The sequence below is a fragment of the Momordica charantia genome (assembly GCF_013281855.1).
Source record: "Momordica charantia cultivar OHB3-1 chromosome 4 unlocalized genomic scaffold, Mcharantia_2.0 BLBB01000004.1, whole genome shotgun sequence".
NCBI lineage: Eukaryota > Viridiplantae > Streptophyta > Magnoliopsida > Cucurbitales > Cucurbitaceae > Momordica > Momordica charantia.
This window is the reverse complement of record NW_028275162.1, coordinates 8012996-8081984: the sequence shown is the minus strand read 5'-3', so window position 1 is coordinate 8081984 and position 68989 is coordinate 8012996. Positions and strand designations below refer to the sequence as shown.

Genomic DNA, 68989 nt, shown 5'->3' with positions numbered 1-68989 from the left:
TATTGCAAGTCATGGTTTAGTCTTCTAAGACAACGATGTTAAGGAGGGTCAAATATTTTATTCAAAGAAGGTAGTTAATTATGAAAATATATTAATTTACAATGAGGATGAATTTTCAGTTTCGAGTAAAAAAGTCGACGTCGGAGCTACATATATTGCGGTGTATTGATACTATTTGTATGGGTAGACTTGGAGCTACGAAGATGAGGGAATGCGATATGTTCAAGATTAAAAAATATTCTGCTGTCTATATTTGCAATCTGTTCAATATTAAAAAGTTCCTTCAGCGTAGTCAATAATTTGGTTTTCATTTCTAATGGACATGCGACCATTTATTAGGCAATCAAGGTAATCAAGGGATAGATAAACCCAACAAAGAGCTATTGAACTAGCATTCAAACGTTCGAGGAGATGAATGCGGAGAAAAACGAGTTCGTAAACTTATGGTTAGGTCTCGCAACAGAGGCGTTACCCATGCCGTAGCTTGATAAAACCTCCGGACGAGCATGCCGGAGCAAAGCACCAACTCCAAATGAGAGTAGCCGACGCGACAACAAGAGAAATTGGATATATTACCTATGTAAATACATTTGGATTTTTTTTTTCTCTCTTAGATATATGTGAATTAACTTTGTCAAATACATTCAGATCTTTTACCTCTTTTTAAAAACTTATTTGTGACCCACCCTAACTTATTTTTTATCCCTTCAATTTTTTAACATTGTGAAAATATGAATTTGCTATAATTAATATTTTAGCTCGTGCTTCACACGTTATATATTTAATTTTTTCAATTCAAGCAAGTTATACAAATGTGGTCGTGGCGATATTTAAGCGTGGAAAGAAGAAGATAGGACTTACTTTGTCGTAATTCAAAAAATATATATAAATTACACAATATTTTTTGTAGTTTTAATATAAACTTTCTCCTGGAATTCTCAAAATTACAAGATTGTATATATAAAGTTTAGAATTCAAAATTTTGGAGGTGAAAGGTAAAAAGAGGTAAGCAATGAGTTTTCATATTTATTTTATTTTTAAATTAAAGTATTTAATATTGTTTATGTAGAAGTGTGAACTGGTCCAAAAAATGTTTCTTCTACATCCGTACTTTTATATATACTAGTAAATCTTACCACGTTCCTAGCACGTTGTACCAAAAAAATTTTAATCTAAGGGAGTAGTTGTTATTATAATTACTTTAAATAAACATGTTTTTAATAACAAATTTTTAATATTTAAATATGATCAATCATATTGTAATGAATTATGTGTGTATATATATATTTACTTTTTACCAAAGTTCATGACCACTAAACAATGACCAACATGAGCTCAGTGGTAATTGATACCTATCTTCGACTAAGAGGTTGTGAGTTTGAATCCCCACTTCTACTTATTGAATTTTTTTTTCATATAATCAATAAAGATACATGTATATTGGAAGTGAAATAGGTGTGAGAATATCAAGTAAATGCTAAAGAGGTTTAAAAATATTATTAATCTTTGATTAAAAACAAAAACATTATTACTCTTTTACTCAAAATAAAGATATTTATAATAAACAAATTTTTGAATATTTAAATATGATCAATTATGATATTCTAAGGAATTGTGTGTATGTATATTTACCTTTGACTAATGTTCAAGACTACAAAACAACGTTCCTATGAGAAATTTGAATGTTATTCACTCATTTCAAAATTAAGAAACCTTACGAATTAAAAATCATGAGAGAAAAACGTAAAAATAAAAATAATAAAATAAAAGTAAAGAAGAAAGATAGAAACCAACCTTAAATTATTGTGTTAGAAATAAATGGAAGAGAGTCAGGGATGAAGAAGTTTTAAAACTTTTAAGATCCCACTACTTTTAACATTTATTATTAAATACTATTAAATAATAATGTGAAAATATTTCTTTTTCCATGCTAATAGAATTTCAAAATACAAACATCATTGTTTAATAATGGGAGAACAAAACAAAATGAATGTAATAAGAATTTTCAGAGACAAACCAATTAAACGTCTTCAATTATATAGAAGTGTTAACATAAAATAAAAATATTAAAAAATTGTAAATAGAATATCAAGAGACAAACTAATTAAACGTGTTTAATTATATAGAAGTGTTAACATAAAATAAAAAAGGTAAAAAATTTAATGAAATCAAAATTTGCCGACAAAGTATAAAGTTTGAGAAGTTTATTTTAAAGCTTGAGAAGTTTATTTTTAATGTCAAAATATTTTTGTGTTTCGAGGGAAAATGAAAAACTTATATAAATTTTTATAAAATAAATGAGGTATGAAGAGTCTTTTATAGTTCAAAGGAAGGAAGAGGTTTTAAAAATGTCGATATTCTAAACTTTTTTAATATTCTTTAATCAAACACTATTAATCGAAAAACTTTCATATAAAATCAATAAACATACATGTATAGTATAAGTGAAATGTGTGAGAATATCAAATAAAATAATGCTAAAGATGTTTACTCTTTGGTTAAAAAAAACATTTTTACTCTTTTGCTCAAAATAAACATATTTAGAATAAACAAATTTTTGAATATTTAAACATGATCAATTATGATATTTTAATGATTTGTGTGTATGTATATTTACCTTTCACCAATGTTAAAGACTACAAAACAACGTTGCTATAAGATACTGAATGTGATCTACTGTAATTTCAAAATTAAGAAATCTTACAAATTAAAAAACATGAGAGAGAAAAGTAAAAACAATAATAACAAAATAAAAGTAGAAAAAGAAAGAAACCAACCTCAAATTATTGTGTTAGAAATGAATGAAAGATAGTCCTTTTTACAATTGAATGGAGGATGAAGTTTTAAAACTTTTGAGATCCCACCACTTTTAATATTTATAATTAAACATTATTAAATAATGATGTGAAAATCTTTCATATGGAAAAATCAATGCTAATAGAATTTCAAGAGACAAACACTACTAAATAATGATGAGAGATTTTCACATCCTAACTTTTCAAATACAAAACAAAATGAATGTAAATAGAATTTCAAGAGACAAATCAATTAAACGTGTTTAATGATATAGAAGTGTTAAAATTAAAAGAAAAAAGGTAAAAAATTTAATGAAATCAAAATTTGCCAACAAAGATATGAAGTTTGAGAAATTTCTTTTTAATGTAAAAATATTTTTGTGTTTTGGGGGAAAACGAAAAACTTTTGTATGAATTTTCGTAAATAAATAAGGTAGGTGGATTGAATAGTAGGTATGGACGGTGATTAAGAATGAGGTTTTTGTTTTTGTTTTATTATTTTTTTACTTTTATAGGTTTGCTTTATACTTTTGATATTCTACGACTTTTATAATATTCTATAATTAAACATTATTAAAAAATGATTATATAATTTTTTATATTCTAACTTTTTAAATGCAAAACAAAAGGAATGCGAATAGAATTTAGAAAACAAACTAATTTAAAAATGTTTAATGTCTATAGAAGTGTTAAAAAAATGAAAAGATTAATGAAATTGAAACTTGCGGCCAGAAATGGTAGGCATATTGAGTCGGCAACTCGGGCCACTCTCACCCATACAAATCAAAAGATGAGCTCTAACAGGCAGGAGTCCATAACTCACACAGGATTGAGATTTAGTTACCTGGTCATCCTATTGAAATATTAATCTTTTAACCAACAGTGTTACAGCTAAAGATTGTATATTTCGCGGTTCGGTTTTATACAAACTCATGGTATATGATACCCCCACTTGCATGTCTCCACACGAATGATCTAGATTAAGTCATTTGTAACTATTACAAAATGGATCGTATCCATAGTGTTACCAAAATAAGGCACCCAACCTTATCCATATACTATAGACCTTTTAGGTTACTACTGGAACATTATCAACCTGTATATCGAATATATACTATATATATATACATTGTATATCAAATATATACGCTGTATATTAAATATATACTGTTTCAGTTAGATCACATAACCTAGGATGTTAGTTTATTGGATTTAGGTTAATGCAATTCTATCAATAACAACTTTATTGAATGAATATCTGTTTTATGTTTACAAACCATGAGTTTAGTGCATAAAACCCAACAAACTCCCACTTGAACTAAACTCTAGTGGGGTGTACAAAAGCTAAAGGCAACAGTGGGTTGTACAATAAAGTACAAATACAATAAACTAGGACATACACTATACCCTTTACAAGTCTCCCACTTGCCCTAGACTATATTGTACATATCTCGTAAGTCTACACTTTCTAGATGGCCCTTTCACACTTTAGCCGTATGAGCTTTTGTAAACGGATCAACAATTTGCTACAACATCACTATTATCACAATAAAGTTGATAGGCAAAATCATGTTTGGAACAACTTCCAAATCAGTTAAGAACTTTCTAAGCCACATCGCCGCTTTTGCTTCTTTACAAGCGGCAACATATTCGGCCTCCATTGTGGAGTTTACGATGCATCCTTGTTTGATGCTCTACCATACTAGAGCTCCTCCATTAAGAGTGAACACTGATCCTGAAGTGGATTTTCTCAAATCCTTATTACTTTGGAAATCAAAGTTAGTGTATTCTGTAAGGATCAAATCCTTAATGTCATACACAAGCATATAGTTCCTCATTCTTCTAAGATACTTAAGGATACCCTTAATGGCAGTCCAGTGATCATATCCTAGATTGGATTGATACCTACTGACAATCCCTACTGCATAACAAATGTCAGGCCTAGTACACAACATGACATACATCAGGCTGCCTACTACTGAAGCATAGAGAATACATCTCATATCCTCAAATTCTTGAGGTGTCTTAGGACATTGTTCCTTAGACAGAGAGATTCTATGTCTGAAGGGTAGTGAACCTTTCTTGGAATTCTGTATCGAATATTTAACAAGCATTTTGTCAATATAAGTTGCCTGAGATAGGGCTAGCATTTAGAATTCAGTTCTAGCCACTTTTTAATGCCAGTTAGAAAACCTACATCATTTCCAATGAGTAGGATATCATCCACATACAACACCAAGAAAGCTACAGTGTTGTTGATGATTTTCTTATATACACAAGGCTCATAAACATTCTGGTCAAAACCATAAGACTTGATTGCGGTATCAATTCTTATATTCCAAGATCGAGATGCTTGTTTTAATCCATAAATGGATCGTTTAAGCTTGCAAATCTTTTGCTATTGACCTTGCTTAATGAACCCTTCTAGTTGAGACATAAATACTCTCTTCAAGATTGTCATTTAGAAAAGCAGTATTGACATCCATTTGCCAAATTTCATAGTCATAAAATGTGGCAATGGACAAGAGTATTCTTATAGACTTTAGCATGGCAACCGGGGAGAAGGTTTCCTCATAGTCTACCCCTTCCTTTTGGGTGTAACCCTTTGCCATGAGTCTAGCCTTAAAGGTCTGTACCTTTCCTTAGGCGTCTCGTTTTCTCTTGTAGATCCATTTACAACCTATAGGTTTGAGGTTGATCTACAAGGTCCTAGACAGAATTGAAGTTCATAGACTCCATTTCAAGGTCCATAGCTTTGATCCATTTGTCCTTATCAACATCTTCCATTGCCTTTTTGTATGTCAATGGATCCTCAACGCCATCATCAAGTATGACGATCTCGGTTTCTTTTAAACCCACGTAACGGTCAGGTTGTGACACAATCCTCCCACTACGTCGAGGCACTCTCAACTCTTGAGATGAATATGACTGACGTGATGTACTAGCACCATCAATAACTCTTGTTGAACTGCTAGCTTTATCAGCAACTCTTGTTGATGCATTTGTAGCTTCATCAGAAATCTCATTTAACACAACCTTGCTTTGTGGTTTATGATCTCTAATGTGGTATTCTTCCAAGAATGTAGCGTTTATCGATACAAACACTTTGTTTTCTTGTGGATCGAAGAGGAGTCCACCTCTCGTTTCCTTGGGGTAACCTACGAATAGGCACACTTTTGAACGAGATTCTAGTTTCTTCGCGTTTATCACTAACACATGTGCTGGACATCCCCAAATTATGAAGTGACGTAAACTAGATTTACGTCCCCTCCATAGTTCAAAAGGTGTTTCAGAAACACTTTTTGATGGAACTGTGTTCAAAATGTATACTGTCTCTACTGCATAATCCCAAAATGAGTCAGGCAATTGAGCATAGCTCATCATAGATCGAACCATGTCTAATAGGGTTCTATTTCTCCTTTCTGATACACCATTCTGTTGAGGTGTACCAAATGCTGAGAGTTGGGATGTAACTCCATGTTCTATGATATAGTCATGGAATCTTAAGTCCATATACTTCTACCCCGATCAGATCGAAGTGTCTTTATCGTCTTACCTAATTGGTTCTCAACTTCAGTCTTGTACTTCTTAAACTTTTCAAGGGCTTCAGGCTTATGTTGCATTAGGTATAGATATTCATACCTTGAATAATCATCTTTGAAAGATATGAAATACTCATACCCTCATTTGGCTTTAACATTTATCAGACCACAAAGGTCTGAATGTACCAGCTCAAAGGGTTCTTTGGCTCTGTAACCTTTTCTAGTAAAATGTCTTTTAGTCATCTTACCTTCAAGACAAGATTCACATGGAGGTAAGGAGTCATCTTCTAACTCGCTTAGAAGTCCACTCTCAACCAATCTCCCAATCCTATTGAGATTTATGTGACCTAATTTTAAGTGCCAAAGATAGGTATTTTCTTTTGAAGAAGCTTTTTGCCTTTATTATTGACTTTTATCATTTATAAACAACTCTGTATTTAAAATTGCTATAGTTATGGTTGGTCTTAACATATATAAGTTGTTTTCAAGTTTTGCAGAACAAATGTTAACACTATTGAATGAACACTTCATTTAAATAAATAACGTAACATTGTTCCAGTAGACAAGAAATTGAAATTAAGTTCCTATTTATTTTTGGAACTACATACACATTATCTAATAATATATATGTATTCTTGTCTAAAAACAACTTTAGGTCTCCCACTGCGACTGCTGAAATGACATCTCCTGTTCCAACTTTGAGAGTCATCAAGCTGCCTCCAAGAACTAATTCCTTGAAAAGAAAAACAAACATGATTAGTGGCCCCTGAATCTAGTATCCAAACAAAATCATCATTCTCCACTAAACATGTTTCAAGAACAAGTAAATCATATTTACTTTCTTTGGCTTTCTTCTTTTCGGCCAAGTATTTCGGGCAGTTTCTTTTCTAGTGCCCATCCATGTTGCAGCGGAAACATTTTCCTTTGTCTGCAACTTTGGCCTTGCCCTTCTTGGTAGCAGCAGTAGCAGTAGCGATTGCTTTCACCCCCTTACTGATAAGAAAACAATAGCCAATTGGATCTAAAAACCCTTATGGTTATGCAAACCCCTAGATCACAAATGCTAAAACCTCCAAATCAAGATGATTTCAACCCAAGGAAGAAGTTAGAACGAATTTACCTTGATGATCAAGATCAACAGTAGAGAAAACTTGTTTCTAAACTCAAGATTCGAACCACTCCACAAGATAGCTTGATCAAGGCTACTTGAATGACTCTAGCATGCAAATCTAACACTCAAGAATTACAAAGAAAAACAAGCTCTAGGCTTTTGAAGCAAAATAGCAACTTTCATTCATTCATAAAATCCGTATTTCAAAAGAAACAATCTAGGCTATTTATAGCCTCCAAAACAACTCTAAAAGTAACCTAAAGACATTTGAAAGGTTGTAACTCCCAATTACATGATGGCCATAACATCCACTGGCTAAAATGTAACTTAAAACACACAAATGAAATGTTTAAAACTAAAAATATAATAAAAATAGGTTTAAATCCGAGAATTGAAGTCTTGGTCACCCTTCAAAGTCTTTGTAACCTCCTAATTGTAAATGAAGCTTCACTTGAAGTAGTTTGAAGTGTAGTTTCATTAATTAACGGATGACTTGCAATAAATGAAGCTTAAGATGCACTTAAGTTCATTTAATGCAACTTGAGTTCCTTGAATTGAACTTGGCTTTATTGAATGCAACTTGAGTTAAACTCCACTTCAACTTCAGCTTATTTAAATGAACTTAGAGTTCATTTAATGCAACACCTCCCTTAAGCTCTACTTGGAAGATATTGACTTGAAAAATTCCATCTCTCTCTTGATCATCCCTAGCTAGCCGAGCTCACCAAGTATAAAACATGAGAAAGTAAAGCTTATTGTAGCTTTTTGGCTCTTGATCTCGTTATGGGTCCTTAAGGCATGACAATGGTGCTTCCTTGGTTCACATCACTTACTGTTTTACTTCTTCTTCTTGAAAGTTTTACTTATAGAAGAAGAAAGTGCATATTTGGTTCCTGAGGTCGAACCTCGATGAAACCATTTTGGGGTGACAACGTTTGCCTCCTCTTCTTGTCCCTTATTTTTAATAAGAGACTGAAAAATCTGTAGTTCGTTTAAAAGCGTGGTAAGGTTGTACTCTATCTTGTTCATCACAGCATTACTGCGAAACTGTAGGAAACTCTTCGGAAGAGATTCCAAGATAAAGCTGACCTGACTCCCTTCGTCTATGATAGTGCCGTTCACTTCAGCCACATTAAAGTGGACTATCAGATTGAGAACATGTTCTCGCACTGATGTTCCCTCTTTCATGTAAACTCGAGGACATCATGTCGGGCTTGAATGGATGGTTGTCCAAACATGTCCCGCAACGAGTCCATGATTGTTGGGTGTGTTGTCCTAAACTCGTAGTTTGTATTTATGTAGAAACAAATGTATATTCAATAAAGTTTTATTCAATAAATTTGTTGTTGAATTCATAACATTGCATTGTCCAAAATCCAATAAACTAAACATCCAAGGTTATTTTCATGTAATCGGGACAATATATATACTTGGTATATATTTGATATTCTAGGTATATATTTGATATACCCCTGATATACGAGTGGATAATGTCCCGTGAATAACCTAAAGGGTCTATAGTATATGGACAAGGCTAGGTATCTTATCCTGGCAACACTATGGATACGACCCACTTTGTAAATGTTACAGACGACTCGATCCAGGTCGTTCGTGTGGAGACACGTGAGTGGGGGTATCGTATACAATGAGTTTGTATAAGACCAGACTGCGAAATAAACAATCTTTAGATGTAACGTCGTTGACTAACAGATTGCTATTTTATAGGATGACTAGACAACTCATTCTCAATCCTAAATGAGTTATGGACTCTTGCCCGTGAAGGCTCATCCTTTGATCTGTATGGGTGAGAGTGGCTCGAGTTACCGACTCAATATTCCTACCATTTTGGGGATGAGACCGAGTGGGGAGCTGGGAACATAACTTCACAAGATGAATTCACTCATTTCCGACTTTAGGGGGGTAGATGAGTGTTCTCTTAATTATTGACTCCGGGACTTGAACAAGGGGCCCCACCCTCTCACTGGCTCGAGAGGGACTTCCGGTTATTGGTCGGACCATAATCGGGTTGTTCATTAGAGGAGCAGTGATATTTAGGGAGTAAGATCTAACTCAGGGGTAAAACGGTAATTTGACCCAGCTTGAGTTACGAACACTCGTGAAGGATTGACTTGTCATTAATGGTTGTATATCCGTGGACACGAAAATATTCTGCCGTGAGAAGAGTGTAGTTGTAAGTCTTTAGTGGAGTGACCCGTAGTTAACGAATGTTGATTAACTCGGTCAATGAGTTTGACCAGTTAATCTCGTATCATTGGAGCTTCTGATCTGTAGGTCCATTAGGTCCCCTTGCTAGCTCATAACGGGTAGAACGAGGATCAAAGTTTTGGAAGAATTTGAACTGTTCAAATTGCTCAAGGGAATATATGTATATTCATATATTATAATATATAGCTAATTCTAAATTAAAACTATATATTATGAGAGAAATTATTTGAATGAGATTCAAATAAAATTAATATGAATAAGATTCATATTAAAACTATAGGTTAACAATAATGTGCATAAGATGTACATTACGACTATAGGTTATACGAGAGAGATGCATTTGAACAAGATTCAAATATATGAGTTTAATTAAAAATGTGATATTTAATTAAATTTTAAATAATTAATTGTTAATTATTTATTTAATTAATATTAGATTTAATTAATTAATTATTAATTAGATTAATAATTAAATTTATTTTATTAATAATTAATTAATTAATTATTAATTATTAATCAAAAACTCCCCTGCAAAATTGTAGGGGAGTGGGAAGTTGTGGCGTAGGGAGTTACCCCACGTCACATTTGGTTAAACTGTACAGAATAGTTTTGTATGGTTCTTCTACCCCTGCAAGATCAAACTCTCTCTCGATCAAGCTCCCTCTCTCAATTATCTCTCACATTCCAAATCGGTGCTCCCACAAGCACGATCTCGAGACCCAAGAGGATATCACGGAAGACTCGTAGGTGGTGTTCGGGAAATCAAATTGAGGAAGAGTTCTTCAAAGGTAAAAGAAAAGTTCTTTCCTGTAATTTCATCTTTGAATGTTTGATTTTGTTTCTCAAAAACTGATGAACGATGATCCGCTTCCGCTCTGAGATTCATATCCCATCAATTGGTATCAAAGCTGCGTTAATGTTCTGATTTTTTGGGAGCAAAATCGGTGTTCTTGGTGGGTGTTTTCATATTTTCGAAATATGGGTTTGCGGGTTGGAAAATTTCCGATTTTTGGCATGTAGATTGCAATTTAAGTCTTTATTATGTAAAGGCCCGATGTTTTGGACATTGAGTTTCTGTATCGAGTCTGTAAGTTTGGGTCGCTCGAAAATTGTTCGTGGTGTCGGATTGGCAAAAAGTTGCAGAAAACAGTGAAGAAGATGAAGTAGACCGCGTAGCAGCGCCATGGCGTTGCAAGGACAGCACACAGTGTCACAGCATTGTATTGTAGTGTCGCAGAGCTGTGCAGTGCCATGACGCCATGCTATAGCGCCGCATTGTATTGTAGTGTCGCAGAGCTATGCAGTGCCATGACGCCATGCTATAGCGCCGTGGCGCTACCCTTAGGCACTGTCTTGGGTGTTTTTCGACATGTTTCTGTGGCTTCGGTTCGCGGTTCGAGGGTGGTTGCGGTCATTTTGTTAATTTTTTGTATAATTTTGTTTTCTCAGGGTTCCAAAAACCAGTCCAACTTTGTTATTTAATTATTTTATGCATTATGCATGTATATTTTAATTAAAATCATATTGCATATTGTATGCCATATAGTTTTAAAATCCCACCATAGGTTACATGCATAATATGTATGTTTGATATATAGTATATATGTACGATCGTGCATCATATAGTTATAAATGTTATAATTTATGAATGCATGTTTTATTTTCATGATTAATATAGGTGTTGTATTAATTAGATGAAAATAAAGTTGCATTGAACATGACATTATTTTTGTTAATATAATTGTTATATTAATGTATGCTTACAATGCAAGATTATAGTTTTAATTTCTTAAATTTTATAAGAGTTATAAAATGTGGTAGATAGAAAGTAGAATCTATAATAAAGAATTGCATGCAAACATAGGGTCTAAGTTAATTAATTTTAAAGGAGTTTAAAATTAATTAGATCTTAGGTTATATCTTCTCATATGATTAGAGGGTAGTTCTCGTTGGAATTTCGGAAACTCAACAACCGAGAACCTTGTGTTCTTCTTGTTGTTGTAGGAAATGAATGGGAGAACCTCCCTTTTTATAAGAGAGGAAGAATGGTGGGGAAGTCACAACTACCCGACCACCTACGACATTAATGGTGGAATGTGGTAGGTTTTCCTCCCACTTTTCCTTTCGTTTTTTTTTTTATTTTAACTAAAACAATTTTAATTAAAATAATAATTCATTAAATCTAATTAAATTAAATTAAATTTTTTAATTTAATTAATTATAAAAAAATGAATTATTAATTCAATTAAATTAAATATAATTCATTTAACTAAATTAATATATCGCATTAATTTAATTAAATCATATTTAATTAAATTAAACTCAAATTAATTAACTATATTAAAATCAAATTCTAATTTCAATCACTCTCATATTTTTGAATCAAATTCAAAATTAACTTTATATTATAATGTATCAACATACATTATATTAATTGCATCTCATACAATTAACCTTAATTCCCTTTAACTAATTTGAACAATTCAAATTCTTTTCAAGACTAACTGTTCTAAATTATCCTTTACGAGCTAGCAAGGGGACTTAATGGACCTACAGATCGGAAGCTCCAACGATACGAGATTAATTGATTAAACTCATTAACCAATTAATCAACATTCGTTAACTGTCGGTCACTCCACTAAAGACCCACAGTTGCACTCTTCTCACTGTAGAGTATTTTGTGTCCATAGATTTTGACCATTAACGGTAAGTCAATCCTTCACGAGTATTAGTAACCACAGTTGGGTTAAATTACCATTTTATCCCTGTATTACATCTTATGCCTTAAGTACCACTGATCCTCTAATGAAGAACCCGGTTATGGTCCAACCAATAACCAGAAGTCCCTCTTGGGCCAGTGAGAGGGTGGAGCCCTTGTTCAAGTCCCGGAGTTAGCACTTAAGAGAACATTCATTTACTTTCCCTAAAGTCGGGAAGGAGTGAATTCCATTTTGTGTACTTATGTTCCTAGCTACCTACTCGGTCTCGTCCCCAAAATGGTAGGCATATTGAGTCGGCAACTCGAGCCACTCTCACCCGTACAAATCAAAGGACAAGACCTAACAAGTAGGAGTGAATAACTCACTTAGGATTGAGATTTAGTTACCTGGTCATCCTATTGAAATATTAATCTTTTAGCTAATGGTGTTACAGCTAAAGATTGTATATTTCGCGGTCCGGTCTTATACAATATCATCGTATAGGATACCCCACTTGCATGTCTCTACACGAACGACCTGGATCAAGTCATTTGTAACTATTACAAAATGGGCCATATCGATAGTGTTACCAGGATAAGGTACCTAACCTTATCCATATACTATAGATTCTTTAGGTTACTACTGGAACATTATCCACCTGTATATCGAATATATACGCTGTATATTAAGTATATACTGTATATCTGTTATATAATATTCCAGTTACATCACATAACCTAGGATGTTAGTTTATTGGATTTGGGTTAATGCAATTCTATCAATAACAACTTTATTTTATGGATATTTGTTTTATGTTTACAAACCACGAGTTTAGGGCATGAAACCCAACAAAAAGATGAAGAAGATGAAACATTTTTGTGAAACCTGAATGTAATGAAATAGAGCATTAAGTTATTTATTGATTACAATCTAGATTTAAAGTACTTGTGTGAGAGTATTAAAGTAAGAAGAGGAAACATCAATCGTTGTATTGGGCATTATGACAGTAGAAGTGGGTACAAATTGGCAATTACTAAATTAGTAATTAATATATTAATTGTAATTTATTATAATTCTCTAATGCAAGAAAAAGACAAATTTGCCCTCAAACTTTCGTAAACATTAGTTGTAGAAGAATGACAAAATTGGTTAAAAAAGTTTGTCCTCATCCCACCTTTTATATATAGTATATAGTATATATATATATAGATCATAGATATAGATAGAGTCTCACCTGACTTTTCACCAAACTTTAAATTTCAAACTCTCAATTACCTCATATTTTACATCTCTTTTGCAACTCCAAAACACAACTCAAGTTTTATAATTCCTCTCAAACAAATATTCAAGTTTTCTCTACATGTTGATCATTGTCTCCACATTATCCAATATCATTATCCCCACATTTTCATAAGATAGGTATGTCCTATAATGCTTTTTACTTTTTAATTGTTGAATTTATTTGAAGCATTGCCCATTTTTGACCTATCTAAACTTCTTCCTCTCTTTTGTCTATAATGGTCGCATTTAAAAAAAAACACCCTGGAATGCATACTTGGTCCAGGATTTTGATGAAATTTGCTTCAGGATTATGAAATACTCAATCTCGGTGTGTATAGGTCTGAGACAATATGTCCCCTCTGGGTCCAAGAAAGATATGTTGTCCTGGACCAAGATTGCCCAGCACCCTCTCATAATTTTTTTTTCTTGGTCTATTATCTTACCTAGTTTTATTCTATTTGTAGGATGTCTAGTGTTTTTATAAAATTTGGTAGATAATGGAAGTATAGTGAAAAGGATTATGTAGGTAGTCGTATAAAGATGATTGACAGTGGATACTGCAACCACGTACGAAGAATTTATAGGTCACATATATACACTAATTAGTATAAACCCCTTACAGTTTTATATTATAATTAGACGTGTATATCATTTTGAAATCAAAGTTTGTTTAATAGAGATAACTAATGACAATGACCAGAGGTTTTTTTTACTAGTAAAGATGTATTTGACTTGCCTATATCTACTGTGTCAAAGCAGGTATATGGGAATAAAACCTACATGCATTGTTTTCCATATGATATAGGCCAACACATGTCCTTTATTCCTATGCCTTCATCTCGTATCCACCCATTTTGAAACCCTCATTTCTTATGCCCTCATTTCCTACCTCATTATCGAACCCCACTTCTTCACAACCCCCACACCCCTCCTACAGTCATATAGGTCATGATATAACATCCCTAACACCATTATGTTCTGATGTTATTCCAAGTAATCTAGGAGATGATAGATTATGTGATTGGGATGTGCCAAAGGTGTGGAATGAGAACGAAGATGTGGATGATGAAAGTAATAAATCATACGATCCATTGATGGAGGTAGAAGAAGGAGATGATAAAGCAGAATATGGGAACTATCATGACGACAATGCACTTGATGAGCAACCTGATGAGCAACAGGTAAACAGTGATGTTAGGAGGGATGAAGAGTATGGAAAAGCGGTCCAGCAAATGGTATGTAATGGACTCACTAGATAGTCTGAGGTTGAGATATTACAAGTCATGGTCCAGTCTTCTAAGACAACAATGTTAAGGAAAGTCAAATATTTTATTCGAAGAAGAGGTAGTTGATTATGAAAATGAATTAATTTGCAATGAGGATGAATTTTCAGTTTTGAGTAAAAAAGTCAACGTAGGAGCTACATATATTGCGGTGCATTGATACTAATTGTATGCAGAGACTTGGAGCTACGAAGATGAGGGAATGCAACATGTTCAAGATTAAAAAATGCTTTGCTGTCTATACGTGCAATCTGTTGAATATTAAAAAGAAGCATCAGCGTAGTCAATAGTTTGGTTTTCGTTTCTGATGGACATGCGACCATTTATTAGGCAATTGAGGAGGTATTCCGAATGCATTTCATTGCTTCTGTATACATCATATGAATGTGATGACATAATTTAAAAATGAAGCCCTCTAGGAACTATTTAGGTCGCAAAGACATGTCGCGAGTCTTATTTTAACTTGATTGGGGCATAGGTGTATACCCAGGTGTAAGCGAATATCTGAAGGACATTGGCAAAGAACATTAGGCTCGTTGTTTCCGGATTGAATTGAGATACACACAGATGACCAATAATATCCCAGAGTCCATAAATTTCCTATTTAGGCATGCCCATAAATTGTCAGTCACCACTTTACTTGACCATATTAAAGGTGTGTTATAGAGGTGGTTCTATGAACGACGGATTCTTACCTCTTCACGATCAATTACATTGTTTGATATACAGAGAACATGATTGTTGAATATTAAGATAATGCAAGGAGACATGTTGTACATAACATCGATCAGTTTAATTTTTAGGTACGCAACGACAATCTTGATGGGATTGTCGATTTGCACTCGAGGACATGTAGTTGTCAGGAGTTTGATTATTTTAAAATTTCATGATCTCATGCTATTGTCGGGACCGCAGCATAAATCAAGACATGCTGTACGATTAGGCATACACGATCAACTATTGGATGTTGACATATATAAAATCAATCTTTCTTGTTGGACACGTCCCAACATGAAAGAGTTCGTTGGGGTTTGTCAACATACAGGTGGAACCATTAAAGTGTACTAGAGTTGATAGGAGACAGATGGTGAGGATTGCTTCCACAAGCAAAGTGTGCCAAACACGTAACTGCAGTCGATGGGGTACGTCGGGACACAATCGCAAAATGTGACGTGAAACCCTAAATACAGTGTTAATGTATGGTTTTGTTGATTCTTTACGTTTTAATATATATGAAGTGAACACAATGAACAACATAATTGTTTTATATGGACATGAAAGGTAGCTTGTAGCTCAAGCAAGCATGCACACATGCATTTGCAACTCTATGTGTGTTTTTTTTGTCCTTATGTATATGCATTTTATATATCTTATGCTAATTTGTTGATCGTGGAAAGTATAGAATAATATAACTAAACTGAAATATATATATTATAGTGAAAAAAGGTTGACACGCCCACATTTGTACATCGTATTGACGCCTAAAAAGTACAATATTATCTTGAGTCAAAGTTTCAATCTTTGACCCTGTTACACTGTACTCGAAGAATCTCACACAAAATATGCCACAGTCTGTCAAACTAGATTGTTGAAGTGCGCTAACCCGATACACCCTCCATGGGACAACTGGCAGGCTAAGTCGTATTGTGTACATCCCGTGTGGTGAAGTATAGTAGGGAGGATCGTACACATAGGTTTTAGCTCCTTCTCGAGTGCTTCCAGTGGGGTGAACGACTGTAGTAAATCCCATACAGTTAGGTCTACCTCCACAAGATCGATGTCGATCATCACCCAATGGTTCCCGATTATGTTAATTGGGGCATACACCATATATGATTTGGTCTAAAGCTTGTTGTGGTCTAGCTGTCTACCGAGCATGTACCGAAATATGCCCTACTTCATGACAACATATGGACAGTTTGTTCGCCTGAGCAAATTCTATACACAAATATGCTCACATAAGATTTAATTGCGTTATATTAGTTTGACACTAAATGGTAAGAAGGATGTTAAGAAGTACATCGCCTCTCTCAAACTTTATGCGACATAGATGACTATACTTCTCCAACTTCTTCGCCGTGAACAACATCAATGCGTGAACTATCTCTTCTATTTAATATATTCACAATGAGCTCATTATAATGGGTACTTAATAAGTAAGCCACCAAAGGGTAAGAAGTACTTCCTTCATCCTTCAATTTGACCCTTAGCCACTCGTGGGGAGAAACTATCCTAATACTTGTATTTGATCCAAATGTTTTCCATTCAAAATTTTGAAGTGGTCAAACAAAATTTTTGTTTAAAAGAAAGAAATGATTTCAAAATTTTAATTTATTTTGAAACCAAATTAATTTTAAATCATCGAAATTATAATTTCTAATTTGGAAGTTCACAAAAAAAATAAAATAAAAAGGAAGTATAAGATTTTACTATTATATTCTTAATATTATATAGGATATTATATTATTTATAGTATAATATTTTAATATCAATAGTAATTTCAATCATAGAAAAAATAAATAATTTAATCAAATCAATCCAACAAAATTAAAACTTGCAAATGTCATTTTTATTTTAAAAAATAAACTAAAAAAACTTGCAAATAAACGTCTTGATTCAAATATAAAAAAAAAAAAACTTAAAATCAAACTATTTCCAACCTAAAACCAAATAAATCAATTATTGCCGCCTATTTTACCATATAATCATTCTTTGTGCATGACTTCTAGACATCTAGAAAATGTTATGTTATTCTCGGATTGTATAAAAGTAAGCTAGAACCTCAAATGTCATTTCAGGTGAAAGTCTCGTATTCAATAACTTCTTGAAAATATCTCCAGCACTACTATAAATGTGTTATACTCTCTAGCCACAACATTTGCCTCTCTTGCAACATCGTTCTAACCTGTGAATTAAATAATATTAGATTATGTTAAAATACTTCCACATATTTAAATATAAATCAAAGTGTAAATAAAATATAAGGATGGTCGTCATACCTTTATCAAGTACTATGACTACTTTGTCCATTGAATTTGTAAGCATCGATCTCTAATTTTTCTTCAATCGAAAGAACTATAGGTGACTTCTTATTTTTTTGCTCAGAAACTGATGAAGATGCTTGATGCATTGATTATTTTTTCGTTACTGACTACCCATAAAATCATTCTCATAAAAAATTTCTAGATGAATTTTCTCTCATGTCTTAATGTCATCTGTTTATGCAAGGATTTGCACAACGTCAAACTTCGGTCAAACTCGAATTCGATCCTCGCTCCGACCTGAAACTCAAAGGGAAGACCTGCACAAGAGGGCAAAATCTCCTACGCTAAAGTCAGTAAGTAGCTCGGACTCAATATTAAATTAGAGGAGAAATTTGATACTTGATGGTGAAATGAGGCCTTCTATTTATAGGTTTAGGCTCCAACAGGGGTTACGACAGGCGGTTACCTTGGTCGGAGTTGAGGTCGGTACTGTCGGGTTTGAGCAGATCAAACCCAGACAACTTTACTCACATTAATGGCTTATTGGTGGAAATAATGGCTAAGTCATCCACCTCGAAACTTCCGAGGTAGAGCTGCGCAAAACAATAAATGAGAGCATCCCCTTGCAACGAACCACTGTCCTCCATGTGGCATTCTGGTTTTCACCCCCAAACATTGGCCCCTCTCTGCCAAGTTCAAGCTCGATCTGGTAGAGAAGTTGTTTTCTTGGGAAACCAGTCTGCGTGGTGACTTCCGAGCTTGAGTTAATAAACGTTATCGTTGGAGAACCTCGAAAATGGAATCGTCATTCAGCGTGTACTCGAGTGCTTTTGTCGTTCGGACTTCCTCCGATTTGGATCATTCCTTTTGGGATACCTGTTTGGTCAAGATTGAATTTCGGGACATTATAAATACCCAAGACTTCAAATCCGTTTTTCACGCTTCCTGAAATCTTGGAGTCCGACCTCAGCAGTTCGGAACTTACTCTAGGTCAGTCTCGTACTTTTGCTTTTGCTTCATACTTTTACTTTTTGAGTCATGTCTTCATCTTTGAGCTCGTCAAGTTCTTCTAGTAGTAGTTCATTTGTTAGTGTAGTTCAGAGTCGGAGCCCTTCACTTAAGAAGGTTGACTCTGTAGAAGAATTTGCAAGTAGATTAGACTCCGAGTTGGAGGAAGAGATTGATAACATTAGGTTTCCTGAAGATGATGGGGATGAGAGTGACACATCCACCTCGGGCAAGGGTTTGGAGTTCCCATCTAAGATGTTAGAGAACTACCTCGACCCTCTCCGTAAGAGGTTTAGTATTCTGGACGACATTGTTCTTAAGATTCCTCAAGAAGGGGAGCGTGCTGACTACCCCCAGAAAGGTGCGGAACTCTATACTTGAAGATGTTCGAGTATGGCTTCCGCTTTCCTGTCATCCTCTTGTGCAAGAGTTCCTAGCTCAAACTGGGTTAGCTCCTGCTCAGGTGGCCCCCAATGGATAAGGTGTTGTATTTAGCTTAGCCGTATTATTTTGGCTAAGGTGTCGTGAGGTAGACGGGTTAGATCTCCTTAGGACCGACCAGCTTCTAGCATGCTTTAAGGTTAAGCGATTTTCTAAGAAGCCACGGCAGTACTATTTGTGCTCTAGGAAGGGCGTGAGAGGCATCCTCAAGGGTTCGACCTCCATAAAGAAGTGGATTGGGAAGTGGTTTTACGCCTTTGGAGCATGGTTGGCCAAGGACAAGTCTGACTAGCCTTTCCACAACGTCCCCTGTAGGTTTAGGAACTTAGGTAAGAATTAGAGTCTTTATTCGCTTGTTATTGTTCTTGTTCGTATTCTAACCCCCTGTTTCTTTCCTGTGCAGTCGCTATCAGACCTGTCCCTCAACTCTCTCAGTCAACTTTTGACATTTTGAAGTTCTACAAGGACAAGTTCAAGAGCGGTAGAAAACTCAGCAACTTTTTGACAGACAAGCTCTTTTAGCGTAAGGTCTGCTCGACTACAATTTGCTCCTCGTTCCTCCTGAGGCTCACAGACCTAACTCGAAACTCAGTAAGTCGTGCTTGAACCTTGGTTTAAACACTTTAAAATTTTTAATCGCTTGACTTGTTTGGACTTCAACTTGTGCAGCGATGGTTTGCGCATTTTCTCAAGGCATAAAGCACAAGCGCCTCACTCAGGGAGTGGCTTCTGCTTCCAAAGGGGCGCCCGACCTTGTAGTGGTCGACTTTCCTGCCGAGGTCGAGGTCTACAAAGATGCGACCACGCCGAAGAGAACAAGAAGGGCCGGTGCCATTCAAGATCAAGAGATCCATGATGTTTCTCCCATCAGAGAGGTTCGGAGACGGGCTTCCCCCAAGAAGTCAAAGAAAAAGAAGCTCAAGGCAAACTATTCCGAGGACGTGGTGGAGGAGGTTCGAGCTGACCCACATGACAGCCCCTTTAGAAGACTAGTCGATGACCCGATGGTGAAGATGAGTGGCACCTCGGACATCGTGATGAAGTTCAAGATCGAACCTTCAAGTGCTGGGGTGAAGGAGAGAGCCATGGAGATGTCGGGCTCTTGCTTTGACCGCTGCTAGAGGAGAGCTTCTAAGTTCGTCATCACTCCTAGGTCGGCCTTCCAACGATTGTTGGATTACACTGCCAAGGTAGGACCTACTCTGTTCATCTTGTTTTTATGCAATTCAATTTGAATTGACCCCTTGTTTGTTTGTTTTGCCCTTAGGCTCATGCGGCTGCCTGCCAAACGACCATCATGATGAAGGTCGAATTGGATGGGCGCAACCTCTTCACTATAAAGGAGCGAGAGGCCTCTTCGACGACCTTGTAGACTACCACTGTTTTAGAAGGGGAGCTCAAAGAGGCCCGAGCTGATGCACAAGCATGGAAGTCTACTTCCGAGGCTGACAAGGCTGAGCTCAAAAGTGTCAAAGTAGGGCTTAGAGAAGTAGAAATTTGCCCTCAAGAAGCGCAATGACGAGCTCGAACGCAGCGAGATGGACCTCCAGGCCGAGGCGGAGAAGTTGAAGGCCAAGTTGGAACTTAAGAAGTCCAAGCTCAACAATGGGGTGCTCATGGAGGAGACTTTTCGCCAGCACCCTGACTTTGATGAGTTTGCCAAGGACTTCAGTGATGCATGCTTCAAATTCCTGAGGAAGGGAGTTAAGGAAGTAGCCCCCGAGGTCGACCTCAAGCCCATCAAACTCAGCTACACGAAGAAGTGGGCGTCTGGTCCCAACAAGACTCCTGGCCCCCAAGCCTTGGTGGACCAGTACCTGAAGGACCTCGACTCCGATGTCGAGCTTGAAGAAGGAGAAGGTAAAGGCTTTTCGTCTCAGGAGGTCGACGGGGAAAGCCTTCCTACGACTGGCATAATTTCTTCCCAAGAGTCTGGCATCCTAGCCTCTTAAGGTGAGCTCGGGTCGCACCTCGGAAGCAGTTGATTGGCTCCATCTCTTCCTGCTATCTCAAATGACTATGTTTCCTTTGTATTTTCCTCACTTTTGATGCTTATGTACTGGGTCCAAGGTTTATGCGTCTCGACCCAAACTTTTGAGGATTTTGATGAAGTTTAACTTTTGACCTCCAATACTTTCGCTTCAATTTTCCTTTATTTTCAATGCCTCACACCTCGAACTTGTAAGTTCTAAAGATTTGAATTTTTCTTAAAGTTTAGCACATCACACCTCGAACTTGTAAGTTCTAAAGGTTTGGATTTTTCTTTAAGTTTAGCACATTGCACCTCGAACTTGTAAGTTCTAAAGGTTTGAATTTTTCTTTAAGCTTAACCACGCCTGGCCACCATTTAGTTTCACATCAAACTCGTAGTCTTTAGGAGAGGTGAAATTAAATAACATAGAGACCTTTATCGGGACTAGTCCTTAAAGATTAAATAACATGCAAATCCTTGAAAATTGCATTCCACGGATGCAAGAGTAACTTTCCTTCGAGATCAGCCAGCATATATGTCTCAGGTCGGACTATGTCTTTGACTTTGAACGACCCTTCCCAAATCAGCTCCAACGTGTCGATATGGTTCTGCACTTTTCGAAGTACTAGGTGTCCGACCTGGAAGCTCCGAGGCCGGTCTCTGGAATTATAATGTCTAACCATTCAATTTTGATATTCTGTTAAATGCAATTGAGCCGCTTCTCTTTTCTCGTCAAGTAGGTCGAGGTTGAGAAGCAGCTCTTCCTCGTTCCTTGCCTGCTCGTAGTAGTAAACTCTTTCGGTGGGTATACCTATCTCCACCGGCACTACGGCCTCGGAGCCGAAAGTCATAGAGAAGGGTGTTTCACCCGTGGACTCTCGTGGAGTAGTTCGATAGGACTAGAAGACTTCAGGTAGCTCATTAGCCCACCTGCCTTTCCTTGCGTCTAACCTTAACTTGAGACCGCACTTGATGATCTTATTAATTGGCTCCATTTGTCCGTTTGCTTTTGGGTGTGCCAGGGACGAGCAAAGATGACTGATTCTGAGCTTATTGCAAAAGTCCTTAAATTTTGTGTTGTCGAACTGTCTGCCGTTGTCTGTTACGATGACATTGGGTATACCAAAGCGGCAGACAATATCTATCCAAGTGGAAGACGTGACCTTGGCCTCCGTGATGGTGGAGAGCGCCTCGGCCTCGACCTATTTGGTGAAATAATCTACGGCAATGACTGCGTACCTAGTCTGTCCTCTGCCTCATGGAAAAGGCTCGATAAGATCAACCCCCATTATGCAAAGGGCTAAGGGGTTGAGATCGGAGTCAGCAACTCTGGGGCTGGTGGATGATATTCACGAAGCGCTGGCAATTATCACAAGTCTTCACAAATTTCTTCGCGTCCTGGTCTATCGTAGGCCAATAGTAACCCTGACAAATGACTTTGGTCGATAACGACCTGGCCCCTGAATGGTTGTTGCAAACTCCCTCATGAACTTCTCATAAGACGTAATTTATGTCTTCCTTGGTGATGTACTTGAGAAGAGGTAGAGAGAAACCGCATCGGTACATAGATCCGTCTCGGAGTATATATCGAGCTACTCTCTGTGACATCTTCTTTGTTTCTTTTTGATCTGTTGGCACGTTGCCTGCAAAAAACTCTCTGATCGGATACATCCAGGGCGAAGGTTGGGAATCGACTTCCATCATGTGAAGTTCCAAGATGGAAGGAGCATCCGGTATTTCTACCGAGACTGACCCCATAAGATCGATCTCGTAGACAAATGCCAACTTGGCTAGTACTACATCAGCATTCGAATTCTTGTATCTCGGAATCTAACTCATCTCGTAAGTCTGGAAATGGGCGAGGTGCGACCTGACCTTTCTCAAATATTTCTCCATCCGATGGTCTTTTGTTTGGTACTCTTCTTTAATTTGATTCACAATTAGCTGAGAATCGGCGAACATTTAGATATGGTTGGCTCCTAATCCATTTACCATGCGCAGTCCGGCCAAAAAAGCTCCATACTCGACCTTATTGTTTGAGGTACGAAAGTTGAAACGAAGGGCATACTCAAAGCGCATGCCATCTAGGGCGAGCAGAAGCACTTCTACACCACATCCTTTTTCGTTGGAGGACCCATCCACGTACATGGTCCATGGTAGATCGGACTCGGAAGCTTGGGTGGGTGGAGGCGTGAATTCTACTATGAAGTCAGCAACAACTTGTCCCTTCACATCTGTTCAAGGTTCGATTTGGATGTCATACTCACTATGTTCCACTGCCCTTTTCATTAAAGGGCCAGATGTCTCTAGCTTGTGAAAGACTTGTATTAATGGCAAGTTTGTGAGCACGGTCATGGTATGCGCCTCGAAGCACGGTCTAAGTTTTCATGCAGAGGTGACTAAGGCGAGAGCCAACCTCTCCATTTGAAGATACCTGGCCTCAACCTCGATCATGGACTTGCTTGTGTAGTAAACTAGACTCTGACGCACTCTATCTTGCTTGATCAGGGCTGAGCTGATCGTATTGCCGGAAACGGCCAAGTATAAATATAGTTTGTCTCCGGGCATCTTAAATTGGTTGTACCTAAATGATCAGTTCCACACACTATGGATGGAGGAAGATATGAAAATCTCACATCATATAAGTGTTCTCAATGGCATCATTTTTAAGTTGAAGGTGATCGAAGTGAGGATAGATGGTAAAGATATGACACTCATACTCATCTTGTCACTTCTACCTTCTTATGAAAACATGAACCTGATCTTGATGTACGTAAATGATACTTTGAATTTTGCTGAGACTACTAGTAAACTTTTGTTAGAGGAAGAAGGCTGAAAAGTTAAGGGCGCACTTCACAGAAAGATTGATACTAGTAGCTAGCAATTGGAAGAAGAAGAAAGACTTCGTGCAAATGGTGTTGGGTTTTATGCTCTAAACTTGTGGTTTGTAAATGTAAAACAAATATTCGATAAAGCTGTTATTGAAGTTCATTTAAGAATTGCATTAACTCAAATCTAATAAACTAACATTCGAAGTCATGTCATGTAACTAGAACAATATATAATTAGTATATATTTAATATACAATATATATTCGATATACAAGTGGATAATGTTCTGGTAATAACCTAAAAGGTCTATAGTATATTGGTAAGGTTGAGAACCTTATCTTGGTAACACTATGGAATACGACCCACTTTGTAAGAGTTATAAATAACTTAATCCAAATCGTTCATGTGGAAACATTGCGAGTGAGGGTATCATATGCAATGAGTTTGTATAAGACCGAACTGCGAAAAATAATTAATCTTTAGTTGTAACACCATTAACTAATAGATTATTATTTTATGGGAAGACCAGGTAACTCAATCTCAATCTTAAGTGAGTTATGGACTCCTGCCTATAAGGGATCATCCTTTGATTTGTATGGGTGAGAGTGACCTGGGTTGTCGATTTAATATTCCTACCATTTTGGGGACGAGACCGAGTGGGTAGTTGGGAACATAACTACACAAGATGAAATTCACTCCTTCCCGACTTAAGGGTAAGTAGATGAGTATTTTCTTAAGTGCTGAGTCTGGGACTTGAACAAGGGACCCCACCCTCTCACTGGCCTGAGAGGGACTTATGTTTAATGGTCGGACCATAAACAGGTTGTTCATTAGAAGATCAGTACGTAGTACGTAAGGTGAAATAAGTAACTCAGGGATAAAATGGTAATTTGACCCAACTGTAGTTGCATACACTCGTAAAGGATTGACTTATTATTAATGGTCAAAATCCATGGACACAAAATACTCCAAAGTGAGAAGAGTGCAACTGTGGGTCTTTAGTGGAGCGACCAACAGTTAACGAATATTGATTAATATGGTTAAGTTCAATCACTTAATCTCGTGAGCTTCTGATCTATAGGTCCATTAGGTTCCCCTACTAACTCATAAATAATAGTTAAGAACATTTAGTTTGGAAAAGAATTTGAATTGTTCAAATTTGTTTAGGGAATTAAAGTTAATTGTATAAGATGCAATTAATATAATGTATGTTGATACATCATGATATAAAGTTAATTTTGAATTGGATTCAAAATTAAACTATATGAGAGATATTTGATTCTAATATGGTTGATTAATTTAATTTAATTTAATTTAAATTAATTAAATTAATTAAATTAATGTGTTATATTAATTTGGTTGAATTAATTAAATTAAATTATATTAATATTGTTTTTGTAATTAATAAATTTGATTTAATTAATTGTTACTTTAATTAAATATTATTTAATTCAATTGTTAAATTAAGTAAAAGAAAACAAAAAGTAGAAAACATTTCCCACTTCCCTCCATTTATGCTGGGAAGTGGGGAGGTGGCAGGTGACAACTTACCCTTCACCATTCCTTCATTTAAAAGGGAGGTTATCTCCTTTTTTTTTTGTTGAATGAGTTTTTAAAACTATAACACAGAACCTCTTACTCAATCACTCAATCGGTCAATTTGTCTATAAATTTTAAGAAAGTTCCTACAAACTGGGTTCTTCCTAAGGATAGCAAGGAAGACTTCACGGTGAAGAACTGGTAGGTTCTTCTTCTTTGCATTGCTATTTTCTTTTCTTAGTAAAATTTCTTAAAACAAAATCGAAGCACAAGCGTTCACGTGCTTCTGCTGCGGGAGTCGGTCCCTTCAAATGGAAGGTTGCTGGGGATGCAAATAGTCTGGGCTATGAAGAAAGATTGTCATAATAGAATCGATTCGTTAAAGGGCTCTGGGTTGGACATTAATAATATTTCTCTTATTATAGGAGATGATAATCAGTTCCTCTAAAGAGAGATAGAATCCATCCTCATGGTATGTCTGATTTACTATGATAGAGGATCAATGTTATCAGTTCCACAGATTTATATATGAGCATTGCCTTGACAGTTATGCAAGCTGTATGTGGTGCAGATTATGGTGATGGCTGAAGAACTTAACTTCTAGGTGAGCCTAGTAGGTTGAAGTTGCACCATAAATTTCAACAGGAATTATTTATGTGTGACAAAGAAGGAAAACCTTGGAAGGCTACTTTTATGGTATTTAGTTTCCTCTATTGGCGGATGGATAAGGCCCCTCACTCTGACATGAGAACAAAGAAAGCCGCACGAGATGTAATAATTATGAAATTATTGAAAATCGTCAGGTTTTAATATTTGGTTTCATATATCGGTTTCAAGTTTGTGGCGACTCACATTGGTTCATATGTCGAATTGCTTAATTCAATTCATATTTGATATGTATGCTTTGATTGTTGGGTGGTGATAATTTTTTCTTTCGTTTCAATTGATTTCAGTTTGAGTTTTATTTGATTTTCTTCTATTTGTGGAGTCAACTATCTTTATGTCAATTCGCAGGGATTATACTCTTTAGTTGATTAATCTATCATTGGTTATTGTTGAAATTGGCACTAGTATTGAAATTTGAATCTGACATTGGTTATTGGAATTCGGTTTTCGTACATCGACAACTTTATCATATAGAAAAACTCACAATTGTATTGTCTAATGGATCCATCAATGGTGGAGCAGTTTTAAAAGTTCCTAATTTTACAACTTCATACTATGTCGGCCTCCTATTCTAAATGTCCGTCACCGTCTTCAGGTATATCCTTTATCTTATGAGAGATTCAAGTGCTTCTCATCATATGTTGTCCTCTTTTGTTTCCTTATTTTCGCATTCTTTTGAATAGAATAGTGACTATTGATAGCACTCATATGTGATTAGTAGGTGTTCGGCTTGATGCTTACACTCTTTATGTCTCTCTCTAATGTTTACTATATTCCTAATATTACTTTGAATCTTGTCTATATTAGTAAATTATGTCAAGTCTTGACACTTGGTTTCTTTATCTTCTTCCATTTGTTCAATAAATGACCTAAGATCTCATAAACGGATTAGGACAGGTCGTAGGCGAGGGGACTCTATGTTCTGGATCAACTCAAGTATCATATGTTGTAATTTCTAGCGTGAATTTATCTTCATTTCACTTGTGTCATTCATCTTTAGCATTTTATCATGTTTTGGGATCATGCTTCTGCGTCTTGTTTACGTTTTTTAGTGTCTACAGGAGCTTTAAGAAATTTAGAGAGTTATGATATTTCCAATTGTAGTAGTTGTAAACTAACAAAGTTCTCAACCTTACCATTTCATTAAAGTACTTCAATTTCGCTTGCTCTGTTGAACTTGCGCATTCTAATGTGTAGGGACCTTTTTCTGTACCCACTAAAGGGGTTCTAAATATTATGTTTCTTTTATTGATTACACTTGTTATACTTGAGTTTATCTCATGAAACGTAGGTCTGACTATCTTAATGTTACTCTTGTGAAAACCAATATTTCACTATCATAAAGTGTTTTCGTTGTGATTTGGGGGTGAATACACTTCTAACAACTTTTCTTATATACTTGCTTCAAATGAGACTTTACATTAGATCTCTTGTACTGAGAATCATCTTGTTCTAATTCTTTTGCTTCTTTTGTTACTTCTATTTGTTGTCTTTTTTAACCTTTGTCTTTAAAGAGGTTGTTTATGATCCACTTTGGAGGGATGCTATGGCTGAAGACCTTGCTGCTCTACATCAAAGTCACACATGAGATTTGGTACTGTTACCATCTGGAAAATGTATCATTGACTCTTGTTGGGTCTATAAGATTAAACTAAATTTGGTGGATCGATTGAACAATACAAGATTCGACTTGTTGCTAAAGGTCACTCTCAGTGTTGGGATCAAACCAACAATATCAATGGTCTTCGCGCCCATGGCGGGGGCTGCGCGGAGGGTGCGACCCTCTTTGGAGAGTGGCGCAGCCACCATGAAGCGGGTCATGCAAATGGGTGCAATCCTCGTTGGAGGGAGGCGCATCCATGATAGCCACGCCCATTGAGTGCTTTTGGGGAGACATGGTCGCACCTAAAGCGGGGGCCGCACAGAGGCGCAGCCCTTCAGAGCTGCCCCAACGGTGGGTTAATCTCTATCTTAATTAAATTTTAAAGGAAAATATCTACCTTAAGCAAAATCATATATATAAATTAAATCACATCACATAAATATTTTAAGTAAAGGGTTATATTGACTTTTATACATAATTAAGCACCTCCCCTGGTTGAAGGATGCATACATTAAAAAATAATAATAATAAAACATAACTAAATGAGAGAGCATAAGCGAGATATTATTGTTTGTTAACCCTACGCCCTATGTTTGAAGATAATCGAGGTAAATTAAATTAATGCTCCTCGATTTCTCCCATTTTCTCTCTATTCTCCCTTCCTCTCGTAATTCATTTTACCTTTTCTTTTGAATTGGTTTGTCATTTTCCCTCTCCCTTATTCCCTCCTCTCCCTGTAATTTTTTTTTACTGAAATTGTGACTCTTCTCCCTCCTTCCTCCTCTCGCTCCTTCTCTCCTCCCCTCCCCTCCCTCACTGTAATTTTTTTATTAATAAACTTCGTGACTTTCTTTTCCATCTTTTTATTCTCTCCGGGTTGTAAAGAAATGAGAGAGGTCATTTGAACCAATTCCAATAGAGAACCTTGCATCCTTTAGTTGTCAAAAGAAAGGAGCTGGAAACGCAGAGGTACATAAGATGTGTTGGGAAGAAACTATTGTCATTATGCGCAAAGACTTCCATGATGATTGGTGAAGAATTTTAGAGATTCAACACATACTGTACTCTTTTATTATCAATCATTTCCATGTGGATAATGCTCTTCCTCGAAAATAGCGAAACTTCTAACTTTAGAGCTAGAATCTTGGAATCCTTGATATCACGGTCGGATTGGTTAACTCCCTCATACGGTGGCTAGGTGAAGGTGAGAAACATCTCACTGCATCTATGGAGTGTTGCAACTTTTAAGGCTATTGGAAACACTTTGGGATGTTTTTTGGACTATTCAACTGGTAACTTCATGCCTCCTTGACTATTGGGAAATGTTGATAAAATCTAAGAAAATTATTGTGGCTTTAGTGGAAACCATACTTGAAAATGGTTTTCAGCCCTTCTAAGCTCAAGTGGTTTCTTTGGAAAATAGCAACTTTCTGATCAAAAAATCCATTGGAGCTCAGGGAGGTTTTTCGCCAGAGGTAGCTAGGGATTTTTACAAAGGTTCGAGAAAATGGCATAGATAACCTGAAAAGGTTTATAGTTTGCTTAAATGACTTCAATTACAAAAATAGACTAAACTGACCCAATTTATTATCTGGATTATAATATTGAAGGAGTAAATTACTATTTTAGTCTCAATCTGGAACGCAAATAAGAAGTCGCAATTTCCCTTTTTTTTTTTTTTAATATTTTCATTCGTATATTAGTCTAGGTTGAGGCTAAGAATCGTATATTCATTTCCCCCTTTTACATTATAATACCACGACCTCAATCTGGAACGTGCGTGATGGAATTAACACGACGATGGTTCGATGATTGTTAGTCTGACCATGGCCGTGAACCATAAACCACGATTGTTAGCTGACCATGGCCGTGGAAAATAGGACCACAGACTTGGTGTTCATGAAGACAAGCAATGCGCTAGGTTTGATCGTGGTTCTTGTTAACTGACCATGGCCGTGAAAAATAGGACCACGACCGTGGTGTTCATGAAGACAACCAATGAGCTGGGGTTGACTGTGGTTAAATTGGTTAATTTACCATGGGCTTGAAATTTACGACCACGGCCGTGAATGAAATGACAATTATACCCCTCAATTGAAATTGTAACCGTTGGTATCCTCTCATTTCATCTTCGTTTCTTTTCTTCTGTTTTCGTTTTCGTGTTCCCCATCCGATTTACTCTGCTTCTCAGTTTCACTCTATACTGGTTTTTGCAATTTCGTGCTCCGAATCGCTTCCTATATCTGAAACGTTGAGGTTAGCACATTTTTTTTGGTATTTGCGTCCCTTTTATGGCAAGAAAAGAGTTTTTTTTTGTACTCATATTTGCTATTTTTTTCGTCTTTCATTCCTTCAATGGCCGCCTATTTAGTATTTGTGGTACTTCTAGGGCTCGAAATCGGGTTTTGGTTTCTGATTTGATGTCTTTCTTTCTCTGCGCGGTTATGGTTGAAATTTTTATTTAGGGCCTTAGGGTTTATGTTTTCTGCTGTAGAAGTCATTCAAATTTTATCCTTCTGTTTTAGGGTTTTCGGCAATGAAAGAAGGAGGGTTTATGGGTTTCAAAATTTTGGTTGAACCACGGCCACGAAGGAAGTATTGATTCTAGGCAAATTAATGGGCTCGTTAAGGACCGTGGTTGAACCAAAATTTCAAAAACGAAGAGCCTCCTTCGAATGATAGTAGTTTATGTTCTCTGTCCAATTTCACGGTCGTACCACGGCCATGGTCGTGCCCGAGAATTTCGACAAATTCAATATCATCGTACCACGGTCATGGTAAGCCCGTGAATTTGGACAAAATATGTGTTTCCTTCCTCTTCTTTTATTATTTTCATTTGTTCCTATCTTTGTTTGGGTTTTGGCTTGTTGAATAATAAGTTTTGTATATATCATATTTGTTTTTCAGGTTTATAAGATGGAAATGGTACCTAAGATTCCTCCTTCTAACTATCGTTCAGCTAGTTTGACCTGCCTATCCCACGTAGGGAGCACGGTGAAGGCTATTAAGAGTAAACTAACCCCTATGCAACTTAGTATGTTTAGGAAGACAATTTTCGGCCATTTGCTAGATGTAGAGCTCGTACTTAATGGGCCACTTATACATAAACTATTGCTTAGGGAGTTGGAGGATAATAGAGCAGACGTAATTATTATGAACGTACTTGGTAATAGAGTTTCCTTTGGATTTAGTGAATTTTGTCTAATCACGAGCCTAAAATATAGTAGGCGGCCGATTCGTAAGGACACTTCTCCTAAGAGGCTTAGGAAGTTGTATTTCAATGATAAAGTCGATATTTTACTAAGTGAGTTCGAGACGAAGTACATGGAGATGCGGTTCGAGGATGACATTTATGCGGTCAAGGTATCAATGTTATTATTGGTGGAGCTTGTCTTGTTTGGGAGGGATAGGACTTTGAAACTGGATAATAACCTCTAAGGGGTTGTTGATGATCTAGAGGTGTGCTATAATTACGATTGGGCTGAGCTTGTCTTGAGGAAGACATATAGTTTGTACGGTTTCCCCTGGGTATTGTAGGTATTTGCATTGATTGTTTTAGTTTTACTTTATATTATATTCTGTTCACTTTATGTGATGTTGTTATACGTGGTGTGATATATATATATACATATATATGTGATATATATATATACATATATACATATACATATATATATATACATATATACATATACATATATATATATATACATATATACATATACATATATATATATATACATATATACATATACATATATACATATACATATATATATATATACATATATACATATACATATATATATATATACATATATACATATATATACATACATATACATATACATATATATATATACATATATACATATATATACATACATATACATATACATATATATATATATATGCCTTTTATTTAATAGTCGTACTGGTTACAAAATTTTCTTAGATGAACGGACGGTGTCTATGCATGCATGCAATCTCATAGCACCATTGCTTCGACGGTTGCGACCGACTATGATTGGGAAGAAAGAGCGAGGATTATGCTCAGCTACATCGATGGTACTCACTCGGACTACGAGAAGCGCTAGATGGATGTCGATGTCATTTATCTACCATATAACATCGGTGGAGTGCACTGGGTAATGATATGCATTGACGTCGAAGAGGGTGAGCTCATCGTGTGGGACTCCTTCATGTCCATGACACCACTATCCAAGTTGGAAGTAGAGCTGAAGCCGATGGTCACTATTATACCAGTACTTATTTGCAGAGCCGGTGTTCATCTAAACAAGCCGAATATACCACTCACGCCATGGCGCGCATCAGTACCCTAGCAGGACATGGGCGGTGATTGCAGTATATTTTGTGTCAAATTTTTTGAGTACGATTCGACTGCCTCTTCCTTTGATACCCAAACACAGACTAGGATGTCATTGTTTAGGCGGCAATTTGTCGTTCAGCTTTGGGCTAACAAAACAATCATTTGAATAGTACTTTTGTAATAGTTATGAAGTATGTTTTGTATAGTTCAACGTTGTTATTATTATTGTACGACCATTTTTTAATCGTATACAGTTGAATGCATTTCTGAACCATTGCTATTGATTTACTGGATTTGGAGGTTGTTAAGATAAACAGAGGTACAGGTTGATAGACATCGTCCTTGAACTTGTCTTTCAGGTTCATAGACAAGTGTTGCATGCATATTCCATGAGCCGCTTGTGGAAAGACCTGCCTAACAGATTTCGTAATGCACACATGTCGATCAGATACGAATAATAACTCATCGACCTCTCCAATACACGTCTTGACCATGTTCAGAAACCAAGTCCAGGATTGACCACTCTCTTGATCGACAATTCCAAAGGCAAGAGGATATATTTGATTGTTGCCATCAACAGAAGAAGCAATAAGGATAACACCTCTATATTTACCTTTGAAATGTGCACCATCTATCACCAGCACAGGGCGGATACAACTGGAGAACCCTCTAATACAGCAACCGAGGGCCATGAACGCGTACTTAAAATATTTATCTTCCTCCAGCTCCACTTCAAAAACAGTGCCTACATTAACAGCCTTCAATGCTTCACCATATTTGCGTAACAAAGTATATGAATGCTTTGGTGACCCCATAAGCAGATTCAAGGCAACATTCTTGGCCCCCCATGCCTTTTCATATCTAATGTTCATCCCATAGTTCTTTTGCATGTCGTTAATAATGTCTTTAAGTCTGTACTGACGGCTGACATCCTCCAGATTGGACTTCACTAACTGACCAACCACTGAACTTCGAGCTTGCCTGTGAGTCACCACCTCGGATACTCTTCGCACGCAAACCCATTTGTAACCTTGTTCGGTACATCCAACAGTGTACAATGTCTTCGTCGATTTTTTAACCTTAAATTCAAAATTCAGCTTTATAGCTAGCACAGATAACTTGAAGCGTAGTTCTTCCTTCGAACGGAAAATACTTTTAACAGCAATTTCACCTACGTAGTTGGACTCATTGCCAGTTATGATATTCTGCATTTGATGTGAAACAGCTTCTTCAATTGTTTGACAAGGTGCGTTCCCCATTAACTGTATAGGACTCATGAACATGTTGACCTTCATTCTCATAATGTTCGTCAAGCACATCCTCGGTATGATATTCATCCTCCTCCCTATTGTCATACTCATTCCCATCATCGTCCTCAACCCCATCCTTGGTATGATATTCGTCATAATCATACTCATCATCACTCTGAAATTCGTTCTCAACCTCGTTCTCGTACAGTTGACCATAATATGGAGATTCGTCGTCGTCTAGGTTACATGGGACAACGTTATCAGCGAATGGTGTAATCTATGGGACAAATGAGGGGAGACCAAAATCATCCAGAGGAGAGTCAATAGAAATAGAATGGCAAAAACATGTATCATTTTGCCCTGGTTAGTATGGGAATGAAGACGATGTATGGGTTTCAAAAAATTATTTCCTCTCCTGCTCCCACTACCATATGATGCTTTAGGTACGACGGTTACGTACAAGGGTACTTATGACGGATCGGGAATACCATTCAAATAGAATCTCAAACTGCTGTCATCAAATATTAGATAGTTCGGGACTTCGTACCAAAAATCAAATCTATATACACACTGTACAATAAGATCAAATTGGTCAGGATCGTTTCTAGTAAGCATGTGCAAGACACTTACTAGGTTGGCATATGTTATCGTTTCATCAACATTTAGCCCACCCATGACGCCACCTTCATACACCGTACCAGCCTTGTTCCACTTGCCACCATAGATCACAAATAGTCGACGTATCCTGCATGGAGAATAATAATAACACACAAGTAATAAGTAATCAAAGTCACAATGATCGTGTTAGTTTTAGTCATGACCATAATATAAAGCACAAACACGAGTGGGGGCACATAATCGAACATTAAAGGACCACGGCCGAGGGAACATACAACCATGGCCCTTAATCAAACATTAGAGGACCACAACCCTGGGAACATGTCACAACGACCATGAAACAGACGACAAGCACCACGGCTAAGGGAATTTGCAACCACGACCATGAATCAAACACTAAAGGACCACGACCAAGGAACATGCTACCACGACCATTAATCAGACGATTAAGAACCACGGCCGAGGTAACATGTTACCATGGCCATTAATCACACAACCACGGCCGTGGTTTCAAACACCCCGTTCAAGAATCGAACAAAATGGACCATGGCCGTGAGCCGATTAAGGTTATCTAGATGCAATCGACCTAAAACCACGTTGTTAATCATAAAACCATTGACCACAACCATTAAACAAATAAACACGGCCATGAATCATTGACTTACGTAACTTCTTTTGCCCACAAAAATACTGATAAAAATTCAGAAATTCCATTTACTCCAACTAAATACATCACATTCAGGACGAATCGAAAACAATATTATGAACCAATAAAAAACTAACCTTGCTCAAAGTGTCGGAGATGAAAAATTGACTTCCTTTAATGGATTCAAGATGTGAAAAATGTTGGAAAATGTATGAAAGTTCTTCAAAACCATGTGAAAGATGTGCTTCTGGACAATACGGACTGAAACATACTTTTATTCTCTACAATCGGTGAGAATGTGTGGGTATATAATAAATGATAGTACAAAAATTAGGTGGAGAATTATTAAGTTGGTGGTACTTTAATAAATTCATGGCCATGAATCAAGTGGAACTCGCCCATGGTTTTAATTACACCAATCTACGTGATTCCGTGCCAGATTTGTTGTAGTTCAATTAATTTGAGGGTATATTCGTAATTACAAACTCTCTAAAATGTCAGAAAAGTGAAAATTGGGTCAGTTGAGTCAATTTTTATAATTTAGGTCATTTAAGCAAACTAGAAAATATTTCAGGTCAGTTGAGTCAATTTTCCGTCAAGGACGAGGTTTTAATCTAGTAGACATTTGGAGAGTCTAAGAATGGCAAAATTATTCGATGGTCAAAATTAGATACGCACAAATTTCAGATAATCAACCCACTTTTGGCACCTTGAAAATTTTGAAAGAAGAGAGAACAAGTTCTTTTAGGATCAAGATAAGGACTCCATGAGCCCCACTTGTCAATTGAAACTTTTGCAGATAGATGCCTCTTCAAAAATTCCCCCTACGTTGACTTAGAGCACATAGTTCTGCCCTAAGGCTGCAGAAAGACACAAAGGTGAAAGGAAAATAGGTTTATTTTTCTAAGACCAATCACACTTAATTTTTTAAGGAAAAAGAAAATTGTGGTTCCACATATAAGAACAAAGAGGAGGGAAAGGGCATAGAAAGAGACATTGACGCAGCCTCTAAATGCCCTTTGATAAGCCTTAATAGTAAAAATAATGATAAGTGTGTAGAAAAAACTCCTTTAGAAGCTTTTTAAGGAGATATTCCAAACTTTTGTTATCATTGTTTTAGAGAAAAGATCCATGAAGATCCAGAATTCAACGACAAGCAGAAAGTAATTGTCGCCTCTCTTCCTCATGAAGAACCACCCTTAGATAGAACGGTTGTTGTTGCTAAAGGGTTCAGTGTTAAAACAATCTGTTCAAATTAATCGACTTTTGAAGATAAGGAAGAATCCCCTTTATTGCAGCAATATAATGGGCTAAATTGAGTGCAAATGAGTGAGTCCTAGAAATAAAAGCTCACAAAAATGAGGAATTAAGTGAGGAATAGAAAAAATTATTTATGAGATTCTTGTTCTACTAATTGTGAATAAATTATAGCTTATCTCTACTGTTGTTGAGCTGTTTTTTTGCAAAATTTGGAAATATTGGAAGCAAGCATAAGGAATTGATAGGAATTTCAAATGCTAGAGCATCCAATGTTGGAGCATTGCTTGCTGCAAACATATCTGGGCAATGTAGTAACTTTTCATTTCATGTGGAAATTCCCATGTTCGTATAAATATGGTGAGTTGCCCTAAAATCAATGAGCAATATAAAAGCTCTTTAGGTCTCAACCACCACAACGGATCCCAAAGGGGTACGTAGCCCAAGAAGTCGAATTAAGACAAAGGAGGGAACCTTCTATTTTTGGGAGCTGAAGCTGACGGGGGAGATATCTTGCTTGCTGGTTTTCGAGCACAGCTGGAGTCTCTTGCGTGGATTTTAGTATTCTTTGCCAAAATAGGTTGTCTCTCTCTTTTACCTATGATGTATTTCCTCACCCCATGAACTAAACCTCATTTCAGAGGGGATTTCTTGTTGTATTCTATAAACAATAGCATTGTAGTTCGAGTCTAAGTTGATAAATGAGTTGCTCTTCTTCTTTCATCTCTCTGAATTTTTTGGTCATCATTTTCAAATTGCTTGCTCTTTTATGACTTGGAAGAGTATATGAGCATATTAAACTCTATTTATATAGTTAGTCTACTATTTTTTAGTAGGTTGTGAATGCTTAGGAATGAGATTCACCTAACTAAGCTTAATAAATTATTTAAATGTTCGATTAAAGAAACAAAAGTTGTGGAAAATCGTGTTTGGGTATCTCGAAAAAGAACCAAGTCTGTTTTGGCTTCAATTGAATTCGTTGCTAGATTGTCTACTATGAACAAAGAACTGTAGTGGGCGATCTCCCCTGTCCCATTTACCGTTAGTGTATCCCTTCTTGCGTTTGCATTCCTTGTCCCAGCATTTCTTATCATATTTTAATCGTCTTTGCTATTACTTGTATTTTGTTATTGATTTGTGTTATTCTGTAGTTAATATCATTATTATTATTAGTTTGGTCCGACTGGTATTCTTAAGCATATTTCGTAGTAATTGCTCAGTCCCTGGAGAGTTTGACCTTGTTTGTGCTACAATCGATAATATAGTGTACACTTGCACTTGGTTTATCGTGATTGTGTGAGCCTGCAATAATGGTAAAGTCCCTCAAGAAGTGGAATATGTGTATTAGGCCTATATAAAATAAAGGTAGCACTGCGACAAGAAAAAATCTAAAGAAATCACCAACGACCGTCTCTCGAAAAAGAAGTTGATGAAGAAGAGTCTGATTTAGAAGAGGGCCTGATGGTGACTCCATGAAATTTGTCTCTTGAAACGCTAGAGGTTTCTGAGCCCCTTCCTAAAAAGCTCTAGTTAAAACTGTGATTTCTAAAATTAGTATGGATTTGGTTATTCTTCCGAAGACAAAACTAGGAGGTTACTGTAAAAATCAACATACCTAGAATTGAAACTGATTACTAAGAACAGAGAAGAAATATAACAATTAGAAGCAACACCAAGGTTAAAGTGGTTCTACCAATTTGGTGTACATCCACTATCCAAATAGATCTTCATGCCTTTATTCAAATGGCATAAGAACACTACATCAAGAACACCCACCATGCAAGAATCACACCCTCACAAACTCGAGAATGCTCCCTCTCCCTCTCTCATTCAACCTTTCACCTCACTCACTTTGTTTTCTCTCAACCCAGATAATTCTAGAAGGTTACAATATTGATACCCATGTAAATACACGATTAATGGAGAGAAAAATGAGCTGGACCGAAAATAAATGAACTGGAGAATAATCACTGAGCTAGAACTCTTGCATTATGAATGACCCATGTACTTGATGACGTGTCAAATATCCACAAATCACCCTCATGACACTTCAGCAACTACAAAACCAGAAAAGGCTCAGAAAATCTGTACATGGATTTAATACACAAATAACACCTCAGCGAACACCTATCTTTAATAGGCTGCACAAATACAACATCCTTGCATTAGGCAATGATTTGGTAAACATATCAGCAAGGTTGTCCACATATTGAATTTTCTTCAACATAACCTGTTTAGCAGATAAAACTTCTCTAACATAATGATACTTTGTATCAATATGTTTAGTTCGATCATGAAATGTCTAATTTTTAGTTAAAGCAAGTGCACTTTGACTATCACAATATACACTTGGAAGTACTTCAAAACCAAGCAAATCACTAACTAAACCAGATAACCAAACAGCCTCCTTAACTGCATCAGTTATAGCTATATATTCTGATTTCGTTGTTGACAATGCAACAACAGATTGAAGTGTAGACCTCCAGCTAATGGCATTACCAAAAAGAGTAAAAACATACCCGAATGTAGATCTTCTCTTATCAAGATCTGCTGCAAAATCTGCATCAACAAATCCCTTTCGAATTTCAGAACATTCATCAGATTTAGAATAAACCAAACCATGTCTCTGACTTGACTTTAGAAACCTCAGCACCCATTTACAGCTTCCCGGTGAGTTTTTCCTAGATTACTCATAAATCAACTCACAATACCTGCTGCAAGAAAGCAATGTCAGGCCGAGTGCAAATCATCTCATACATCAAACTTCCCACAACATTTGAGTATAGAACCAAAGACATCTGCTTTAACCTTATTTTCAATCTTTGGTGACTGATTCTTCGACAAACGAAAATGTTGAGCAAGTGGTATTTTAACACCTTTGGCTTTTTCCATATTAAAACGATGAACAACCTTCCCTAAATAATCACCTTGACTTAAAAACAATGTCTTCTTAACTCGATTCCTCAGTATTTCCATTTCAAGAATTTTTTCTGCATACCCAAGGTCCTTCATCTCGAATTCATGGCTCAGTAACTTCTTTAGAATCTCAATTTGTGAAGATTGTTGGGAAGCTATTAACATATCGTCTACATATAGCAAAGGATAAACTGAAACTCCTTTAGATACTTCCTTAATTTTAAGCCAATTGTCAAACATGCTCTTCGAAAATTGCTCTTTGTCATGAAACTATCAAAACCCATATACCATTGGCGAGGTGATTGTTTCAAGCCATATAGAGAACGTTTCAGAAGATATACTTGATTTTTCTTACCTTTTTGAACAAATCCAAGGGTTGATGCATATATATCTTTTCTTCTAAGTCTCCATGAGAAAAGCTGTGGTAACATCTATTTGCTCAAGCTCAAGGTTAAATTGAACTACCAATGACAAAAGTATTCAAATTGGAGTATAACGTACCATTGGGGAAAAAATCTCATTGCAGTCAACTCCTTGTTGTTGAGTCAATCCCTTGGTCACCAACCTAGCTTTATATCTAGGTTTCTCCCCTTTTATTCCTGGTTTAACTCGAAAAATCCAACGACAATCTACCAATTTTTGTTCTCCTGGTTTATCTACAAGTATCCAAGTTCCATTTTTATTCAAAGAGGACATCTCATATTCATAGCTTCTAACCATAAATGTTTATCAACACTGTTAACTGCTTCCTCATAAGAGTTAGGCTCTGTTTCATTTAATCTCTCACCCAACTCTTCTTCACAATTTAAAGAATACATGACCACATCTGCTTTATAGCGTGTAGGAGGTCTAATTGTCCACCTTTCCCTGTCCCTTGTAAGTTGATAATTTGCCAAAGAACATTGTACCTCTTGATGAGTCATAGTAACACTCACATCAGGCTCTCTATTATCACTTGGTGAGGGTGAGAATGAAGAAGTAGGCTGAGAACTCCTCATATTCTGTTCACCAGAATTTGGATCAATATTATCACCAGAACCATTTAATTCACTATCATCAGTTGTTGTACCTGAGGAAGAAGCAATGTTCTCATCAAAACCAGAACCATTTACTCCATTATCTGTTGCTGTACCACCAGAAACAGAGTCAATAGACTGCTGTTCGGTCAGGATTTCAAAAGAGGAACCATCAGTGTCTTCCCCTCCACTTTTAAAGTTCTGACCTTATACATGTTTCCACGACATTTCTTCTTCATTAAAGGTAACATTGCAGCTAATAATGCAGCGTTCTTCACCGGGTTCCAAAAACCACAGTTTGTATCCTTTCACACCTTTAAGATAACCCACGAGCATACATCTCCTAGCGCGTGGAGCTAATTTATCTTGCTTAACATGAGCATAAGTTGAACAACCGAATACCCTACGATATTTTAAATTGGGTGGCTTACCAATCCAAATCTCTTGAGGAGTTTTCATTTGTAGTGCTGTTGATGGACTTCGATTAATCACATAAACGGCTGTATTAACAGCTTCTCCCTAAAAAGCCTTTGGCAAGCTAGCATTTGACAACAAGCATCTTACATGCTCTAAAATTGTTCGATTAAAACGCTCAGTTAAACCATTCTGCTGAGGGGTGTAAGCTACTGTCAAATATCATTTAATACAAGCCTCGACACACATACGATTGAAATTGTCATTTAGAAATTCTAAACCATTATCAGTCCTTATTACTTTTATTCTCTTTCCAGTTGGTTCTCAAGTAGTGTTTTTCATGGTTGAAACACTCCACAGGCATCACTCTTTTGCTTGAACATATGAACCCAAACTTTACAATAATAATCATCAATCATAGTCAAGAAATAGTTAGCTCCACCATGAGTTGCAACACGTGCTGGACCCTACAAATCAAAGTGAATATAGTCCACTATACCTTGAGTACAGTGTTCTGCTTTATTAAATCTCACTCTTGCTGCTTTACCAAGGACATAGTGATCACAAAATGGCAAGCTGTGTCCCAACTTCTCCTTACCAAATAACCTCTGTTTTTGTAGCTCCAATAAACCTTTCTCACCGACATGAGCCAAGCGTTTATGCCACAAAATAGTTTGTTTCAATTTTGGATAAGTTACTGCATTTACATAATCCATAGTAGTGTACCCTTGTAGGACATAAAGTCCATTTTTCAAGATTCCTTTCAATTTAATCAAGGAACCTTTATATATCTTCATAATACCAGCTTCAGATTTATAGCTGTAACCAACTTTGTCTCATATTAATGCACCCTTGTAGGACATAAAGTCCATTTTTCAAGATTCCTTTCAATTTAATCAAGGAACCTTTATATATCTTGATAATACCAACTTCAAATTTATAGATGTAACCAGCTTTGTCCAATAGGGATATTAAATTTCTCTTGAGTTCAGGAATAAATCTTACTGAAGTGAGTAATTTTTCAGTGTCATCATCCAGCCTTAACCTCACTGAACCAACACCCATGATGGTGCATTTGTGGCCATTACCCATCAACACCGTACCATCACATTCACTAAAATCTTGAAAATATTCTCTATGAGGGCTCATGTGGAAAGAGCATCCAGAGTCCACGATCCACTCTTCACTACATCGATGATCAGATACAGCTAGAACTTCAGCCGAATTATAACCATCATGAATATTTGCAGAACTACTCTCTTCTTTCTTCTCAGAACCATTCTGCTTATTCTTGGCCTTGTGCAAATATCAATTTCGCTTAATATGTCCCTCTTTTGGCAATGAAAGCACCTTTTAACTTTCCCTATTCCTCTTGACTTCGATATGGATTCACCATGCTGTTTGCTATGGTAAGTGTTCTTGTTTTCTGATCTGCCTCTAGTTAATAACACTTCTGCTTCTCTTTTTTCTGATTTAATTTCCAGGTCTTTCGATCTTAAAGAATCTAAGACCAAATCTAGGATTAGAGAATATCTTCCCTATTTAATTCCTGATTTAATTTCTTTGTAACTTTCAGGTAGCGAGTTTAAAAGAATAACCGCCTGCTTTTCATCCGGCATCTTTTCTCTGGTATTTGCCAATTCTATACATATCCTATTAAACTCATCTAGATTTTCATTTAAGCTCTTTGAGCTATCCATCCGATAGCCAAAAAAACTTCTCCTTAAGATGTATTTTGTTTGGCAAAGATTTGCTAATAAACAACTTCTCAAGTTTTTCCCAAAGACTGCCAACCTTCTCTTCCCCATCTACCTACCGAAGTACACTATCTCCTAAGTGTAGGATTATCAAGCTGAATGCAATTTCATCAATCTCGGCTCTTTTTTGCAGTAAGAGTTTCTGGAAGAGTTTCGGGCTTATCCAAAGCCTTAGCTACCTTTGATGAACCAACATAGCACGCATTTTCTTTCTCAATAAATCAGTCTTACCAGTAAATCGTTCTATCTCAAACTTCGTAGTCGTCATAAAAAATATCAAGACACGAACAACACAGAGAAATAGAATAATCTGATTAGTTGTCCTCTGATTTCAGAACAATTACTCTCAGGAAAAGTTCTCTTCAACAAATTTACAGAGATGAAAAATTCGAAAGAAAAATATGCCATCGTTAACTTGAGAAATCTAAAGAAAATTCGCAATCAGCCAAATTGAAAAATCACTCATCAGAAATTCACAGAAGAAGAAAATCAAACCCGCAAGTTCTGATACCGATTGTAAAAATGAACATACCTGGAATTGAAACTGATTACTAAGAACAGAGAAGAAATATAATAATCAGAAGCATCACCAAGGTTAAAGTGGCTCCACCAATTTGGTGTACATCCACTATCCAAAAAGATCTTCAGGCCTTTATTCAAATTGTGTAAGAACACTACATCAAGAATACCCACCATACAAGAATCACACACCCTCACAAATTCGAGAATGCTCCCTCTCTCATTCAACCTTTCACCTCACTCATTCTGTTTTCTCTCAATCCAGATAATTCTAGAAGGTTACAATATTGATACCCATGTAAATACACAAGTAATGGAGAGAAAAATGAGCTGGAGAAGTGAGCTGGAACTCTTACATTATGAATGACCCATGTATTGATGACGTGTCCAATATCCACAGTTATTGACAGGCTGGTGGTTAGATCCATTTGGAGCTTGAGGCACATTGACTGGGTTGAGCTCGCTGCTACAGGTTCCTCAGGTGAGATTATTATTTTATGGAATTAAAATTCGGTGCAAGTGGTTGACTCCTTAATAGGTTCATTCTCTTTTATCTTTTTCTATTATTTTTAAAGAGTGTTTCAGAGGCTGTGTGACTGTCGTTTATGGGCCTTCCTCTTACAGAGGAAGAGATGCCTTTTGAAAAGAGTTGGCGGATCTCAGTGGGATGTGTTCAGACCATTCGTTTGGGGAAGAGGATTTTAATGTGGTTAGAAGAATAGCAGAGAAATCCATTTGAGGCATGCTTACCAAAAGCATGAGGATGTTCAACCGATTGATTGAAGAGCTGATATTCATATGAAAAATGGTCTGTTTACATGGTCAGATTTTATAGATGCCCTTTCTCCTGTCCAAAGCTGGATCGACTCTTTCAAAGAGGTAAAGCTAGTTCGTCTGTCTTGAACAAGTGGAACAAGGAAATGTTTGGCAAAGTAGAGTTGAATCTGAAGATTTTACAGGATGGTATTGATAAAATTGATAGAGTAGAGGAGCAAGGAGGTATGAATGCTATTCTAAATGCTAAGAGATCATATATGAGAGCTTCCCTTTTACATTTAGAACTTCATTTTCCAACATTTACAACATCTCATTGAAGAAGGGGGCATCTATTGCAGATTGTTGGGAGGAGAATACAAGATACCGGGATATAGGCCTTTTTGATTGGGAAATGGAAAGTTAGATGGGTCTAATTCAAGCTTTGGATGTGGTCCAAATCGGCCTTCTTAAAACTTTCTGAGATCTTCCCTAATTTCTCCCATTTTGGAATTTTTAAATTCCCAAGAAAGTTTAAGTTTTCTTGTGGTCCTTGGCTTCTAGGAGCCTAAAATCTCAAGATTCTCTCCAAAAGAAGTACAGGAATTGGCCTCTCTCTCTCTGGATTTGCAGTCCGTGCAATAAGGCTGATGAGTCCACAGACCACCTTTTCATACACTGCCCTTTCCAGCCCATGGTTGGTGTAATAAAAATGTATTATTGCCAGGTCAGCAGTGAAATCAACCCAACATAGTATAAAATTAATATATTTTTACCATCTAATTTAGAATTGCCATATAATCATAGTCAATAAGTATTTAACTGTCACATAAGCATGTTTTTAGGTCAACTAACCGCCAAAGGGTTTCAAGGACCATTTAGAACCATTTCTTAAACGTCAGAAACTAAAAGTGCCCATTTTGAAATTTCATGAACCAAATAGACACATACTTTAAACCTTAGAAACCAAAAGTGTATTTTTTTTTCAAGATTTAATACTAGTCTCGATTAATAAACATTTTGAACGTTTTCCTACTAATTATTTTGTAGGTAAATATTATCTTGTTGACGCTGGATATCCACAAATAAAAGGATATCTAGGTCCTTATAAAGGTGAAAGATACCATCTTCCTAATTTTCATCGTGGGAGTCGACCAAGAGGTAAAAAGGAAATATTTAACCATAGACATTCATCTTTAAGGTGTACAATTGAGAGGACATTTGGTGTTTGGAAGAATAGACGGTGAATAATACGACATAAGCATTGCTTTCCTTTTGAAAAACAAGTGAAGATTGTTCTTGTATCAATGACAACTTTATAATTTTATAAGAACTCATTCTACAACTGATCTTGAGTTCAAGCCTTATGATGATGATGAAGATTTGCTTCCTTCAAGTGATGAAATAAATGAGTCTAGTGTTACAGAAGAAAGTGAAATTTATGGGCGTGGAAAAGAGATGGAAGATGAGCGGTAGAAAATTGCTAAACTTCTTATATCTCGTTAATGTATTTATTATATAGTCTCTGTTTCGATACTTAATATGTAGTATAAATTTTTATATTTATAGAAACGTTTCTAAATTGAATTAGATATGTAATTCTTGAAATTTTCGTTTGATATATATTAACTATTAACTCACATGGTACTTGTGTTAAAAAAAATGTAAAAGTAAAACAATCGAAAAAATAAAATAATAAAAATAGATAATTTATACAAATAATAAATCAATTGTTATTAATTATAATATATTTAAACATAATTAGTTATATAAATAATTTTTTATTATAGTAAATAGTTAATAATTGTTTAGTTAAATTTCTCAATCATAATACCCTTTTTAGGAATTTAGCATTTGAAGCCAAACATTAATAATTCAAAATCACTTCTAATTATATGAAAATCACCTCTAACTAAACACAAAATTACTGATATTTAAACCACTTTATAAAATCAATTATAGTTAAATCTCTTTTTTCAAAATCGCTATTTCTCACATCATTCTCAAACACACCCTAAATATCAAACCTTTTATTTTAATAGAAAAAAAAAACTAAAAGATATCTAAAAAGGATTGAAGTAAAAAATCTTGTCAAAATAAAACTTAGAAAATCCTAACCATACTTGCAAAGATATTTAATAAAACAGCGCAGTGGTAAAGCATAAAGAAAAGCTTTTCAACTAACAAGCTCTCACTGGGTTCAGGCAAAACAAATTCTAATAGGAAAGTCCAGGATGAGCACAGTTGAAGTAGCATTCCATATGTAACTCTCAAACTCAGACAATTTAGAATGAAAATTTTCCATGTCAAACGACATATCTACGCATGCAATGGACATCAAGGATTTCACTTTCAGAGTCCCATTTTTATGATTGACAGACAGATTGCCAAAAGGGGCACAGCAGCATTCACAAGAAATCGATCCATCGTGGCAATACAATAGCTTAATTGGCCCTGACCATGATATGATCAAATAACCTGAAGCAAAGTATTTCAACGTTTTAGACATACTTATGATATGATACATTGTTTTATTAAACCGCCTGTATTCCCAAGCATGCAGAGCTGGACAGTCGGCTTGCTGGAGTTCCCTCCAAATGGTTCGCCAAAATCCTTTTGGATGTATTTTCAAATCATGCAGCACTCAAACAGTTCTCCCAAGCCCCGTACTTTGAACAAAAGCTTCCACCGCCACTCTGCTGAGCGTACTCAGAAACAACAGCACGTGCACAGACATCCCAAGTTCTTGCTATCTCCCCAAGCGACATTGGCTGTGAAAGGTTTCGCAAGGATATGCTAAATCTTGACTTGGCCTTTATAGAGAGGTCTTCATATTCCTTGCTGCCAAAAATGATGATACTGACAATGATTGACTGATAGGAACACCAAAGAAACTGAATTTTTTTTTTTTTTTATAAGAAACTGAACTTTTGATTGAGAATAATGATAACAAAACAGAAACTCAAGGGCATACAAAAACACAGTCACTGAAGAAGAAAGCCAGACTAGAGAAAGGGCTTCCAATCCAAAGTCCCTGAAGAAGAAAGCCAGACTAGAGAAAGGGCTTCCAATCCAAAAGAATATGATCTAACTGATAATTACAAAATAACTTCGAAACAGACCCATGAAGAAAAATTAAACCTTAAGAGATCCCAAACAGACTCCCACTCTCTTTCCACCCCTAAAAATTTTATTGTTTCTTTCCAACCAAATCCCCCACATAATCCCAAAGAACCCCGCCTGATCAAACTAAACCTAGAGATCGATAAACCACTTCATGAGAGAAGGTGGACAATCGCTTGGAAAAATTGTCATAATACCTTTGAAGAATCAGTATGCATTCTAATGGTCTACCCAGCATATGCTTTCATCAAATCATAGACAAGTTGAGGATGCATGAATACCTAAGCACTACTTGAGAAGTATTAACCTAATTGAATAGAACTTTGGTCCTATAACCAAGGATGATTTCTAGGTTTTTTGAAGTTCAAAGCTGCTAATGGGCATCATATCCATTTCTGGGAGGATGCCTGGGAAACGGAGGCACCTTTCTCATCAATGTTCCCCAACTTTTATGTCTTATCAGCTAAGAAAGAGGCGCTTGTAGCAGAATGTTGGAAGGGTGAGAATCAGACCTGGGATATGGGGATTAGAAGAAGATTTCTTGACAAAGAACTGTCTAGGTGGGCAGAATTTACGGAAAATCTGGATGCTATCTAAATCGTCAATGACAAAGACAGATTATGGTGGAAGTTAGACCCAAGTGGTCTTTTCTCAGCAGAATCAGCCTTTATACACCTCACTGAACCTAAAGCCAAGATGAATTCCCCCAGCGGACTACATTGGAAAATTGGTCCCTTCTCAATAGAAACCTTAATACTGCAGATATGTAACAAAGGAAATTCCCAAGCTGGGCTCCCTCCATCTCCCTCCATCCGTTGCTTTAACTACAAGGAGAATGAGATCCTTAATCATATTTTTCTCCATTGCCCTTTTGCTCAAACAGCCTGGTCCTTCCTTCTGTCTGAGTTTATTATGGCCATTTGTCTCCTTCATTGGGTGCATTCTTGACTTTTGGAAAGCCCATGAGGAAGGTCTATTAAAGGAAAAGGTAAAATTCTGTGTAACTACACAGTGACCTACTCTATTGTTTATGTAGAAAGAAAGATCAAAGGATTTTCGAATATAGATGACCTTAGTGGATTCTTTTTGTCATGGTGTGCAGCATACAACTATGTGGTGCTCAAACCACAAGAAATTCTTTTATAATTAGTCTCCTACTACGAAGGCTTTGATTGTGTAGTTTTTTTGGCGGGTGTTGTCTGCTCCCTTTCTTGTTTCACACATATTGAGTGTTATTATATATATTAAAAAATAATAATAAATAAATAAATAATCAAGGATGATTTCTAAAATTTATACTATTATATTAAAGATACGAAGTCTAACCTAGTTTAGAATTTAAAACAGTAAATAAGTTCTCCATTCTGTATAGTTTTATGAAATAATTTTTTATTTGGTGCAAATAACCTGCTGCATACATATATTGTTGTTTATTTGTTTTGGTGGCAAGGGAGAGGGGTTTGTGGAAGATAAAGCTGGATTTGTTAAGAAAGAAAAACAGCTGACAAACAAAACCCAGAACCCATGTAGACTTACCTGACTTCAACAGGAAACTTGTCTAAGAGTATCGGGGAACAATTTGGATAGTTTGTAGGAACAAGCAACCGTAAAGGCTGAATTGGAGACTGCAAAGCAATAATGCATGTGTCAGAGAAGTGATAATTATACAGCAACGAAGAACCCATTATGTAAGAAATATGGAACCCATTATGTAAGAAATATGCTCACCATTTGTGCAGAAGCGTACTGGGATTTTAAGTTGGGACTGAGAGCCACAGCACTAAAAGAACACTTGACAATTGTTCCTTCACTACCATCAGCAGCAGCCACTAAAGCACTTGGATCAACAACCTCATCACTGATAACGACCACCGTGTCGATGAGACGTTGGTTTATTTCCCTTATTTCTTCCAGAAGAACATGATTGGCCTGCAACAAGTACATATACATATATTAAAAATAGTAAAGCAAGTGCAATGAAACTAAAGTGGACCAATATAAGTTCAAAACTAACAAGATTGAGTTGATAGTCTAACGGAAAGATTCATGAGAAAATTACAAGCCCAAAGAATACTTTAAATGTTAAACAAGCAAGAACTTCTAATCGTACTGTCCAATATGATAGTTGCTTTATCTGGCTGTTATACATCATCGATTTGTTGCTTTCTTCCTTCCCCCTCTCTCAAAAATTTCATATTTGTTGTTTTGTTGCTTTCTTATTCAAACATCTTTTGCACGAATGTACTTCATCAAGCTAATAGTAATAGCACTATCACTCTCTATGATCCACGTAAACTATAGATTGGCCAACATGATCATGAGAGCATGTCGGACACTTAAAACTATATTGTTAGACCTTTAATACTTAACTTTTACTTTCTGCTGCGATAGGAACATATTTAGACATGCAAGCACTATTAAATAAGAGAAATAATAAAATATTAGAATGAGAAACATTTACTTTTTCAAATGCATAGCCGTAAGGGAAGTATTTGATATTATTTTTTTCTCCATCTCCAAAACCTTGACCTTGGACTTTCAAAAATCAAAAAACAGATAAAAAGGGAACAAATTGAAACTTTGAATGGAGTGACTAAAATAGTGCTGATAATTTCAACTCATTGTACACGGCAAAACTAAAAACTGTATCATATTGATGCAACTTGGACGCACAAAGAACCTCAATTAAAGCACACCTTAACGCGACAAGCTGCCTCAAGGCAAGAGGCGACAAAAGGCATCTCCTGGTTGAAGCGAGGTGTACTTGATAAAATAATAAGATAATACTAAGTATATCTGTGTAAAGTGCTCTAAATGCAGGTTTGTATAATTGTATTTATTGGAGCAGAAATACTACCATTAGGCAGTTTATTGGAGCAGAAATACTACCATTAGGCGGTTTGTCTTCCATGCAGCTAGCATTCCATGAATGCTGGTGGCTACTACTTTAATTCTCCTAGGAAATGTAAGAATGAAAGAGTGAAGCTTTCATCTGACTTTTTTTCTTATTCTTTTCTGATTCCTACCCTTCTCCTCCTCCTTACTCTTCTTCTTCATCAAACCCTTATTTCTTCTTCTTACCACTGACTAGCACTTCTTAGTTCTGCACTTCTGCTAGGAATGTGAAAAAATAAAAGGAGACGTTTTATAGATACCACACTCAAGGAATGGCTTCCTCAATTATTGTTCTTAGGCACTTGTTTTCCAATGCTTCTTCTTTGATTTTTCATTTTTCCTCTTTGGTTTTTTTTTTCCTAGTTAGAAGAAAGAAACTTTACTAAAAAACTCAAGAAGCTACACCCAGAGGGCAGGGGTTGAGCTAACCCCCTAGGGAAGCAACAGAGCACAAAAGAACAGAAGAACAAGAAAAGGCCACCTAACAAAGTTCAGAAGAAACTCGGAAGAAAGCCTTCCAATTTCTAATTATCATGGATAGGCTATAATTACAAAAGAAATATTGGTGGTTTGCACTCCACCAAGAAGCCAAGTGTTGTATACTATTGACAAAAAAATCAGTAGGATGAGGATCCTTTTTTCCTTCAAAAACGAAGTAATTCCTTTCTTTTCAAATGCTCCAAAAGGTAGCACTTAAGCCACACACCAAAGAATCCTAGGTTTTCTGTTGAAACTCAGCCCCTGCAGCCCCTCCAATAGCCAATCTTCTACTCTGTTGTGAAGACAAATTGACTCTTTGGTCTTCAATTCTTCTTCGAAAAATCAACAAATGGAAGAATAATTGAAGAGGAACTGCTTTCCTTCACAAAGGCGAGTGCCTGTGTCACCTTGAACACACATTCACGGTGACTGGAAGGTGCATATAAGCGAGCACCTTATTGAAGGTGCTCCGCATAGGTACTTGCATGGCAAGAAGAAGGCCTTGTCTCGTCTGGCCTCTCGCGATAGGTGAGCACCGGGCTGCAGCACTGATTGCTACCTATCTTAGAAAATTTCAATATAGCAGTTCAGTCCGGATAATTTTATCCAAGATATCAGGATTTAATCCTAAGGCAAGTAAAAACATATGTAAGCAAACAAAAAAATTGGTTTATCTATGACATTGAAAGCATGTCAAACACAACTCACCAGCATGATGTCTATATAATTTAGACAAAAGGTGTACAAAGATGGGGAAGGAGTTGGAAAATCATTAAGGTCTAAATCTAGAAATGGATAACAAAAGCTAATGAATCAAAGATTTTGATTGTTATCTCATAAAATATTTTCTCAATTTAGAGTGACTGAAACAATACATTGTTCAACTGTTCTATCAAATGTATATTCACCGGGAACACAACTTAAAAAAAATGAGAACTATATCATGCTAAAAGATGAAGCATATGTGCGATATCTAAATGCAAATCTAATTACTAACAATGATTTCTACTTATAAGTTCTTCAACTTTTTTTTGCTTTTCATTGATGGATGAAAAGGAACAAAAAATTTTCAAAAATACAAACTCCAAAGGAGTGAGAAAGACATAAAACTGTAAATATAAATAAAAGTAAAGCAAAACGAAAGAACTAGAAATATAGCACATTTATTGAAGTTCTTCAACTTGTAGTGCCTTTTAACAATGTTCATTCAAACTACACATTTATTTAGAGAATTGTAATGGGTGGCAAATAGTTTTGCCATATTTACAGATATAGCAGAAATAATAAGAGTTTGCAAATAGCACCCTCAGGTGTTGGTACGGTGGCAAGAGGCTTGGATGTTGATATCCACGATCCAAGTTCGAGTCCTTATATGTCTAGAAATAAATAAGAGTTTGCAAATATGGCAACTTGTAGGTTAGGAGTCTATCTCTAATTGGCTCTATCACACATCTATTAGTGATAGACACCTATTATTGTTAGATTTTGCTATGCGTGCAATGCAACTACCCCAATTTATTTAACCCTCATAGAACATACAATACATAAAATTTGTTATTACCTCAACCCTAGGCCTCTTGACACTTGATGTTGCAGTAGATTCAAGATCAGATGTCTCTGCACCAGTCAACGGTTTAAAAACATCATTTACGCTTCCAGCTGATGATACAACATTTAAGGGCATTGCACTTGTATAGCGCCTCATTTTTTTCGTTCCATTTAGCCCATCATGTGAAACAAAATTTCTTGCTTGTAGTCGACATTTTGTCATCGCAACCAGATCCTCCCCAACTGCAGCCCTCGATCCATTGCCAGGGGCCGAGCCTGCTATCCTATCAATCATACTGACAACTGATCCTATGCCACTGACAGAGGCACTCAAAGCTTTAGGTGACATTGATTTAACCTGAAAACAATAATAAGGTAACAACTAACAACCATAGAAACAATCAAGAAGAGAGTCAATGATTTAAGCTGGATTCAACAAATAGAAGCACATAAGCTTTTGACTAACCGCTTTAATTAAGCGTTCAAGAGGCTGCTCTGTAACATTTGATTTGCCAGAAACAGTTGGTAATGCATTGACATAAGAACCATCTGTACCACTAAACTCAGCAAGCAATGGTGAGGCAGATATCCCAGGGGTGCCAATGGCAAGAGATTGGGCTTGTGTCCCGGACACACTTGTTTGTTGTCCAGTATTTCCAGCATTTGTAAGTGATGAGACAGCAGACATGGGCTTTTCAGAATCACCAGGAATTGGAGATGGAGCCACAGGCGAAGTTGAAGGAGATGGAACAACAAAGGGGGAGCTTGCCGATTGCAAAGGTGTCCCAGTTTTGGTAATTGATGAAAGCAGGCTTTGTTGGTCAACCTGTGGAGAAGAATTTTGGGCAACTTGAGGGGATGCAGCCTGAAAGATCGGAGGTGAAATTGGAAATGAAGTTCCTGGTTTCAACTGCGGATGGGAATAAGCTGAGCGCTGAGTTGCTGGGAGATGTTGAAACATCCCTGGCTTCACAGCAAGCCCCTGTCTCATCTTCAGATCATTTATCTCATTGATTGGATTAAGGTGTGACATTTGGTGCGCCTGCATTTGCATTTGTGTGGGTAATTGCTGCTTTCCTTGCTGATGCAGCTGTGACTGTTGCTGATGTGATTGTGGTTGTTGCTGTTGTTGCTGATGCTGCTGCAACATCTGCTGCTTCAGTTGATGAATATGTCTCTGCTGCAATTGTTGTTTCAGCTGTTGCGGCGATTGCATCAACTGCTGTGGATCCTGTTGTTTCAGATGTTGATGTTGAAGCATATTAGGATTTGACTGAAGAGCACTGATATTTTGCTGCAGAGGGTTCACCCCATTTTGTGATGACAAAGAACTACTGTTTGCCCGTTGGGAAGTGTTTGCAGGATTCTGTTGCAAAGACCCAGCAGCAACCTGCTGCAACGAGCTCAGTGAATTTCCTTGTCCTGATTCCAAACCAGAACCAGGCTGCATTGGGCTCGTCATGTTTTGTTGTGCTGCTGATCCTGAAAAAGATGAAAGGGAATTGTGTTGCATATTGTTCATATTGTTCTGCTGCACCGGAGCCACAGAACATTGCATGTTTGCAGAATGAAGTTGGGAATTGATTTGATTTTCAGGAGACTGTAGTGAAGTCATCTGTGACTGTGACTGCTGTATCGAGTGCATGTGAGAGGCAGGAAGCTGTCCTGGCTGCAGTGTAGATACGGGATTCCTTGGCCTATTGGAATTCAAAAAACTAACAATCTGCTTCTCGTAATGGCCTATCTTATCTTTAAATCCAAGTACGATATTACTTTTTGGAACCTGTAAGAATGCTAAAAGGCGTTCCAAAATTGACTTAAATGCCTTGAGCTTATTTAGTTGCTCTAACTTTGGTTGTTGTGGAAGGCTGTCAAACTGGTCAATAAAATATCAAAGTAAAATATCAGTTGATACAAACAAGAGAAATTCAAAAACCAAAAATGTGAATGGAGGGGAGGGTATTTAACAGCCAAAGTAGAAAAAAGATTAGCACTGCTCGTATGAACAAAAGGTGATAGTTCAATGTATTCACTCCTCAATGAGGATTCAGCTGCTACCACAATTAATAATATCAAAAAGTCAAAGCCCAAGGATATAGATGGAGAATCACATACCTGATTCAATTTTGGAAGAATTTTCTGGTACATTTCTTTCAATTCAAAAAAGTACAACTCCTTCATAGCTTTGATCTAAAAAAACAAAATTAACAGTTAAACAAATTCCACGAAGGAAAAAATATTTACAAAAGGAAGTAGAACAAAGAATCCCACTTGACAAAAGAAAAACATAGAAGATGAATCCCATGTTAAAGTGCCTTATCGGTAGATGCTATCTTCCAATTAGTCAAAATGGGAGCCACCCTCAAAGATCAGACCTTTTTTACAAAAGATGCCTAAGGAACTTGCTAAAGTAATAATAGGGAAGTATTGGGCCTGTTATCCTGTAATTACTTGGAAAGTTGGTTAGAGTTATGGTTTTAAATAGAGTGAGTTAGCAAGATTCATAGGTAGACAAAATTTGGAATTTATTTTAGGAAAATCCAGACCTCTCGAATTGCTTGAGTATTGTAATTTTTCCTTTATATTTCAATACGATTTTCTATCAATTTCTATTACAATTTTTGGTTCCTTTCAGAACTCAATCGTTTAACACTCTCTTGACTGCCTTAAACACAAAGAAGTAATTAGAAAAGTTAGAGAGTACCAAATAAGTTAGAGAGTAATTAGGAAAGGTAGAGAGTACCAAAGTGATTAAGAACTATTTTTGCACCGTTAATATAAAAACAAATTGGGTTTCAATGGGCAGCTTCATGGTGAAATTCTGTCACAATAAAGAATAATAAAACCAACATTAAGAATTTTTACCTCTTACAATGTTGCCAATTGAAGTTCACTTTACCCTGCCCTTGAGTTGTTCAATTTTTTTTTTTTTATTGAATGAAGCTCTTGTTCCTTATCTAAAAAATACAATGTTGCATATTGAATGAACTTTCTTTTGAATCTAAAAAAAGTAAGTCAAACTTCATTGAAGAGACATGAAGTGTGTGCTGCGAGAACTCTTCTATGGCTCCTTTGGAAAGAGAGGAATAGGAGACTTTTAGAGGAGAATGCAGCCTCTTTTGATTCTTTTTGTGTAAATATAAAGCATACAGCTTCTTGGTGGGCTTCAATCCATAAGAGCGTTTTTTGTAACTACAGTTTCTAATTTATTCTACAAGTTTCTTTTTGATTCTACAGAATTGGAACTCTGTGTGTATAGATCCTTAGGGAGGGTTCCCTCTACCCTCCGCCACTAGGCTGTTTTTGCCTACTTTTTGGGATCCCGTTTGTTTTGAATACATTTCCTCAGTTTCTTATAAAGAAAAAAACATGAAGTGTTGGCTTAGTACCTTCTGATAAATCTCCTCTTGCCAATCACCAGCATTGGCTTGTCCTGTCTGAGCGGTGGAATCTAACGATGCTACATAAATGAAATAAAGGTCAGAGGATAGAGAAAATGTGTGCCTAGGAAATATAAGTGAACTACAAGATAGAGATAGTGCGCCTCCCTTTTTAATAGGAAAATCAACCTTCATTAAGAACAATAAAATGGTGCTCTCCCCCATTTATATTCAAATTATTCTCCTTGTATAATTTGTTCTAATCGGGAAGCTTTTATCTTTGCTTTTTAGTCATCTTCGATTAATTGTACTTTTATTTATGCTCTAATTTTCTTTCCCCTAAACTCCCACCTTGAGAGTTGGGAGTTTGTATCTTTGAACCATTCTAGTTCATTTTCATACCTCAATAAAAAGTTTGTTTCTTGTTAAAAAAAATATATGAAATTTAAGAAAATGGAAGTCAGAATTAGTTTTAAGAATAAAAAGTTTTTAGATAAGAGACCATTTGATTGATATCAAGGATATTACAAAAGGTAAAGCTTCACGAATAAAATTGAGTGTTATTAACATTGCAATTGTGAAAAGACTTTTTCATTCAATTTTCAAGAAACTCCATTTCTCCAAATCTCAAATTGAGTCTATGTTACTGTTCTTTCCTCCTGGCCTCTCCCTTTCTCATTTCCAACACGTCATATTTTCAACAAGATCACCAGTATTTTAGCTATCATTGATAATATCTTAAATTCATTCAATAGTGATTGGTAGGGCTCTAAACTTAAAACAAAGCAAGAATACATACTTGATGACGTCTCTGGAAGAGCCCTTTGCGAATGATACACCTGCTTTTGCTGATCCATTACGTTTTGCGGTTGAAGCAAGGAGCCTGGTGCTTGGCCTGAAACTTGAAGCCTTTGTTGGAGCTCATGCGACATGACATTTGGCGGCTGCTGCTGCTGCTGCAAAGGAACCTGTTGTTGGACCTGGGTAGACTGTAATGGAATCTGTGACATCAACTGTTGGGATGGCTGAAGTTGTCCTTGTTGACCTTGCGTTGACAATAAATTTGATGTATTGGGCGGAGGTTGTTGCTGCATTTGAACCTTGTTCTGATGCAGCATATGTACAGAGTGCTGATTTGTTTGCATGTTTGAGTTACCTGACTGAGTTCCATGAATTTGTTGTTGTAATCCAGAAACATTACTTTGAGGTCCTAACTGCTGCTGCTGCTGCTGCTGCAAATTTGATAGGTTGTTTTGCTGAGTCATCAACTGCTGCTGCTGTTGTGATGGCGGAGACTGCATGTTTGATAGATTGCTCTGCTGCCCATGCGACCTTGATTGCTGAGGCAGCTGCTGCTGCATGTCCCCAAGGCTGCTTTGCTGCCCAATTAATGAATTCTGCTGCATATTTGAAGAATTTGGTTGTTGACTAATTAGCTGTTGTTGCTGCTGTGAAGGCAGCATTGTCTGCTGTGGCATTGTAGGCTGCTGATGCATGGCAGCATGTGGTTGGGACTGCTGCTGCTGCCTAAGAACTGGCTGTGAAGGTTGCTGAAGCATGGATTGAGTGGGCTGTTGAATGGGAGATTGCTGGCTTTGCTGCAGATTAGAGAGCGAAGGTTGCATCACAGAAGGTTGCATAACAGATGAAGTTTGTAAAACAGATTGCTGAGACGATTGCAGTTGATTGGGTTGTATTAGATTCTGTTGCTGTTGCGACATGTGAGGTTGCATAAGTTGGTGTGACATACTCCCCTGCTGATACTTCTGCTTGATAAGCTGCTGCTGTAACTGATGCTGATAAAGATACTGCTGCTGGCTTTGGGACTGCTGCTGTTGCTGTTGGGAAACTACTTGTCTTCCTTGTATTGGCCTCTGAGAGTTGGGAAATACATTGGAAGGAACCCCTTGACCCACAGTATTTCCAACATTCTGTGAAACTCCAGATACACTTTGCATGCTTGAACTCTGGCCAACCATAGTTGGCATTGAAGATGGGGCCAATCCAGTGACAGGAGGAACTGCAGAAGGTAAGCTGGATGAACTCTGAGGAGCAATAGTATTTTGGATGTTCTGGGAGAGTAATTGCTGGCGTGATTGAGGCTGATTGGAAGACAGTGGGACAGTTGATTGATTTATAGCTTGAGACGGCATGCTCTGTGAAGCTGTTTAAGATAAAATATACAGTATCAAATCAAGTAAGATTAATAAAATGCCATAAATTAAGTGAGAGATTATTACAATGTTCAAGAACTGAGAAGTCAAAAACTCTAATAACAAGAAAGTCATTCACAATTGGCTTAGATTGTCTGTTGACGACATACCTGTATCCAGAGGCTTGTTGCTAGGCACCATAGAATTGGATGGTAATGGATTTCCCATAGAGCTCTGAGACTTAGTTTCCATGGTAAGCATCTTCAAAGATATTTTCCTCAGGTAATCTGACTGCAACCAGAGGTGAAAAATGGAATTGGTAGAATACTCAAGAGAGCACTAAAGGAACGTCGTGTTTAGTGCAGAATAAATAACATAATAAAACAGGATTTTCTAAAGATAATATAAGTCTACATGTACAAGTCATTGTAGGAGAACCATGCTTCAGTACACAACTAAAACTTAGGTACAAAATCAAATTAGAATCTTATTGTTGTTAGGAAACGAACTAAAATAAATTTGAACATGTTAAACACATGTAATTGTTATATTTCTTGATCTAAACTATAAGAAAGTGTGCAGGGAATACCTGACTGGTGGCGGCAGTATAAATCTTTTCCTCAAACCTTACAGCAATTTTCCTCAGCTCACTCAATCCCTCATTACCAGAAACAGGAAGGTGCCTCTTCAAAGTCTCCATTCTAACATAATAATGGAAAACATAATGGCTAACTAGTTATGAAACACAAAAGCATGGGAATCTGTTCACGGAAGGAAAACCACAGTAGTAATCCATGTCTATGATTCAAAAGATTAGATAAAAAATTCAACAACATCCACAATGCGTCCAATATCTTATGCTTCTGATCTTTAAAGAAGAGGTATGATTATATCTCCAAGAGGTTATGAGTATATATCGTCAAATTAATGGGGATGATTGAAGCAAACTAGGATCTGGGAACAGCTCCCATCTATTGGGAATACATAAAATCTCAGAAAAGGTTCGGAAGAAAATACAAAATCGATAATAGTTCTATATTTCGAAAGTTCTGCTGTGCATTGTTTAATCCACACAACCATCCGAAAGTGACTAAACCTGAGCTACGAACTATGAAACATAAAGTTAGAAGAGCCCAAACACATTTCTCAAATAAGATATAATGGTCGAGCAAGAAAGAAAGCATACATCTTGTTGACAATTCGCTGTCGAGAATCGTTCTGCAATTGAGACCTCCAATCCCCAGAGTCCAAAGGGGGTTCGCCACCTTGGGGAGGTCTCCAATTACTTGTATCCATTCAAAAGTTTCGAAACAACCTACGAGAAAATATTGTATCAAAACCCCAACAACAGCGCAAAAAGAACTTGTGAAAAGAGTCCTTCAAGGATGGAAAGGAAGGCTGTTTTCTGAGGAGGGAAATCAAAGTCTAGTTAAATAGTCCCCAACGCTGTGAACGCTGTTTCAACTTACAACACCAAATGTTCTAAAGATTCAAACCAACGAAGCCCCAAATACTTACAACTCGAATACTGATAAAGCCGTGAAGGACAATTTTCTGGGAGTAGGCCTGAATTCAGCGGCGGAGACGGGAATCGGCCCAGTGTGGGCAGAAATCGATTTCGCTAATTGTTTGGAAGCTGATTACAGAGAAATAAGAGTCCGATTCAGAAATCCATCCGGTTATTGGGAAAATTGAGGAGATTGCAAAAACAGAATAACGATCAAAGGGTTCTTACTTGAAGGGAAAGGCCGCAGACGATCTAGGCAGCCAGGCAAGAAGACGGTGAGCGAATTCTGGCCTTTCCTTGCTTGGAAGTCGAAGACAGAGCCAGAAACGACCTCTTTTCGAGTCTTCTTCTTCAACAGCCCTTTTAAATTTTAACATGTTTTCCTTATCATCGTGGAAATTACTTTGCTTTTTTCCTCCTTTTTCTTTTTCTTTTTCTTTTAAATGATAAAATAACTTATCTTTCAAATATGTCATTACATCACTTTTACATTGAATAAGTATATAAAATATTCCATATTTTTTTCATTTTTTGGAATATTTGGAACATAGGTACGACATCTTAAACTTAGAGTTAGGAATTATTTTTCAGGAGGTTTAAGAAAATTGTGATTTCGCTAAATTTTGGAAGTCGGATAATGTAAAGTATAGTGAAATAAATTACTTTTTCTTCCAACATTTATTTAAATGATATGTTTAATTTAGTTAATCCCCACAAAAGTTTTTTTTTTCTTTTTTTTTTTTACAAATATCAAAGATAAGCGGATCATTAAAAAAATATTGCTTTAAAATTATCTATTTAAGATAATAGATATTATTTATAATAATTTCTTCCAAATATTAAAAGTAAACTGAGATATTATATAATTTTATTGATTTTATTTTATACGTACATGTAATATATATACTTAATTGCATAAAATTGTTTTATTAGTTAGTGAGTACATTAATTTATCTAAATTATAAAATTACAAATAAAAGCAAATAAATTTGATAAAAGAAAATATAATAATAAAATAATGAAGGGCCAACAATGTCAATATAGGATGCTCTCTGCATGAGAATCATGGAAACTCATGTTTCAAAAGGTATCCAAAACAACTTGGATGCTTTTCGTGTGGGCTTCCTAAGATACCCGAGTATCTTGAGATACCCAAGTATCTTACATCCTCGCAAAACAAACGTGGAAATCCAAATGACCGTCTCATGGGAATCTTCGTTAAATGATTTTAAGCTTTCCTAAAATCAATTTTAAATTTTCCAAACAAGATCATTGGAAAGAAAAGTGGTTCTGACAATGGCAAAAGTGATTGACCATACTAAAATCACTCCCAATCAGACCCTTACACTTTTGTCAATAAATAGCTTGTTTAGAAGGAAGCTAATATGTAAATTACCAATTTGACTATGGTAATGTATTTTTTAAAGGAAAAACTTGGCTCTTAAGATTAAAGACCACAACAGTTATGATTATAATATGACCCAATAATAAATTGACATGTGTTGACTTTGAGAATTTTTTATTATTTTATTAAAATTCATATCTCGTCAACATCTCTTCAATATATCTTGTACTTTCTTCAAAACCCATTTTACGTTTCTCTTCCCCTATGCTCTCTCCCTACATTCTCTCACTTTTCTCTTTTTTCTTTCTTCTGGAACACATCTCCTTCACTTTTAAAGTAAATACTACATATATTTTCAACTGTTTGATGAAATTGGGAGACCCATAGAAACAATGTGAGAAACACAACTTTCTAATAATTGATAATATAAAGAATGACTGATTCTAAACAAGTGAGTTGGTTTTTTAGTTCTCTTTATTTCGTGGAAGGGAGAAAAAAACGATATTTGGTTAAGCGTGGAAAGAGTATATTCTTAAAAAAATGATATTCGGAAAAAAAAAATATTTGTAGCAAATAGAAATATAAACTGGAATGAGTAATTTTACCGAGTTCTCCCACATGAAATCACTCCAATTTTTTATTCTAATAATTATGTGATGGGTGAGATATTTAACGTATCTTTTATTTGTATTTTTGATATTCTTAATGCACGCTTAGAGTAATATCTTTCGTCATTATGGATTTCGACCTTGTTTATACTATAATAGCGAGAATAGTGTACTTGCACTTGCATTCGCATCAGTTGCGGACATGCAACATGCATATTTAGTTCATTTTAGGCATGTTTTTGCTTCATTAATGTCCCAAACTAAAATTATGCACGTTTTAGCTACCTCGACGCTCAAAGTACTAATTTAGGATGTTTTGTAACTGGAGTAGACATGTTTCTGTGGTTATCTTGCAGTTACGGTAGCTACGTAGGGTACATTAAGTTGTTATGCATATTTATTCTTGTTTTGGGAAGATAATTGTATTTGGTTCATGGCTATGTAGAAATAGAAATTATGGTTGCCACTCAGGGGATGTGTTATAAAGTATTGAGTTCATTTTGATATCTTAGGAAGCCTTTTGGGTAGGTTAAGTTCAAGGTCGGTGAGTTTATGTTTTTTGGGTTCATTCTAGTAGCTTAAGAACAATTTTAGCTATGTTTAGCAAGGTAAGAACTATTTAGCTAGTGTGTGAGTTGGTTGTTTTTAGTTCATTTTAGTACCTTAAGAAACCATTTTAGCTTGCTTGAGGTCAAGGGATGTAAGTTGCTTTTTTAAGTTCATTTTTCCGGTTGAGGCACCATTCTAATTAGGTTGAGTTCAAGAGGAGTGACTTATATAAGTTACATTCATTTTGGCCACTTAGGCACCATTTTTGCTAGGTTGAGTCAAGGGGGTGGTTGAGTGGTATTGGATTGTTTTGGCCAGTCAAAGAACCATTCTAGCTTCTTTGAGCTTAAGAGAGGTGATTTGTGTGTTTTATGAATAATTATGCATTGAAGGTCAATTTCTTCAACAAATTGCGCATCTAATTATTAAACATATTTTATTTCTATTTAAGTAGCTTTCCTTATATCAAAAGCTCCGGACATATATCCCAACATTTCCGACATTTCACGTCCTTCTCCTACCATTTCAGAGTGGTCTAGGGGTGTTTGTAGTACGCCTCTGACACCGTGCTAGACGCTCCATTGGGTGGTTTGTTGATGCTTCAAATAACATCGAGGCATCCGTATGATGCATAACCTTTCCTTTTTGGTACGCTCGACATTAGTCTTGTGCACTCTGCATGCCTTCTTGCGGGTCAATCAAGTTCCACGTTTTGGCAAGGGGCTTCCATACGACACCTCAAATTTACCCTGAGATTTTTTAGATTTGAATTTTTAGAATGGTTAGAAAAAACTGAATTGGATAAATAAAAATTTGAATGCACTGATAATTATTGTTAATTGAAAGCAATACAAATGAGGTAGAATAAGAATAATTTTAGTTTTTATAAAGTTACTCCATGGAAATTTAAAGAATTTGGAATACCAAACGTTTTAATTTTTTAATTTCATATATATTTGTCAATTATCAATATATTTATAATGTATTAAGCAAGCATTTTACACAAGGAAGAAAAGGGTGGAAAAAATAATTTAAAAAAACACTTGAATTAGCAAAAAAAAAGAAAGTAAATTGAAGTTAAGGGGTTGGAAAGCTAAAACGCTAAAAAAAGATATTGCCAAAGACATTGTAAAAAGTAATTGTGATTGCGAGTTAAATAGTAGATAAAGATATAATGAATCAAAGTTACCTCTCAACCACGTTAATTATAAGTTATATAAACTTATTTAACTTAACCTTTTTTTATCATTTCTTAAATTACATTTCAAATTGAAAAAAATGAAATAAAAATACTTCAAGATATAAACATACATTACCAAACACAAGAACTTACTTTTCCTTATCATTTATTATCTACATAACTTCCTCCAAAAAAATGCCTTAAATTTTAAAGCTCTAAATGGGAAGCTCTTTATTTTGACAACTATGACTAAATTACCTTAACAAATACTAATTATTAAAGTTTATTGAAAAATCACTCAATAAATACCAAATAGTTAATTTCTTGTAAATATAAACATAGCATTTAAAACATACTCAAGTTTTAAAAAATAAAATTAATTTTAATATATGATAACATAAACGGAGAATATCACGTATATGAGATTAGTTATATTTAAAAGGGGTTTAAGATAAGAAAATTTTTATTTCTTGTTTTGTCCTTTAATGATTTTAAATAAAATTTGTTAATTTTTACCATAGTAAACTAAATTAAAACTTTTACAACTTTGATAATCAAATAAAATGAGCTTGATTGGAACTTTTAAAAGAACTTAAAAGCTTAAACGGCAGGGACTAAATTGGTAATATATTTTGGTAATTAATTAAAAAAAATCTTCAATGTAATTATTAACAAATTAAATAATTAGAAAATATTGCTGTATTTTGTAAATATAAACATAGAATTTAAAACATACTCAACTTTTAAAAAATAAAAATAATTTTAATATATGATAAAAATAAAAGGAGAATATCACACCCGTTAAAAAGATTAGTTATATTTAAAAGGGGTTTTAAGATAAGAAAATTTTCATTTCTCCTTTTGTCCTTTAACAATTTTAAAGAAACTTTGTAAAATTTTATCATAGTAAACTAAATTAAAACTTTTACAAAATTAAATAAAATCATAGGACCTTGATGGTAACTTTTAAAAGAAACTTAAAGCTTAAATTTTAGAGACTAAATTGGAAATGTATTTTGACATTAATTAAAACAAAAATCTTCAATGTAATTATTAGCAAATTCAATAATTACAAAATATTATTGGGTTTTAAAAGAAACTTGAAAGCTTAAACTTTAGAGACTAAATTGGTAATATATTTTGACAAAAACTAAAACAAAAATCTTCAATGTAATTATTAGCAAATTTCAATAATTACAAAAATATAATTGAGTGAGGGAGGCTCAAACTCTTGACCTGACCTTAGAGTAACTCTGAGCTATGAGACCTATGTAGTATCCAACTACGCCGCCACCACCCCCATTTGAAGACTAGTCAAACAATGTACTAATTATTTGCTTTACAGTGAGAAATAGAAATTATAAAGAGAAATTTATAGGTGGTTTGCTCAGAGGATGTGAGCTAGTTAAAGGCTGCATAAGACGTCTTGAGGTTCTTCTGACTTTTCTCCAGTTCCCCCTCCGTTAGCTAGATGGTACTTTGTTCGAGGGAGAGATTGTTGGGAATATGACCAAAGTTCTACATTGGCTAGGGAAGACAAAGGTTCATAGTATAAAAGTAAAGGACAATATATCTCCATTGATATGATAATTATCATACTCATGCCCCTAATTGGCATAATCGAGGAATATCTGCCTCGAAACCTTGCCATGGTTATAAGAGATTACATAAAGATTAAAAAAAAAAAAGAGAAGCAAAGTAAGAGGCCAGGGGACCGATCAGCTGCTGCCAATGTGCGACCCAAGCTCTCCTTGGGAGGCTAGCAGGTCAGCCTAGTCAACCAAGCCTACCTCTTCGGAAGAGTTTACCACAGGCGAGGTAGGAGCAACTACCTCTTTGCCTCGAGAAGCCCCAACAACGTCACCCCCTGAGACAAGTCTTCCTTGCCATCGTCCTCGTACTTGGAGTCCAACTCCTTCAGATATCGGTCTACCAAGTCTTGGGTACCAGGAGTTTCATTGGGACCCGCAACCCACTTCACCGCGTACTGCTTCTTGAAGGGTGCGAGGTCGACCTCGGTTGCCACTGCATTCACGCTCTTCATCAGGAACTTTAAGCCTGCGTCACTGAAGTCTTTGGTGAAGCCATCAAAGTATGGGTGCTTCCAAAAGGACTAATTGAGGAAGGTGTTATTTCGAAATCGAGCCTCCCACCTCTCGATGTCAGCTTGCGCCTCGACCAGCTGACTCTCCCAGTCAGCATTCTGGCGCATGAGCCCAAACTTTTCAACCTGAAGACCCTTCACGACTGCATAAGACGCCTTGAGGTTTTTCTGACTTTTCTCCAGCTACCCCTTCGTGAGCTTGAGCTTTCCTGGGCAGCCTTTAGCTCTGCCTTCACCCCTTACTACTCGCCCTCAGCAGCGGCGACAGAGTCCAAAGCTGTAGAGATGGACTATCTATCCTTCTCAGACAACTTCTCGCGATTGTCAAGTTCGACCTTCATTATGAGCAGTATTCAAAATGTTGATGTCGATGAAAATATCGAGGTCTCGATTTTACGAATATTTCGATGTCGATGGATATTTCGGGAAAAATAATGGAAATTGTAGAAATTGATGGAAATTTTTTGAATTAGCAAATAAAACTTGAATTGAAGCTTAATTGGCCTATAATTGATCACTTTTAACATTAAATGTAAGAATATGACCATTTTACTTATGAAAATGTCAATGTCGATGGAAATATCGAAAAAAGATTTTTTTCCTTTTAATGAATATTGATGGAAATTATTTGAATATGTAAAATAAACTTTAATTGTAAACTTCTGACTACTTCTTTAGTGTTTTTCATAATAGGATTCATTTGGAAATGAGATAATTACCGACTTGGTTTCCAAATACATTTCTAAATTCTAATTAACTCGTACCTGTTTACTTTTTACCTACTTCTCTTTTCAAATTTGAATTTACACATTTTTCAAACACATTTTCAAATCAATCATCAATCCAACTTTCCAATCAAATTTACCAAATTTCCAAACACTTCAACTTCGCGATTGTGTCATTCATCTAAATTATCTACTAATGGAATCCATATGTGCTCCATATTCTACTCATTTGAGCAACTACCTTCAAAATTTTCAGTCTAGGATGACTTGGAAGAACTATTGTAATTTATATCAAGGTTATCAAGATAGTGCACTAGATCCTCCGAGATCATCTTTTTGGTATTAATTAAGTTACCTATTCTACTTCATGTTTCACCACTATTTGTATATAATACTATTTTATTTTTTAAAAATTCTAAGATTATTTCAATCTTTATATATGTCAATATTTCACATATATTGTTCAATTGTGTAACTAAGGAATAAGTTGGATTATAAATTATCAATAAAGGAAATTTCAAATCTTATTAGTTATACTTTATACAATATTAAAATGCGAATGTTTCATTGAACAGACTAAGATTACAATCATCGAGGTTATGAGAAATTATAGACTGTAGTGGCATAGTAAGAAGAGGACAAAAATAAAATAATCTTAAAAGAAGAAGAGGAAAAAAAAACATGTCGACAATTGAGTCGACATGGGGGAAAATTGACTTTTCTCCCCTATGTCGATGTCGAGCATGCGACATGTCGACATGTCTCTCGACATTTTGAACCCTCATTATGAGAGCCGCATGAACAAGCTGCAGCATGAGCCTGTAAAACAAACAGGATTTACGATGAAAAATAGTTCCAAAAATCAAGAAGTAGCGGGTTCGAGACTGTCCTCTTTACTTCGGCAGTGAGGTAGACCATGCGTTGAACCGCGGACCCAGGAGCACAAATGAACTTGGTGGCGCGCCTTATACACCGTGAGTAGCTGGCACTCCCGATCTACTTGACCCTCTTCTTCGTACCAACATTGGATGGTTACGCGAAATCGCATCTCCACATCAGTAGTGCCTTACATTTTAAAGCTCTAAATGGCAAGCTATTTATTTTGACAACTATGACTAAATTACTTTAACAAATACTAATTATCAAAATTTATTAAAACATCACTCAATAAATTCCAAATAGTTAATTTTCTTGTAAATATAAACATAGAATCTTTTTTTTTTTTAGAAAAGAAATGGATTTATTAAATAAGTCGTAAATAGTCTCATGGTTACAATGGTCCCTCCTGGTTTCCATTACAATCCAGTTGGGAAAATCAGACACCCATAACCCCAGAGCTTCAGAATGAAGGGCAGCAGATGCAAGCTTGTGGGCAGGTTTGTTTAACTCTCTTGGCACATAAAGAAAGGAAATTGCAAATATCCCTCACCCATGTGCCAGGTTCCAGAAGAGTGTCATTTTCAGAATTGATGAAGTCAACAGGCAAGGGACAATCAGACTCCACCAAGACACACTAGAAGTTTAAACGAATTGCTAGCCGCATGCACTCCGGGATGACACATGTAAAAAGATTAGTTATTGTTGGGCCATGTATTTGTTTTGGGCCCAAAATTAAACTGTGCTGAAATAGTATCTTTATGGGTTGGGAACAATTACAATCATGTGGGACACGTGTCCAGGGCACCCCACTTATTGGTGGAAAAGTTGAGAACCAATTTTTTGGCTCTTTTGGTGTGGTCTGCGGCTGTACAGAAAGCAAAGAAAGGGGAGAGGGAGCTTCTTCTTATTTCTTTGAGCGTGTGAGCCAAACTAGAGTGATTTGAGTGGGTTTTCTCTTGCAATATTCCATTGGGTATTTCTTCTCTCCTTTGAATCAACTTCATTGATGGTAAGTGAGAGTGGTGTATTGTTTTAGGGGATTTTGGTGCTAAATTTTTTTTGCTCTTTGTTCCTTGAAGACTCCATGTATTTTAATGTTGATCTTGATGATATGAATGGAATGGATGAATCGTCATAGTGGATGTATATCACGTTGATCGAACCACTATAAATCAGTGTGTCATTTCTTCTCTCTTACTCATTTACTTTGCTAAATTTATTATTGAAACTTAGCTTGTTGGTATTATATATTTTCTGAATGTGTTAGTGCTGTTATTGTAAGTTGGAATTGCCCAACAAGTGGTATCAGAGCCTCGTTTGAGCATTTTTACAGCAAGCAATATCAGAAAAATTTGGAAAGATTTTTATTGGTGAATCTTGAAAATGACTACTAAGTTTCAGCTAGAGAAATTTGATGGTAAGAGTGATTTTGGATTATGGAAAAAGAAGATGAGAGCGCTTTTAGTGCAACAAAAGGTTGCAAAAGCTCTTGATGATCCAAAGAATACCCCGCTGAAATGAAGGAAGAAGAGAAGGAAGAAATACTTGACTTAGCTTTTAGTACACTGATTTTGTATTTATCGGATATTGTTTTGCCACAAGTTGATGATGCCACCACAGCCTTAGGGATATGGCAAAAGTTGGATAAGTTATATCTGGTCAAGTCTTTCCCGAACAAGATATATCTCAAGGAGAAATTCTTTAGTTTTAGGATGGATCCTTCAAAACCATTAGATGCAAATTTAGATGAGTTTAATAAAATTGTCCTTGATTTAGCCAACATTGGTGAGAAAATGTCTGATGAAAATCAAGCGGTAATTTTGTTAAATTCACTGCTCGATTCATATAAAGAAATCAAGACAGCAATTAAGTACGGAAGAGACAGCTTGGATATGAAGATAGTTCTGAATGCTTTGAAATCAAAAGAACTTGAGATCAAACTGGAGAAGAAGGACAGTGAAGCACTGTATACTCAGGGTAGAGCAGAGAAAAAAATTACAGCAAGCAGAGAGGGAAATCACGGTCAAAATTGAGAGCCAAAGGTAAGAAGTGTTACAATTGTCAGAAAGAAGGGCATTTTAAGAGAAATTGTCCTTTGTTGGCAAAGAACAAACAGTCTAACCAAGAAAAGCCCGAGGGGGAGAGTTCAGCAAATGTATTGGATGGTTATGAATCAGCTGAGGTTTTCTTGGTTTCACGGAATGAATGGTTAGATGACTGGGTTTTGGACTCAGGTTGTACTTTTCATATGACACCTTCAAGGGAATACTTCAGTGAGTTTAAACCATTGCAAACTAGAAAAGTTTACCTTGGTAACAATCAGATCTATGAGATCAAAGGGATTGGCACGGTGAGACTGAGACTTCATGATAATTTGGTGAAAATTTTGACTGATGTGAGGTATGTCCCCGACTTGAAAAGAAACCTTATCTCTCTTGGAACTTTAGATAAGCTTGGCTATACCAGCAAGATAGCAAATGGTGAGATGAAAATATATAAAGGCTCACTGTTGAAGCTAAAGGGAAAGCTAAAAAATGGGCTTTATGTGCTGAGTAGTCAGACGGTGTCGGGAAATCTCTCACTTATCTCTAATGATGTGGATAGAAATGTCAGAGCTACAAAACTCTGGCATACACGTTTGGGGCATGTTAGTGAGAAAGGCATGAAAGAGCTGAGTAATCAAGGGATTTTAAGCTTGAAGCAAGTGGGTGATTTTCCTATTTGTGAACATTGCATTTTTGGCAAGTTTACAAGGGTAAAATTCACAAAGGGAACACATTGCACAAAAGAAAAGCTTGATTATATTCATGCAGATTTATGGGGGCCAGCAAATGTGAGTACTCATGGAGGAGTCAAGTACTTTTTATCCATTGTGGATGATTATAGCAGAAAAGTGTGGCTTTATTTCTTGAAGCATAAAGGTGAGACAGTGTCAAAGTTCAGGGATTGGCTTACTTTGGTTCAGAATCAGACTGGGAAGAAAGTGAAGAAAATCAGGACTGATAGAGGACTTGAGTTTGTGAATCGAGAGTTTAATGAACTTTGCTCGAAGCATG

General features: G+C 36.1%; 2 protein-coding genes and 2 pseudogenes across 6 annotated transcripts; 1 reads left to right on the top strand and 3 right to left on the bottom strand.

Moving 5' to 3' along the window:
* Positions 1–6820: 6820 nt before the first annotated feature.
* On the bottom strand, positions 6821–9144 carry LOC148211728 (uncharacterized; annotated as a pseudogene).
* Positions 9145–16379: 7235 nt separating this feature from the next.
* On the bottom strand, positions 16380–43009 carry LOC111021668 (uncharacterized). 4 transcript variants are annotated; one of them, XR_015790235.1, is made up of 4 exons: positions 42718–43009; positions 34192–34306; positions 17719–17842; positions 16380–16875 (listed from the first exon to the last, which is right to left on the bottom strand). XR_015790235.1 is itself a non-coding variant. In XM_088122629.1 (3 exons), the coding sequence occupies exons 1-3, from the start codon at positions 42879–42881 to the stop codon at positions 17783–17785; spliced, it is 339 nt and encodes a 112-aa protein (XP_087978755.1). In that variant the 5' UTR covers positions 42882–43009; the 3' UTR covers positions 17566–17782. The 4 variants fall into 4 exon arrangements, 3 of the variants coding, with proteins under 3 accessions (XP_087978755.1, XP_022154402.2, XP_087978754.1); XM_088122629.1 differs by lacking the exon at positions 16380–16875 and having other exon boundaries at positions 17566–17842; XM_022298710.2 differs by lacking the exons at positions 16380–16875; positions 17719–17842 and having other exon boundaries at positions 31922–34306.
* Positions 43010–43067: 58 nt separating this feature from the next.
* Positions 43068–44963, top strand: LOC148211727 (uncharacterized; annotated as a pseudogene). The gene is made up of 2 exons (XR_015790311.1): positions 43068–43185; positions 44508–44963. The product of XR_015790311.1 is annotated as an uncharacterized LOC148211727 (transcript).
* Positions 44964–45801: 838 nt separating this feature from the next.
* Positions 45802–58931, bottom strand: NRB4 (mediator of RNA polymerase II transcription subunit 15a-like protein). Its single transcript, XM_022298719.2, has 13 exons — positions 58772–58931; positions 58555–58672; positions 58223–58351; positions 57626–57737; positions 57207–57327; positions 55683–57047; positions 54893–54963; positions 53619–53693; positions 51970–53379; positions 51517–51861; positions 48309–48509; positions 48117–48205; positions 45802–46298 (listed from the first exon to the last, which is right to left on the bottom strand). Exons 3-13 carry the CDS (start codon positions 58330–58332, stop codon positions 46091–46093), a joined length of 4107 nt encoding a protein of 1368 aa, XP_022154411.1. The 5' UTR covers positions 58333–58351; positions 58555–58672; positions 58772–58931; the 3' UTR covers positions 45802–46090.
* Between the last annotated feature and the right edge of the window lie 10058 nt (positions 58932–68989).

What these genes read in the sequence shown, in the direction of transcription:
- NRB4 (XM_022298719.2), bottom strand. Translation starts at nt 58,332, where the DNA reads ATGGATACAAGTAATTGGAGACCTCCCCAAGGTGGCGAACCCCCTTTG. An exon ending in ATACTGCCGCCACCAGTCAG is followed by an intron (nt 57,328 to 57,625) that starts GTATTCCCTGCA and finishes CTCTGGTTGCAG; the next exon opens with TCAGATTACCTGAGGAAAAT. An exon ending in AGTACGCTTCTGCACAAATG is followed by an intron (nt 48,206 to 48,308) that starts GTGAGCATATTT and finishes ATTGCTTTGCAG; the next exon opens with TCTCCAATTCAGCCTTTACG.
- LOC111021668 (XM_022298710.2), bottom strand. Translation starts at nt 33,777, where the DNA reads ATGGTCAACTGTACGAGAACGAGGTTGAGAACGAATTTCAGAGTGATG.